At 49.8% G+C, this 71,182-nt stretch overlaps 1 protein-coding gene across 1 annotated transcript; it reads left to right on the forward strand.

The window, feature by feature from the left end:
• The first annotated feature begins 8,186 nt into the window (after nucleotides 1-8,186).
• On the forward strand, nucleotides 8,187-31,074 carry TAS1R2 (taste 1 receptor member 2). The gene is made up of 6 exons (XM_004377193.1): nucleotides 8,187-8,368; nucleotides 10,605-10,905; nucleotides 15,944-16,717; nucleotides 20,147-20,356; nucleotides 28,915-29,035; nucleotides 30,146-31,074. Exons 1-6 carry the CDS (start codon nucleotides 8,187-8,189, stop codon nucleotides 31,072-31,074), a joined length of 2,517 nt encoding a protein of 838 aa, XP_004377250.1.
• The last annotated feature ends 40,108 nt before the right edge of the window (nucleotides 31,075-71,182 follow it).

Here is a 71,182-nt window from a genome sequence, read left to right on the forward strand (position 1 = left end):
GAACCCAGGTCAGTCAGATCTGAGTCTTTGGAGGAGTGAAGAGTCCCACAGAGCTGTTGTTGGGTGCCATCAAGTCGATTTCGACTCATAGCAATCCCATGTGACAGAGTAGAACTGCCCCATAGGATTTTCTTGGCTGTGATCTTTACAGAAGCAGGTTGACTGGGCTTTCTCTTGTGGAGCCACTGGGTGGGTTTGAACTGCTGACCTTTCAGTTACCACTTGAGTGCTCAACTGTTGTGCCACCAGGGCTCCTTCACAGAGTCATAGACAGCCCCCACCCCAGCCTCGTATTGGGACTAAGATGGAGGGTCCCATACCTGGCTTTAAAAGGAATGAAGCCATCAACACTGTTGTATATAATGTTGTTGTTAGGTGTCTTGGAGTTGGTTCCAACTCATAGCAGCTCTGTGTACAACAGAACGAAACACTGCCCAGTCTTGCACCGTCCTCACATTTGTTGCTACTTTTGAGCCCATCGTTGCAGCCCCTGTGTCAGTCCATCTCATTGAGAGTCTTCCTCTTTTTCGCTGACCCTCTACCAAGCATGATGTCCTGCAGGGACTGGTCCCTCCTGATAACATGTCCAAAGTATATGAGACCAAGTCTCACCATTCTTCTAAGGAGCATTCTGGCTGTACTTCTTCCAAGACAGATTTGTTCGTTCTTCTGGCAGTCCATGGTATATTCAGTATTCTTGGCCAACACCCTAATTCAAAGGCATCACGTCTCTTTGGTCTTCCTTAATAGCTGCTACCATTTACTGAGCAGGTGCTGGACATATCCAGTCTCATTTAATCACCCTCCTCTGAGGGCTGGCTCTGGCCACTTCATAGGTGAGGAAGCTGAGAGGAGGCACAGCCTGCTGATTGGCCCCTGCACACTGGTCCAGGCTGGGCTCCCCAGAACCCCACAGGGCAGCACTACCCCCTCTTCCCCATCTTCTGCGCCATTTCATGAGCTCCCTGAGCTGAATATCCCCAGGTTCTTCAGGTGCTTCCCGTGGGATGTGGTTTCTGTTTTTTTGTCCATCTCATACCTCCTCTAGGTGCCGAGGCATCTAGAATCAGCTGAGCTGAGACCCTGTCTCTGTGACCTTGACTGAGCCATGGCACCTCTCTGAGCCTCAGTCTCCTGTTGTGTAAATTGGGGATGTGATGATAATAGTACTCATCCCTTACAGTTTGGAGGATTAAGTGAGCTAAAATGTGAAAATGAATTTAGTCCTGGTCCTGGTGGCCAGGAAGGGGTCAGTCAGTGTGAGCCATTACTGTTAATAACCATCTTTCTCGTGTATCCCTGTGAGGTCTAATCACCATGTCACATGGTAGGAGTTTCACCTCCCTTGTTCTGGACAGTCTGTGCCTTTTGATATAACCTTAAATTTAAGATGGTTTGCACTAGTGCAATGGAAGGATTATGGGCTCTGGAGTGAAACAAAACTGGATTCAAATCCTAGTGACCTTGGGAAGCCATTTAATCTGAGCCTTGGTTTCCTCATGTGTACAATGAGGATAAAAATCCTTCACAGAACTGTGGCGAACAGATGCAGTGATCTTAGTTACTCAGTTACTCCACATCTATAGTGCTGCTATAACACAAATACCACAAGTAGGTGGCTTTAAAGAACAGAAATTTATTTTCTGACAGTTCTGGAGGCTAAAAGTTCAAATCAGGGTCTCGGGCATGTTGTTTCCTTGTCAGTAGCCCTGGCTGTTCCTTGGCATTCCTTGGCTTATAGACAATCCACACATGGCGTGTGTCTTCCCCCGTGTGTGTCTCTGTGTCTATTCTGGTCTTCTTATAACTTGGAAGTGATTAGGTTTAGAATCTACTCTACTCTGGTATGAGCTCCTTAATATAACAAAAGAAAACCCCTATTTCTAAATAGGGTCATAGTTACAGGTTACAGGGGTTAGGATTTCAACACATATTTCGGGGGGACACAGTGCAACCCATACCACTCTGTAAAAGTTGCTTCCCTCCCTTCAGGCTTCAATGACTATCACCCCTCTGGCTCTTACTGAGCTTGTGGTCATTTGGAATCTCCAGGTCATCTGGTTGGAATACAGCCTGCTCAAGGTCACCTAGCAAAGTTTGGTGAGGAGGCTTGAGTTGATCTCTGGGCTCAAGAGCGTGTCCCAACCTCACCAGAGACTCTCCCTTGGGCCTTAGTTGGCCCCTGGGTCCCCAGCCTCCAGGGCCCATCCCATGTACTACATTCTTGGAATAACAGCTTTTGACTCCTAACCTTCTTCTCTCAGAGGGTAGGGTGCAGAGGACTGCTGAGGCCTCCCAGTGACCCGGACAGGCTCTGAGGCCTCCCAGTGACCCTCCTTAGGTGTCTCTGAACCATGTAGGCTGCTCAGGGGCCACCCACCTCTCAGACCTTCCCTGGGGAGGCCTGCCTGCCTACCTCACACCCCAGTTAGGCTGCCAAAGGCCCAATCGTGTCCTAGAGGGGAGAGTAGTGGTAGGAAAGAGACAGAGGGAGAATCAGAGAGAGAGAGATGGAGAGATAGAGAAGCAAATGGATTCACTGGCATGTGGGCAGATAGGGACCAGAGGGTGGGGTGGTGGGAGAAGAGCTGGTATAGCCCCTTCTCCACCTCCCCACCCCTATCCCTGCGGTCAGGCGGCTCTTGGGGGCTCCCCAAGCAGAAGGGAGGAGGAAGTAAGCTCGGGGCTGCCCACTCCGTCCTAAAGCTAGCATGGCCAGTTCCTTCTGGTGAGCACCATATGCATGCACTGGGGAAGTGGATGCCAAGGCAAATGGGCGGCTTCTCCCCCGCCTGCCTTTTCCATGGCTCACCCCCTTCTCTTCTTCACCCACACACTTTGCATAGGCCTGTTACGGCTGTTCCTGGCATTGGCAAGCAGTGGCCGCACAGGTGTGAGCGCGGGCCCTGGGGCTCTGGGCCAGACCTCAAGGGTGACAGCTGTGTTGGGTTCTGGGCTGCCCTGGGGTACACACTGTGTTCACAGCCCTGTTCTCGGCGCTAAAAGGAATCAGCCGCATGGTGTTCCTGGGCATTTGTCCGCAGGGGTTAGGATTTCAGCACATATTTTAGGGGGACAAAATTGAATCCATACTACTCCTGGAAGATTTCAGGGCCTGAGGGGCCCTTGGAGATGACCCAGCCTAGAGCATCTCAGCCCAAGGGCTGTGGACGAGCCTCGGGGGCTTCTGACCCCCTGGGTTTGGGTGCATACCTGCATTTTTTGGGGCCGGGTTAGTGTCCAGGGCTTTCATCAGAATCTCAGAAGGAGCCTTGCCCCCACCCTGAAATGTTAGGAAACACCAAGTCCAACCCTCTTATTTCACAGACGGGAAGACTGAGCCATAGAGCAAGGAAGGAAGTGATTTGCTCTGTAGGCTGGGGCCGAGCTGGATGAGAAGCCAGGACTTCAGACTCTCCATTCAGTGCTCCTGCAGCTCCTGAACTTCAGAGATCACCCTTCTCATCCTGACACCCACACAGAGGCTCCCGTGTCACCCAGGACTCTGCTATTCCCTCCTCGTCAGAGCCCCTCTGTCGCCACCACCCCCATGAGTCCCCATCAGGGCCTCAGGTTACTCCAATCCACATCCTTGCTAGGTGGCTTTGAATAAGTCACTATGTTCTCTGAACCTCAGTCTCCTCATCAGCAAAATGGGAATATAATAGCGCTACCTCAAAAGATCATGAGCGTAACATAGATGACAGAACACTGCATGTTTGGCACAGCGCCTGGCAGATAGTAAGCACTCAAAACACGCTCAAGCAAGAAAAACGTGTGCTGGCTCTCACTATCATTCTCTCTGTGGGAGCTCTTGGCTGCAGTGCCTCCCCCCTCCCCCCATCTCGGCAGCCAGCGTGGCATGGGCATTGGAGCTTTTGCTTGACTTCGTTGGAGCCAAGGGGAAACCAACCTGCCTTTCTGGACTTTGGGTGACTGCCCCTCTCTGGGCCTCAGTTTGCCTGTCTGTGTAATGGATGGGTTTGTGGATCTCTGGCGCCCCCTCAGCTCTGACACAATATGCCACACTATGGATGGCCCCCCAGCATCTTCCAGCATGTGCTGCCTTCACAAGGGCCCTAGTTTCTGCCTCCAGACAGTAAGTCGTATCCCTTGGGTGGCCTTGGCTCTGTCCCTTGGGCCATACCCAGCTTTGCCACAATGGTAGGTGCTTGGTCAGTGCCCACTGGGTTAATAGCTTTCTTAGCACCCCCCTGCACCTGGGGTTGGGACCACATTTTGGGGCTTCTAATTAATTTGATGCTCTATCTCTGCTATCACTTGGCTGCTAACTGAAAGGTTGGCAGTTCGAACTCACCAGCTGCTCCGTGGGAGAGAGAGGTGGCAGTCTGCTTCTGTAAAGATTTCAGCCTTAGAAACCCTATGGGGGCAGTTCTCTGTCTTATAGTGTTGCTATGAGTCAGAATCCACTTGATGGCAACGGGTTTGGTTTTGGTTTATCTCTGCCATGCCTTTACCCTACTAGTTGCCATCAAGTCAATTCTGACTCATGGCGACCCCATACGTGTCAGAGTAAAACTGTACTCCATAGGGTTTTCAATGGCTAATTTTTCAGAAGTAGATCGCCAGGACTTTCTTCCGAGGTGCCTCTGGATGAATTCAAACGCCAACCTTTCAATTAGTAGCCGAATACTTAACTGTTAGCATGACCCAAGGACTCCTCCTTACCCTCAAACCTTGCTAAATGATCTGGGTTTACCAGAAGTCTCCAGAATATCCCAGAGCTTCTGAGCTCCCAGCATCTGGATCTTTATTCTTCAGAATGGACACATGCAGTCACGTACCCCCTTGTGTCTGTGCCCAGGAACTGATGCTTCCCCAACACCTTGCCCTTGAGATGGAACCTGCATCAAGCAGAGGGCAGCACCACCCCCACCCCAATGATGGGAGTAGCAGTGACAACTCCCATAAGCAAAACACACCAAAGGCATACAGCGCAGGGGTTAAGAGCTTGGGCATCTGGGTCTAAATGCTGGCTTCACGACCTGTTAGCTATGTGACTTCCAGCAAATTGCTTAACCTGTCTGAGCCTCGGTTTCTTCATCTGTAAAATGGGAGTACATATGGCTGCTTTGCTGACTAGCTGTGAGAATTAAACCATATAATGCATATAAAGTGCCTGACACAGTGCATCACAGCAACACGCAGGCCCTCTCAGTACGACAAACTGACAGATACGTGGGTGAGGGCCTAGCATATGCTTGGGAGAAGATGCTTTCTGTTATTATTTACACAGCCCTCTAAGCGTCTGGGAGGACAGGTGACTACGGTCTTGGAGGCTCCTGGAATGACAGCCAGGAAGAGCCTCCATGGAGCCTGGTCCAAGGAGGCAAGGGTGCCCGTAGTTTGGGGCACATGATACAGGAGAGAGCAGGCTGGAAAGGCAGGGAAGAGAGGATGGGTGAGCCGGGTCCGGGCTGAAGGAGCCTGGAACACCAGGGTGAGGAGCTCAGACTTGATTCTGCAGGCAAGGTGGCCTGGAGGTGTTAGAGCAAGGAGTGACGGGCCCAGAGCTATGGTTCAGGGATGTAAACCATTAGCATGAGGCAGACAGAGAGGTCCAGAAAGGAGGTGGTGAGGGTCTCAGCTTGGGGCATGGTATGGGAAAGAGAGGGGGGTGAGAGAACCCACAGGGCAGAGGGTGGGTGTTATGGATTAAATTGTGTTCCCTCAAAATATGTGTTGTACATCCTAACCTCTATACCTGTGGTTATAATCCCATTTGGGAATGGATTGTCTTTGTTATATTAATGAGGCAGGATTAATGTAGGGTGTGTCTTGAGTCACTCTCTTTTGAGATATAAAAGAGATTATACAAGCAAGCGAGAGAAGCAGAGATGGGGGAAGAGAGATGCCAAGCCACGTGAAGATCGCCCAGGAGCAGAAGCTCAAAGAGACAAGGACCTTCCTTCAGAACCGACAGAGAGAAAGCCTTCCCCTAAAGCTGGAACCCTGATTTCAGACTTCTAGTCTCCTAAACTGTGAGAAAATAAACTTCTGTTGTTAAAATTCATCCACTTGTGGTATTTCTGTTACAGCAGCACTAGATGACTAAGACAGTGGGTTAGAGAAGGCCCTGGGGCTTTGGGGTGGCAGGCACAGAGGGTAGATAAGGGCAGTACAGATGAGAAAACTGAGGTCCAGACAGAGGAGAGCCCAGATCAGAATCCACACCTCCAGGTTCCCTATGCAGGGCTCACTCTTTCTTTTTAAATAATCTATTTTACTATTTTTTGTTGTTGTTGAGAATATACACAGCAAAACATATACCAATTCAACCGTTTCTACGTGTACAATTCAGTGTCATTGATTACATTCTTCGAGTTGTGCAACCATTCTCACCTCCTTTTCTGAGTTGTTCCTCCCCCATTAACATGAACTCACAGTCCCCTAAGTTTCCAAGCAAGGCTTGGCCCGGTGGGGAGGGAGAGCATTGGGTTTCAATAACCCTTTTGTACCTTAGAGCTTCCTCGCACCACAGCCCCAGAGCCCAGCAGCTATTGGCACCTGTGACAGACCCATCTGAGCCTGCATTGTATCGGGTCCCCTAAGACCCCTGCTAGGCACACTTCATTAGGGCAGGAAAGGAGCAAAATGGCATTATATGGAAAATCCATTGCCGTCGAGTCGATTCTGACTCATAGCGACCCTATAGGACAGAGTAGAACTGTCCCATAGGGTTTCCAAGGCTGTAATCTTTACAGAAACAGACTGTCACATCTTTCTCCTGCAGAGCAACTGGTGGATTCAAACCACTGACCTTTCTGTTAGCAGCCGAGTGCTTAACCACTGAGTCACCAGGGCTCCTTCATTACACGGAAAAACGTCTTTAATTCAAATGGGTCCCTAATTCGCAGACGCTGTCTCCTCCCTCCAACTCCTAGGAGTGTTCACCTTTGACTTCAGGCATTTTAAACTCTCCTTTTTGTCACCACCCCTGCCCCTCAGTGTCATGTCAAAGGGAGGGCACACAGAGGGGGCTCCTTTTGCAGAGCTGACTGATTTGTGGCTCGTGGGGCTGACAGGGCAGGCTTCAGAGGGCGCAAGACCACCCCTCCCCGACTCCCGCCCCGCACTCTCTTTGCTGCTGCTGCTTTTTATCTAAAGCAGTAACCTCGTGTTGTACTGTGGCCTGGATATTAAGAGCCAAGCTCTAGAGTCAGACTGTGTGCTTCAAATTCCAACTCTGCCCCTTCTGTACCTCAATTTCCTCAACTGTGAAATGGGGTTAGTAGTAGTCCCAGCTACGGTGAGCATCAAATGAGATGATAGGTGACAAGCACTTGGCATGGTGCCAGGTTCATTGCAAGCACTCACCAGAGGTTCTTAGTGACAGTGGCCACTACCTTTTTAAGCACCTACTATGTGTCCGAAGGCAGTGGTGATTCAGTGGTAGAATTCTTGTCTTCCATGCAGGAGACCTGGGTTTGCTTCCCGGCCAATGCACCTCATACACAGAGACTACTCATCTGTCACTGGAGGCTTGCATTGAACCAGTGTCAGTGGAGCTTCCAGACAAAGACAGAGTAGGAAGAAAGGTCTGGCAATCTACTTCTGGAAATCAGGCAATGAAAACCCTATGGATCGCACAGCCCTATCTGCAACCAATCACATGGATGGCACAGGGCCAGGCAATATTTGGTTCTGTTGTGCATGGGGACCCCATGAGTTGCAGGCCAACTCAAAGGCAGTTAACACCAACAACAACGATGAGTCAGGTGCCATAAGTACACTACCACGTACCAAGTCCAGCTGGGTTGAGCTCTAAAGCGTGGGTTCTTTTGCTACCCTACGCTGTCTCCTGATGTGACATCTCCTGATGTCCCTCCTCTCAAATGTTCAAAACATCAGGGACATGAGACCTATCTGCAACCAAGGGCAGAAAGTTAGAGCTTGGCTCAGGTAGCTAGACACACTGTTTCCCTTCCAGTGGGGTTCTCCTGGACCACCCTAGCTCCACTGTGCCCTGAGAAAGGATCATCCTTATCCCAGCCCGCCTCCCCACAAGAGCCCTAAAACCTCCCCATCTGCCCCAGGTGCTTCCCCCGCCCCTCGGTCAGTGGCAGGACTGTCACTATGTAAATGTCTGTGCAAATCCCTTGGTATCAGAGCCACCAGCTCTCCGGTGAGGCAGGGCCACCTCCTCAGACCCCCACTTTGCAGCCATGAGGCCCCAGGCCTGGGCAGTCTGCTCCCTGTTCCTCCTGCTGCTGGCCCTGACGGAGCCAACTAAGAACTCTGACTTCCACCTGGCTGGGGACTACCTCCTGGGTGGCCTCTTCACCCTCCATGGCAATGTGAAGGGCATCATCCACCTCAACTACCTGCAGGTGCCCATGTGCAAGGAGTGAGTCTCTAGTGTGATGCTGGATGTGGTGGCCGGGTGGGGGCTGGCCCAATGGTCTTTGGGAGACCAAGCCAGGGCCAAGGGCTTAGAACTCTCCTCCTGACTCATTGCCAAACCCCCCATCCTGGGATCCAGCCCAGTGGTCCCCAAGGAGGCTTCGCAGAGTTGCCAAAATCCTTGGTGATCATGGTCTGAAACACTGAGACCGGGGTCATCCCAGTGCATGCTTCTTTATAAAGAGAGGATGTTTGAGCCTAGAGGGTCTTAGAGGCCATCAAAACCACTCTTACCTCCTTTGGCAACTGGGTACCCCCAGCATGTCACGGTCCAGTCTAGAAACCTTTAGGGGTAGAATGTAGTTTTTTTGTAGCAGATTTCCTTTTTCCATTCTGCTTGGATTCAAAGTGGAGGGGAAGGTTTGCATTTTTTGAAGACTGTGGGTGAGTGGGTAGGGGGGCTTCCACGATTGAAGAGGATTTTCTCTGCTCCCCTCCCACACATAGTGAGATTTTTAGGATGACAGCACATTTGAAGGCTAGGTGGGGCCATCTTCATGCAAGCATGAAAGCCAGGCCTTTGATTATAAAATAATTACCTTATATAGAAGGGATAAAGGCATTCAGGGAGACAGGGAGAAAAGAACCCATTACCCACTGCCGTCGAGTCAATTCTGACTCATAGCGACCCTATAGGGCAGAATAGAACTGTCCCATAGAATCTCCAAGGCTGTAAATCTTTATAGAAGCAGACTGTCACATCTTTCTCCTATGGAGCAACTGGTGGGTTCAAACGGCAGACCCTTCGGTTAACAGCCAAGTGCTTAACTATTGTGTCACCAGGGCTCCTGGGAGAAAAAAATGGGGGCACAAAAGATGATTAAGGGTTGACTAGAAGAAGTGCACCATTTCTATGATGTTGGTGGGAGACTTCTGCTGCCTGATAATGCTGAAGGTGGTGGTGGTACTGGTGACGGTATGAAACATGATGTTGGTGAGGATGATCTGATGTCTGCAAAAATAATGAAGAGTCTAATGAAGGTGATAGTGGTGATGCAAGTGATGATGGTGATGCTGGTAATGTTGATAATAGCAGTACGGGTGATAATGAAAAGTGTGAAGAGTGTCATAGGGATGGTGGTGGCTGTGGTGAAGATGGTGGTGGAGGTGATGGTGGTAGTGGTGGTGGTGGTGACAGTGATGGTGGTAATGGTGATCATGGTGATGGTGTTGACAGTGGCGGTGATTATGATAGTGATTGTGATGGTGGTGGTGATGGTGATGGTGGTAATGGTGGTGATGATGATGGTGCTGGTGGTGATGGGATGATGACTGTGTGATGGTGGTGGTGGTGGTGATGGTGATGGCGGTGGTGTAATGGTAGTGGTGATGGTGATGGTGATGGTGGTGGTGATGGTGATGGTGGTGGTGTGATAGTGGTGGTGGTGGTGTGTTGGTGGTGGTGGTGATGGCGATGATGATTGTGTGATGGTGACGGTGATGGTGTGAGGGAAGTGGTGGTAGTGACGGTGGTGGTGATGTGATGACAGTGGTGATGGTGGTGGTGTGATGGTGGTGGTGGTGATGGTGATGGTAGTGGTGTGATGGCAGTGGTGGTGGTGATGGTGGTGGCAATGGTGATGGTGACAATGGTGGTGGTGGTGGTGACGGTGATGGTGGTGGTGCGATGGTGATGGTGGTGGTGATGGTGATGGTGTGGTGGTGGTGGTGATGGTGGTGGTGGTGGTGATGGTGATGGTGACGGTAGTGGTGATGGTGGTGGTGGAATTGTGTGTACTTGTGCTCACAGGAATGTGGTGTCAGTGATGGTGGTGGTATGATTGGTAATAGGAATAGTGGATGATGATGGTGACGGTAGAGATGGTGATGATAGAGGTAACGGTAATGATTATAGTGGGTAACGGTGTTCACAGAGATATGGTGACATTGGTGGAGTGGTGAAGGAGATCACAGGGGTGGTGGTGATGGTAGCAGTGGTAGTAGTGATGGTGGCTACAGGTATCATGGTGTCAGTGGTGGCCATAGTGATGATGGTGATCCTAGGGAAGGGATGTGATGAAAATGATGTGGTAAAAGTGCCAGAATCTCCTGGAGCAGCTCCTTCTTGGGCAATGCCTTGGCTTTCCTGTAGCAGGCAGGAGGAATAGGTTGGCTCTCCCACCTCTTCCCCTCCTCACTGTGCATCTGCTTTTTGCCCCACTCTGTTGTGGCCCATCCAGGTATGAAATAAGGGTGGTGGGCTATAACCTTATGCAGGCCATGCGCTTTGCGGTGGAGGAAATCAACAACCACAGCAGCCTGCTGCCAGGCGTGCTGCTGGGTTATGAGATGGTGGACATCTGCTACGTCTCCAACAGCATCCAGCCCGTGCTCTACTTCCTGGCACATGAGGACTCCTTCTTGCCCATCCAGGATAACTACAGAGACTATATGCCCCGTGTGGTGGCTGTCATTGGCCCTGACAACTCAGAGTCCGCCAGCACTGTGGCCCACCTCCTCTCCCTCTTACTCCTTCCACAGGTGAGGCCTTGGTCCCAGGGAGAGGGGTCTGGGGAGGCGGAAGAGGGGTAGTTGTCTGGAGGGCTCACTTCCTCCCACCAGTCATGAGGGGTGGTGATAGCAGGAACAGAGGCAGGGTCAGGACATCAACCCCAACCCCTGGTTTCCTTCCCCCATCCTGAGAAGGCAGCCAGGCCTATTGGTTAAGAGCTCAGGCTTTGGAGGCAGGCAGACCTGGGTGTGCATCTTGGCTGTGAGTCTTGGCCACTGAGACGACTTGGCCAAGTGTCTCAACTTTGAGCCTCAGTTCCCCCAACCCCACCTCGCCGCCCCCTGTAAAGTAGGATACGAGTTCCATCCCAGGACTGTCTGAAGATGGTGCTCCAACTACATATGCGTTCCTAGCACACAGTAGGTAATTAATAATCTTATTGCTGTTATTATGTAAAGCATCTTGCACAGGACTGAAAATTCAGAATGTGCTCAATATTACCATGTGAAGTTGCCTAGCACAGGGGTCTGCATAGTAGCTCCTCAAAATTGCTGTTAGTATTACAGTTATAATTACAACCATTATCGTCATCATGATTAAAAGTGTCTAGTCCAGAACTAGCAGAGTATATTTGCAGTAAAGAGCAGCTCGCACAAGACTTGGCACACAGTTGTTGCTGTGTGCTGTCAAGTCAATTCTGTCTCACAGTAACCCTATAGAACAGAGTAGAACTGTCCCATCGGGTTTCCTAGGCTGTAACCTTTTTTTAAAAAATTTTTTATTGTATTTTAGGTGGAAGTTAACAGTGCAAATTAGTTTTCCATTCAAAAATTTATACACAAATTGTTTAGTGACATTGGTTGCAATCCCCACAATATGTCAGCACTTCCCCTTTCCCTTTCTACCGTGAGTTCTCTGTGTCCATTTGTCCAGTTTTCCTGTCCCTTCCTGTCTTCTTATCTTTGTTTTTGGGCAGGTGTTGCCCATTTGATCTCGTATACTTGACTGAACTAAGAAGTACGTTACTCACAAGTGTTATTGTTTGTTTTAGAGCCCTGTCTAATCTTTGGCTGAAAGGTGGACTTCGGGAGTGGCTTCAGTTCTGAGCTACCAGGGTGTCCAGGGGCCATAGCATCAGGGATTCCTCCAGTCTCTGTCAGACCAGTAAGTCTGGTCTTTTTCTGTGAATTTGAATTTAGTTCTACATTTTTCTCCTGCTCTGTCTGGGTCCTTCTATTGTGATCCCTGTCAGAGCAGTCAGTGGTGGTAGCAGGGCACCATCTAGTTCTTCTGGGCTCACGCTAGTGGGGGCTGTGGTTCATGCGGCCCATTAGTCCTTTGGACTAATGTTTCCTTGCATTTTTGGTTTTCTTCATTCTCCTTTACTCTGAACATGATGGGACCAATAGATGTATCTTAGATGGCTGCTCACAAGCCCTTAAGACCCCAGACACTACTCACCAAAGTAGGGTGTAGAACATTTTCTTTATGAATGATGTCATGCCGATTGACCTAGATGAGCCCCGAGACCATGGTCCCCAGCCCTCAGCCCCAGTAACTCGGTCCCTCAAGATGTTTGAATGTGTCTAGGAAGCGTCTATGACTTTGCCTTGGTCTAGGCTGTAATCTTTATGGGAGTAGATCACCAGGTCTTCTCTCCCGCAGAGCTTCTGGTGAGTTCGAACCACTGACCTTTCAGTTAGCAGCCGCGTGCTTAACCATTGTGACACCAGGGCTCCTTTGGCACACAGTAGGTAGTTATAAATACGGTAATTGTTGTACAGTTTTTATTATGTTAAGTGCCTAGCACAGGGCCTGACACATAGTAGTTGCTCAATAAATAGTAACGTTTTACTTGAGGCATCTAGTCCAGGACTGAATTCATGCCTTCATTTATGTAACAAATATGTATGGAGCCTCTACTGGAGTCCCTCGGTGGTGCAGACGGTTAACACACTAGTCTGCTAACTGAAAGGTTGGAGGTTCAAGTCCCCTCAGAGGCATCTCTGAAGAAGGGCCTGACGATCTGCTCAAAAAATCAGCCATTGAAAACCCTATGGAGCATGGTTCTACTCTGACACACATGGGATCACCATGAGTTGGAGTCGACTTGACAGCAACTGGCTTTGGGGCGACAGGTACTGTTGCAGAAACTGGGGATACAGCGGGGAAGAAAGCAAACGAAAATTACTTATCTTCTAGCGAGGAGAGCCAGACAATAAACGTAGCTAAAGAAGTGATACAGGATGTTAGAAGGTGAGAAGTGCAATGGAATAAAGAAAAACTAGAGCAGGGTAAGGGGGACTGGGAGTGTTGGTGGATGGGGCAGAGTGGGTAGAGGGAAGCTGGAATTTTGAACAGGTGGGTTAGGTGAATCTCACTGGGAATTGGGAAAAGACTTGAGGAGGTGGAGGAGTGAGGGAGCCATGTGGGTATCTAGGAGAAAAGCACTCCAGGAAGAGGGGTCATCTAGTGCAAAGACTGGAGGGTGCCTGCTGTGTTCACGGAGCAAGGTAAACAGAACTGGGTCCAGGGAGAGAGTAGGAGATGAAGTTAGAAAGATGAGGGCTGGAACAAATGATGGGGCCCCTTAGGGACCATTGAAAGGACTCTGGCTTTTCCTATATGACATTAGGAGCTGTTGGAGGGCTTTGAGCAGAGGAGTAATGTGACTTGATGTGTGTGTTTAAAATAGAGTCACACTGACTGCCATGTTAAGAGTAGTCTGCAGAGCGTAAGCAAGGAAGGGTAATGCCATAATCTGGGCCAGGGATGTTGGTGACTTGGACTAGGATAGAGAAAGGAGATTGTGAGCACTGGGCGGGCACACTTTGAAGGTAGAGCCAATGGGACTTGCTGACGGATTGAATGCAGTATGTGTGAGAAAGAGAAGTCAAGAATGACTCCAAAGTTTTGGATTGAGTAACTGGAAGGATGGGTTTTCCATAAACTGAGATGGGGAAGGTGGTAGTGAAACAGGTTCAGGGGAGACTAAGAGTTCAGTTTTGGATGTGTTAGATTTGAGATGTCAGGTAGGCAGTTGAAAATATGAGTGACATTTCGGAAAGAGGTTCAGGCCAGGTCTATACATTGGGCGCTGTCAGCATGGAAATGGTATTTAAAGCCAGAAGACTGGAAGACACCACCAAGAAAGGGAGGGTAGATGGGGAGGAGACCACCAAGGGAGGGAGGGTAGATGGGGAAGACGCCACCAAGGGAGGGAGGGCAGATGGGAAAGAGACCACCAAGGGAGGGAGGGCAGATGGGGAAGAGACCACCAAGGGAGGGAGGGTAGATGAGGAAGAGACAAGGACCAAAGCCTGAACCCTGGGGTCCTCCATGGTTAAGAGGTCACAGAGAAGAGAAGGAACAGCAAAGGAGGTGGAGCACCCAATGAGTCAGGGAGAAAACCAAAAGAGTGTGGAGTCCTGAGGCCGAGGGAGGAAATGTGACTAGATGATAAGGATGGTGAGGATGAAAGTTCTATGTTCAGAGACACACAGTAGGTGCTCAATAAATAGCATCACCATCATGATGGAAAGCACTTAGTCTAAGGCCTGGCACATAGTAGGTGCTCAATAAATGTTACTGCGATGATGATCTTGATGACAGTGTTGTAAATCACCTAGGTCTAGCACATAATTAAAAACAAAACAAAACCTGTTGCCGTCGAGTCGATTCTGACTCATGGCAACCCTATAGGACAGGACAGAACTGCCTCATTGTTTCCAAGGAGCGGCTGGTGGATTCGAACTGCCGACCCTTTGGTTAACAGCTGTAGCACTTAACCACTACACCATCAGGGTTTCCTAGCACATAATGGTGCTCAGTAAATATCATTATTATCATCATTATTACTTACAAAGCACTAGCCAAGGATCTGCCACACAGGTGCTGCTATTGTTGTAAAAGCAGCTAAGCCAGGGCTTGGCCCAAAGGGGTACTCACTACACGTTAGTAGTCTTGTTATTTTATTGCTATTCTTTTTATTGTGGTAAATATATAGACAACAAAACATTTGCCATTTCTACAATCTTTACATGTTCAGTTCAGTTGTGATTCTTTGAATCACTGGCTCAGGGCATGGTACACAATAGGTGCTTTATAAGTATTGCTAGGTGATGAGTATGAGGTTGATGTTGATGCAAGGCACCTAGCCCAGGGTCTGGCACACACTAGGTTCCCACTATAAATGTTACTATAAGGATACCCATGATGAGTGTGGTGTAAATCACTTAGTTCAGGGCCTGGTACACAGTAGGTGCCCAATAAATGTTACTAGATGATGGTAATGATAATGGTATAAAACATCTAGCCCAGCGCATGGCACACAGTAGGTGTGCTGTGTTATTACAACCATTATCAAGATGATGCTGATGCAAAGCAGTTAGCCTATGGCCAGGCACACAGTAGGTTCTCACTGAATGCCACTCTAATGATGACCATGATGATAGTAGTGTAAACCACCTGGTTCACGGTGTGGCACATAGTAGGTGCTCAATAAATGTTTCTAGGTGATGGTGAAGATGCAAAGCACTTAGCCCAGGGTGTCACACACAGTAGGTGCCCAGTAAGTGTTGCTAGATGTTGAACATGAGGCTGATGTTGATGCAAAGCATCTAGCCCAGGGTGTGGCACACAGTGGGCTCTCACTAAATGCTGTTATGATGGTGATCATGATGATGAGGGTGAACATCACCTAGCCTAGGGTGTGGCACACAGTAGGTGCTCCCTAAGTGTTATTACAAAGGTAATCAGGTTGATGCTGGTGTAAAGCACCTAATCTAGGGCCTGGCACACAGTAGCTTCTTACTAAATGTTACTACAGTGATGACCAGGATGATAATGGGGTAAACCGTCTAGTTCAGAGTACAGCACATAGTAGGTTCTCACTAAATGTTACTATAGCGAGGACCATGATGATGGTAGTGTAAACCACCTAGTCATAGGGGCCCTAAGTACATGTTCCCTAAACATCACCAGGATGACGATGGCGGGTGGGGCCCCCCCGAGGCCGGGCACTCTGTGGGGCCCTTGCTAATGCACCTGGTTCCTCTCCTCTGGCAGATCACCTACAGTGCCACCAGCGATGAGCTGCGTGACAAGCGGAGTTTCCCCTCGTTGCTGCACACGGTGCTGGGCGCAGAGCACCAAATTAGGGTCATGGTGCTGCTGATGCTGCAGTACCGCTGGAACTGGATCATCGTGCTGGTGAGCGGTGACGAGTACGGTCGCAAGAACAGCCACCTGCTCCGCGAGCAGATGGCGGGCCAGGGCATCTGCATAGCCTTCCAGGAGACGCTGCCCACGCCGCAGCCCAATCTGGCCATGACGGTGTACGAGCGCGAGCGCCTGGTGACCATTGTGGACAAGCTGCTGCAGAGCTCCGCTCGCATCGTGGTCCTATTCTCACCCGACCTGGCCCTGAACAACTTCTTCCTCGAGGTGCTGCGGAAGAACCTCACAGGCATCGTGTGGATCGCCTCCGAGTCCTGGTCCATCGACCTGGTCCTGCACAACATCACCGAGCTGCGCCACACAGGCACCTTCCTGGGCATCACCAGCAAGAACGTGCCTATCCCGCGCTTCAGAGAGTTCCGGGTGCGCAATAACCAGGCCGGGCCGCCCACACCCAACAAGACCAGCACACCGGAGACCTGCAACCAGGAGTGCGACACCTGCCTGAACACCACCAAGTCCTTTGACACCATCCTTACGCTGTCTGGGGAGCGCGTGGTCTATAACGTGTACTCTGCAGTTTACGCCGTGGCCCACGCTTTGCACAGCCTCCTGGGATGCAATGAGACCACCTGCTTCAAGGAGGTGGTGTACCCTTGGAAGGTGAGGATCAGACCTGCGGTAAGCCAGGACCCACGCACAGGTGCAAACTCTGTGGTTGCTGTGGAGACCTCAGGGCTCCCCCGAGCCGGGTAGTTTCTGGGTAAATGATGTGAGAAGCCAGGGAACCATCCCCCTGCCTCCATCCCTTGCTCATAGAACCAGAAGTCCTTCTTGGTGTCAAAGCAAAATTCATTTTATTAACTTAATCTTCACAGTCCAAAATAGTCTGTCCTTAGAGATTCAGGTGAAATTGGCTTGAAGGATACCAGCCAGGCAGTGGGAGCCCCAGTTTCTCCAGGGTTTAGGGTTTAAGAATGGACTTGTGTTTTCCCACCCATCTCTTTGAGGTCCTGTTTCAGATTTAGGGATCTTTTCATTGTCTCGTACACACTGACCTAATTCTATACCACCTGGATTCAGACCTGAGTCCCTGGGTGGTGCAAATGGTTAACCCTCGGCTGCTAACTGAAAGGTTGGAGGTTCGAGCCCACCGGGAGGCACCTTGGGAGAAAGGCCTGGTGATCTACTTCTGAAAAAGCAGCCATTGAAAACCCTGTGGAGCACAGTTCTACTCTGACACACATGGGGTCACCAGGAGTCAGAGTGGACTTAGAGGCAACTGGTTGATTTTGATTCAGACTTGGAATTTAAATCTGTGTTTTTCTGATTCACACACACATCCTACTCACATGAAGACTTCAGGGGTGTAGAAGATTTTACCGAACATCGTAGAAGTGGAGGGGATTTACATCAGAGACATACGGTTTACAGTCTGATATTTAGACATGTCTGTTCTTAAACAGTTCCTTGCCTTTTTTAGTTTGGGGCCAGCCTCCCACTCTATTGCTCAGCCATACCCCAACCCCTGCCCATGCCCCCTCTTTAGTCTCCTCTTCATCCCTTTTTCTAGATCCCCCCATCCCCAAATACCTCGTCACTGCTTTCACAGAGCAATTTAGTTAGCTCTTTAAAAAAAATTCTACCTATTTATTTATACCTCACCATCCCATAATCTTGGAGCCCTGTTGGCACAGTGGTTAAGAGCTCAGCTGCTAACCCAGAGGTTAGCAGTTCGAATCCACCAGCTGCTCCTTGGAAACCCTATGGGGTAGTTCTACTCTGTCCTATAGGGTCACTATGAGTTAGAATCGACTCGATGGCAGTGGGTTTGGTTTTTGGTCTGGGTCCCATAATCTTGAAGCCTAACCTTGTAACCTTAAGCACTTATCTTTAAAAAAAAGGCAAGTGTTTTCTAAAGGGAATTTTGGTGTCAGCTGCTAAGCTCTCTCCATGAATTATCATTCATCCCCAAACACCCTGTGAGTAGACACTATTACTACACTATTGCTCTCCATACACAGATGAAACTGAGGCTCAAAGATGTGATGTCACCCAGCTAGGGAGCAGCCAGGCTGAGACTCAACCCCACGCCATCTGAGTCCATCTGGGAGCTGTTACAATGGTCCCAGGGGTAGGGGAGGGGGTAGTGATGAAATAGGGCAGGGGCAGTGGGGACAGAGAGGAGGGCACTGCTGAGGGGGAGGTGGAGAGGGCCTTGGGGGTGATGAGGGGACTTGGAGTTGGTGGCTGGTGGTTGGTGGTGGCGGGGATTAGATTAGGGGAGGCTGGCAAATTCATGTCCAAGTGAAAATGTTCAGCAGGTTATCGGAATATACAGAGTCAGAGTTTTGAATGCTTCTCAGAATCTTTTGGTCAAATAGGTGCAATGGAGCCGTTGGGCCTCAGAGGCACCATTCAACCTGCAGAGCCAGGGCCCAACCTGGATTATTTGCTGCCACCCCAACCCCGCATCCTCATGTACTTTTCACCATGCCTTTCTCTCCACCTCTGTCCACTCCTTGGGCTTCTCAGCTATGGCCCGTTTGTCCATATGTTGGGAGGCAGGTGATACCGAACAGAGCGAAGCTTTGGAATGAGACAGACTTGGGTTCAAATCCTGGCTCTGCCACCACTAGTTGTGTGACCTTGGGCAAGTGATTTAATATTTCTGAGCCTCAATTTTCTCATCTGTTAAGCAGAAGGAATGATTATCTATGCTGCAGTCATTGAGAGAATTAACAATAATGTATGTGGATGACCTGGTGCAGAGTAGAGGCAGAATGTGCTCCTACTCCCTTCTCCCCCTTCTCCTCCCCTCTCCCCCTTCCCCTCTCTCTCCCCCTTGGCTCTCCTCCTCCCCCTTTCCTTCCCCTTCTCCTCCTCCCTTTCCCTCCTCCCACTCCTCCTCTTCCCCGTCATTCATTTCTGACACCAGTATCTGGTCTTAGGAGAGAGGGTTGGGCTAGAGAGGTGGATTCAGGTCTGCTTTGGAGGCAGAGCCTCTGCTGGGGGTGTAAGTGGGGCTAGGTGAGGAAGGAGAAATGGGGGTCAGACCTGATAAGACTCTCCAAGATGCCTAACTGCTGCCAATAGTCCAGGCCCCCACCCACGCAGGGAATTTCAGCAGCAATGCTCTCTTACCCCATACGTTGGAACCCTTGAATCCCAGGTTGCTTAGCCCAGCTTGGTGAGGTCACCGCAGGGGTGTGACATGGAAACCAGGCCCTGGCTCCCCAGGGGCTTCCAGCTCTTCTCTGCCATCCTGATGTCACCCTCAGTCTAACTGCCTGGTTGAGCCTCCCTCCTCTCAGGCTGAGCTCCTAAGACCATTGTCCTTGGGCCCAGCAACCTGCAAATTCCAGAGACTTCTAGAGCCAGCACTGCTCCTTGGCTGTCTGGCTGGCTGTCACTCTCCAAGGTGAGTCCCCAAGATGTAGCCCAATAAATTCTCCCATTTATGAAAGAAAAATCTAGGAGCCAGACTGATGGAATATCTGAGCTGGAAGCCCTGTAGGGGTCATCTGGGAAGTCTCAGCCCAGAGAGGTTCAGTGACTTGCCCAAAGTCACACAGCAAATCGAGGACAGAACTAGGGCTAGAATTTAGGCCAGAGGATACAGATGAGAGAGACAGTGGACTCTGGACCACAAGCACTGGGTCCCAAAGGAACGGCTGAGGCAACTTCCAGGGAAAAGAAATCATAGCAATACCTTCTACTGATTGAGTACTTGCTATTTTCAGCTACTGTTCTAAGCCCCTGGCATAGATAAACTCATTTATTTCCCAGAGCCCAGAAGATATGGTTTTTATTGCACCCATATTGCAGAAGGGAAAACTGGGGCTCAGAGAGGTTAAGTGACAGACCCAAGGCCTCACAGCTAGGAAACAGCAGAACCGGGACCCAAACCCAGATACGTCTGATTCTAGAGCCAGAGCTCTCAGCCACTGCCTCCCAAACTGCAACATTTTTTAAGACTTCTTGTCCCCGTTTTAGAGATGTGGAAACTGAAGCTCATGGGATAGTAGAATCTTTCTCAGGTCTGACTGGCCTGTGGTGCCAGTCCATTTCCCTTCCCCTTGGCCCCTCCAGCTACTTCAGGAGATACGGAAGGTCAATTTCTCCCTCCTGGGCCACCAAATCTTCTTCGACAAGCAGGGAGACCTGGCTGTGGGCCTGGAGATCATCCAGTGGCGATGGGACTTGAACCAGAACCCTTTCCAGAGTATCGCCTTCTACCATCCTGCACAGGGGCAGCTGTTGCACGTCTCCCCCATCTCCTGGAACACCCCCAACAACACGGTCAGCCCTCAGAGGGACTGGTGGGTGGGCGGGTCTGGGGGCTGGGCATTGAGGTTCCCACTGGGTTGAAAGGACCCCTTTTACCAAGGAGGGCACCCAGAGGCTCATTGTTGATAGCTGGTGGGGTCTCCGTGCGGGTGTATAGTCTGGGGTTTTGTCCTTGCTCCGTTGACTGAAGACTGTGGAAGTTCAAGGCTTTCTGGCCCCCCAGGACAGAGAGGCTCAGGGGCCTCTGGTAAGTAAATTTATTGAACACATGTGTACCTGGCTGCCTGCTAAGGAGCTCAATACTCATAACAACACTTTGAGATAGAAGTTTTACCATTCTCCCCCTTGTATGAATTAGGAAACTGAAGGCACAGAGAAGTTGTGTGACCTGCCTAAGGCCACACAGCTTGTCCAAGGTGGAGCTAGGAGGCAAACTCAGGCAGCCTGACTCCAGCACCTGGGCTCTCAGCCACTGTCATAGGGTGGAGAGTCTGTTGTAGGGGTACAGGGAAAAACCAATAGCTAAGAGCTAACATGCGTTGTGCACTTGCTCTGTGCCAAGCCTTGTTCTCAGAGCTTTATGCGTATTTGCTCATTTGAACCTCATGGCAACCCTGTGAGTTGGGGATCATTATTACCCTCATTTTGCAAACAAGGACATCAGGGCAGAGATGACGTTGCTTCCAAAGTTGACGGAGCTAGGAAATGGCAGAGCAGGAGCGTGAGCCCCTAGCTTCTGACGCCCTGACACAGGTTGCTTTTTTCCCCCGCATAGCTTCAGGCCAAGAGGCATGAGACAAGAAGGGCATGCTCAAGTCTTGGATTAAGTTCAAAAAGATTGTGTTTTGTCAGAAAAATGACCCAGGGAACCCCGCAGGCACACCACAGGTGCTTAATAAATGTGTGTGGGATGCAGAATGCGCCCCTACAGCAAAACCTCACAAAAGCTGTCTTCACTTTCCTCTCCTTTCTCCTTCCAGGATTTCTCTTTCCAGAAAATTTTTTTTAAAACAGTGGCTAATTGTGACTAGATATATACAATATATACATACAGTAACAATGACAAAACAACCACCCATGTGTCCACCAATCAAGCTAAAAAGTAGAACATTCCAGGACCTTGGAAACACTCTGGTGGCCCTCCCCAATAGCATTCCCTCTTTCTCTCATGGAGGTGACCACTATCCTGACTTTTATTTTAAGAATTTCCATGGGTTTCTTCTTGGATTATCAGCTCTGAATATATATATATATATTGTTAGCTGTTGTCAAGTTGGCCCCCAACTCATGGTGACCCCATACACAACAGAAGAAAATGCTGCCTGGTCCCATGCCATACCTGTGATTGACTGTGGGTGTACCCTTGTGATCCACAGGGCTTTCATTAGCTGACTTTCAGAAGTAGATTGCCAGGCCTTTCTTCCTAGTCCATCTTAGTCTGGAAGCTCCACTGAAACCTGTTCAGCATCATAGCCACACACAAGCCTCCACTGGCAGATATGTTCTTGTTTGGTCCCCAGTCTTTCCAAATTAAAAAAAAAAAAAATATATATATATATATATAAAACTTGTTGCTGTCGAGTTGATTCTGACCCATAGTGACCCTACAGGACAGAGTAGAACTGCCCCATAGGGTTTCCTAGGAGAGGCTGGTGGATTCAAACTGCTGACCTTTTGGCTAGCAGATGAGCTTATAACTGCTTTGCCACCAGGGCTCCCATATATATATACACACATACATATATCACTAAATAATATATATATAAAATAAATATATACCACATCTGTCAAATAAAAATATATACATATATACACATACATATCTGTGTCTGTATCTATCTATCTTTCCTTGATACTCAGTCTTTCCAAATAGAACTTTCTCTCCTTTTTCTGGGACCCCCATTATGCATATGTTGGTATGCGGAGGGTTTCCAACAGGTCTAAGGATTTGTTCATTTTTCTTTATTCTTTTATCCTTCTATTTCTCAGACTGAATAACCTCAATTGACCTATCTTTCAGTTTGCTGTTCTTTCACATACTCAAAAGTTGGTCTCTTCTAGAAATTTTTTAATTTGTTATTGTACATTTCAACTCCAGAATTCCTATTTGATTCACTTTTATAATTTTTATCTCTTTACTGATATCTCCTTGGTGAGACATCATTCTCATACTTTCCTTTAGTTCTCTGATATATTTTAAATAGCTGACCTAAAGTCTTTGCCTAATAAGTCTAACTTCTGGACTTCCTTGGGGACAATTTTTTTTATGTAATTTTTTTTATTGTACTTTAGATGAAGGTTTACAGAACAAATAGTTTCTCATTAAGCAGTACACGTATTGTTTTATGATATTGGTTAACAACCCCACAACATGTCAACACTCTCCCTTTTCGACCTTGGAGGAACTTTTTTCTGGTGAAAATGTACATAGCCAAAGTTACACCATTTCAAAAGTTTCTACACGTAAATTTAGTGACATCGATTACATTCTTCTGGTTGTGCTGCTATTCTCACCATCCTTTTCTAAATTATTCCATCACCATTATCTTCAACTCACTGGCCCGTAGGCTTTCCATCAAACCTTTTGAGTTGCTGTTGCCAATTTGATCTCACATAGATAATCCTTTTTTTTGTACCTTAGATGAAGGTTGGCAGAACAAATAGCTTCTCATTAAACAGTTAGTACACATATTGCCCTATGACAATGGTTAACAACTCCACGATATGTCAATATTGCTCTGGGACAATTTGTATTGATAGCTTTTTTCCTGTGTATGGGCCAAATTTTCTTGTTTCTTTGCATGTCTCATAATTTTTTTTTTGTTGAAAACTAGACATTTTAAACAATATAATGTGGCAACTCTAGAAATCATATTCTTCCTTCTCTCCAGAGTTTGTTGTTGTTGCTTGTTTGTTTAGTGACCTTTCCGAATGAATTCTGTGAAGTCTGTATTCTTTGTCACATGTAGCCTCTGAAGTCTCTCCTTGGTTAGCTTAGTGGTCAACTACTGATTGGACAGTGATTTCCTTAAACACCTGAAACCAGTAAGTCTTACAGTTTTTGCTGAGGTACTGTGTATGTGTGTTGGCACATGCCTTCAACACTCAGCCAGGCAGTTGACAACTTAGTCTTCATGTCTTGCTTATGCAGAGCCTCAAGGTCAGCCAGAGTTAAGCATTTAGGACTTTATCAGGTCTTTCCTGAGCATGTGCTCAGCCCTGGACATACACATGGCTAGATACCCAGAATATATCAGAGCTTTTCAAAACCTTATGGCTATCTCAGGAGCCCTGGTGGCACAGTGGTTAAGTGCTTGGCTGCTAACCGAAAGGTCAGCAGTTCAAACCCACCAGTGCTCCATGGGAAAAAGGTGTGGCAGTCTGCTTCTGTAAAGAGTTACAGCCTTGGAAACCCTATGGGGCAGTTCTACTCCTTCCTGTAGGGTTGCTATGAGTTGGAATCAACTTGATGGTAATGGGTTTGGTTTGTTTTTTGGTATGGACACCTTTTAAGCTTTTGGCTTAATCTATTGTTTGCCCCAACTATTAGCCACTGCTTTAGGCAGTCATGAAGTTAAACAATTACCTCTAAATATTTTTGACAAATACCCCAGGAAAAAAGGCTTTCGCACTGGGAGAGCTCTGAATCAGGTTAAATAAGGACAGCCTTGCAAGTGGGGTGTTCTAGGGAACCATCAAGCATGTCAAAAACTGACAGTTCTCTGGGAATGAGGCTTTGAAAGCACCTCAGCCTTATTCTGCCCCCTCCAGTGGCTGCCAGGCTGCTAGTTTTCACCATGATTATGGGATGTTTGCTTATAAGGCTACCACAGAGCTGGAGAGAGGGGGATGGGAATAAAGCAAATTAAAACGTCACAAAACTCAGATTCAACAATTCTTCTTAAATAAATACTTCCCAGATTGCTGCATCCTTTAGTTAAATCCCAGACTTCTGGAAAATTTGATTCTGACTGTTTTTGCCAGTTCTCATTCGTTTTATTTTCAGAGGTCTGCGTTGTGCCATTTTCACTGATGTTATCTCCCAAGACAGTGAATGTGTACTGCAGTTCCTCCCATGTAAATGTGAATAGCTTTTTATTCTTCTTACTGATGGGACTTGAAGAGAATACATTCGCCAGATCAATAGCTACTACCAAGTACCAGAGGTTGTGTTGTTCGATTCCAGTACAAATATTACATCCAACACAGCCACCACTTGGTAAAGTCAAGGGTGGTTTTCCTTCATTTATCATGCTTTAGCTAGTGAATTAAATGGGAACATGATGGAGATCACCTGTCTTGGTGGTGTTAATCTTTGAAATTCCTCTCAGGATGATTTTCTCTCTTGGCTAGGGTTGTGGGAAATTTCAGGGCCTTTCACTTAGCCCTTCATATCATAAAGGCTCTTACCCCATAAGTCAGGAAACCAGTGTGAGGGTTTGCCCTCACGGATCAGGGCAAAATCCATAAGATGAGTTCACAGACCCACTGGACCTATTACAAAAAGTACATGGGCCAAGGCTCCATGTATCATCTGGCCTCCATGAGCCACCCTCTAACAAGGGGACCATGATGACATTTCAGATTTGCTAGTGTAGTGTCAGTTCAGACCCTGTACATAATAGCCCTCAAAAGAGCTAGGCATTTACCTTTTTCCAGTGTACAGTTACTCTTAATAAATGGCTCTTTGTGGGAAGAATTGGGAAAATACTTACTGTGTATATTTGCTGTGGTATTGTAGGGGCCTCAAGGAGACTTACGCTCCCCCTTCAGTCAATGAACTCTGGGTCCGTGAACCAGTTTAGATCTGTAAATTGGGTGGAGGATCACAATTTCCCATTGTGGCAGCTGATGTCAGCTTATATTCACCAACTTTTGATTTGTTTTGGTTATACAAGTCAAGTAACACCCTAGTCAGCCATCTCGCTACACAGCTACACAATTAAGTCCTCTGTTTGATTTTCATCACAGCCTTTCCTGCCACTGCAGGAGAGATGATCTTTAGAAACTGTCAGGGATGGCTTCTCGCTTTCATAGTGTGCCTTGAGCTAATTGTTGGATGGCCAGTACCTGCCATTTTCTTTTTTTGAGGTTTATAAAGCAGTTAACGAAACAAACTAACTTCACAGTCCTTATAATTACCATTGCCTGAATACTGTTCAAATGCCACAGTTACTTCATCAGTCGGTGCTTTACCTTCCCCTTGTACCTCATCCCTGTCCACCATAGGTGAGAGTCTCAACAATTATGATGCTGCTGTATGCCAGGAGATATCACTACCCCGCTTATCACAAGTGTTGTGGTTCTTATCACTGACCAGTTAATGACTGAGTTCCTGAGTCCCATCCTAAGAGATTACTCTCCAGGACCACTCCTGGTACCAACTATCTTAGCCTGGTTTCACCGTACAGAGCAGAGCTTGAAACACAAAGGCTTACATTGTTGTTAGGTGCCATTGAGTTGGCTCCAACTCATAGCGATCTTATGTATAACAGAACAAAACGTTGCCCGGTCCTGCGCCATCCTCACAATGGTAGGTTTGTTTGAGCCCATTGTTGCAGCCACTGTGTCAATCTATCTTGTTGAAGATCTCCCTCTTTTTTGCTGACCCTCTACTTTACCAAGCAAGATGTCCTTCTGCAGGGATTAGTCCCTCCTGATAACATCTCCAAAGTAAGTGAGACAAAGTCTTACCATCCTCACTTCTAAGGAGCAGAAGAGTTACATGCAGGTAGTTTATTCTGGGAGGTGAAGCTAGGTAACAGTAGGGGCTGAGGACAGTGAAGCAGGGAAGGAAGGAAAGGCAATACAAAGGTACAATCTTGAGCTAGTCACTCTCTGGGCAATTGAAGTTCAATCTTATGGGGACTTTCTGAGATTCATGTAGAAGACACCTCAGAATTGTTTGCCTGAGGGACAGAGAAGGGGGGCATTTATTCACTGGTTCCTGTCTCCCACTGGTGAAGCTTTTCCTCATGAGGTATTAATACCCTCACACTTCAAGGTCACACTGTGTGAGTGTTGAGTGGGTTCCCCCAGGTGTCCCACACTACAATATCAGAGAATGAGATATTTGTGTTTGAAATCAGATGCTGTTGGTTTAACACCTACAGGAAGTTTATTCCACAGCAAAATGGTGGACTAAGATATGGGCCATGAAGATGTAAGGTGAGACATAAGAAGTGTCTGTAACAGATGAGTTGATTCTTGGCTTTTCCAACTAAGTGCTTGGGGTTTGGCTTTCTCAGGTATGCCAAGTCAAAAATTCCAAAATTTTGTTACTGTTGACTTATCTTTTGCTCTCTCTGTTCTTGTCGATTTATATCTTTAAAAATATCCCCCTTTGCTATAATTTTAGTGGGATTTCGGAAGGAAGCAAAAAAGATGAGTGTTCAATCTGCCATCTTAAGAAGTTCCCAATCTCTCCTGCACCCACTCCAATGAAGCGTTCTTGCACACTGCTCTTCTGTTGATTTAGTCAATTCCACCAGTGTCCCTATGTTGCCAGTCCAATGGTCAGCACCATAGTCAACCTATGAATAACATTTGACACAGCTGATTATGTCCCCTTCTGAGAAATAGTATCTTTACTTGGATTCTGGGCCCCTCCCTCTCCTGGGCCATGACTACTCCTGGGTCTCCTTTCCTGGTTCCTCCTCATTCCCCTGACCTTTAAACACCAGAGGGTGCCAAGGCTCAGTCATTGGACTTTTTCTCTTCTCTGTCTGTATGGCTTTAAATATCATCTGTATGCTTACAATTCCCAAGTTTATTTCTTCAGACTGGACTTCTTCTTTGAACTTCAATTCAGATATCCACCTGCCTACTTAAACCTGCTCTGCTGAGGCATCCCCCATCTCAGTAAAAGGCAATGCCATCCTTCAAGTTGCTCAGGCCAAAAACATTGGTGTTATCGTGGACTCCTTTCTTTCTCAGACCCCTCATCCAATTCAGCAGCAAACCCTGTCCATTCTACCTCCAAAATACATCCAGAATCTGACTGCTTCTCACCTCCTCCACTGCCACTTCTTTTCTCACCTGGACTATTGCAGTAACACCTGGTCTCCTGCTTCTGTCCTTGACCCTCACAGTCTATACTCAACACAGAAGACAGAGCAAGTTTTCTTGCATTAAAATAAAGTCAGATCCTGTCACTTCTCTGCTCAGAACCCTCCAGCAGCTTCTCATTTCACTCAAGTATTTAGACTCCACCTCTTTGAACTCATCTCCCACTCTCCCTCTTGCTTATCCTGTTTGAGCCACAGTGGTCTCCTTGCTGTTCCACAATCATACCAAGTCTTCCCTACCTTGGGGCCTTTGGACTTGCTGTTCCCTCTGCCTGGCACAGATAGCTTCACAGCTTGCTCCCTCACAGCCTTCAGGTCTTTGCTCCAATGCCACCTGCCCAGTGAGGCCTTCCCTGTGTACCCCATTTGGAATTGCAATCTGCTCGACCTTCATTCTTCATTCCTCTTGTACTACTTTATTTTTCTTATTGACGTTTATTACCATCTGTCATATAGTTACACGTTTGTTGTCTCTCCTTCCCCGTGAAAATATTAATTCTATGAGAGAGCAGGGACTTTGCTCATTTAGGTTACTGCGATATTTCCCAGGTCTGACATCAGAGTGTGCCCAATAACTTTTTGAATGAATGAACGAATGTCAGGATGAGAGTCCAAGGGTAAGAGGTCGGTGTAATTTGGTTACTTAGGGGACAGTGAAGAGATGGATTTGTAAGAGGGGGAGGTTACATGGTAAGGGAGGGTGGGCTGTAGGTCTGGATAAGGGGTGTGTGTGTGTGTGTGTGTGTGTGTGTGTGTGTGGTGTATACATTGCCTGCACATGTGTGTGGTCACGTGGGAGGCCGTGAAGACCACAGAGGGCCTGGGAAGCCTGGCAGGAGACAGACTTTTAATTTTGTCTGATGGAGCATCACTAGGTTTCTTCCAAGAGAAAGTTTCAGCAAAGAGAGCAAGACTTCTGGAAACATTATCCGACGGCCACGTACAGGAGAGACAGAAGGGTGGAACATGAAGGCAGACCTCTGAGAGATGAGAAGAGTGGTGTTCTGGGGTCAAGTGGTCCTACTGTGGATCCCCTTGTCCTGGCCTTTGGCCTTCCTTCTTCTTTTTTAATTTCATTGTGCTTTAGGTGAAAGTTTACAGCTCAAGTTAACGTCTCATTCAAAAATGTATACATATATTGTTTTGTGACATTGGTTGCAATCCCCACAATGTGACAACACACTCCCCCTTTCCACTCCAGGTTCCCTGTGTCCATTTGTCCAGTTTCTGTCCCTTCCTGCCTTCTCATCTTGCTTCTGAGCAGGAGTTGCCCATTTGGCCATGTCTATTTGATTGGACAAAGAAGCACGTTCCTCACATGTGTTATGTTTTGTTTTATAGCTGGGTTAGGTCTTGGCAGGCAAAACCATGAGAGTCCTACAAAGATCTCCTTCTAGGATGACTCCTTCTCGTGAGCATCCTGCTAACTGGGGAGACTGAGGGGATGGGGTCACCTGAGTGTAGGAGAAGCGAGCTCAGGGTGTCTTGCCCTCCTCCCTGCAGATCCCCTTGTCCATGTGCTCCAGAAGCTGCCAGGCTGGGCAGAGGAAGAAGCCGGTGGGCCTCCACCCCTGCTGTTTCGAGTGCATCGATTGCCTCCCTGGCTCCTTCCTCAACCAATCAGGTACCGCTAGCAGCACCCTGCCCCCATGCCTGCCCTGGCCCCAGTGTTGTCTCGAGGGCACCTCCCCTTTGGCAGGGTCTCTGGTGTTTCCCCAGGGAGTGTAAGTGTCCAAAAGCTGGAGATCACATCTGCTTCGTCTTGTATCTCCCCAGTACCTGGTGTAGAGAAAACTCCTTAACACAGGTTGGTTCAGGGAGGGAGGGAGGGAGAGAGGACCACACTCTCCAAAGGCAGGGACTATAAATGAGCCCACTCCACACACACGTAACCCAGGGATGTCAGGTCAATGGCCACTAGATGATGCATGAATGGATGGCTCCCCCAGTAGGAGGGCTGTTTCAGGCCAGCAGGGACAGTTCCATATGTATCTCTCTGGCCTCCCAAGTGCCTAGTGTAGTTCAGAGCATATAATAGTTACACAGTGAATGTTTGTTGAATGACTTCCTTGGTTAGGAGAACGAACATCCCTCCCTATAGAATATTAACTCCAGGAAAGTGGGAGCAATGTCAGCTCTCTGTCCACGTTAGTGCTAATTTTTTTTTTCATGGCTTCACTGATTCATAAATGAAGTGTATGAATATCTCTACCAGTAAAAGCACTTACTGTGTGCTTGGCAGAGTAGAGGGCACAGAGTAGGTGGTCAACCAGAGGGCGTTCAATGATTTCACTGGCCTTCCTCTCCCAATTGCTTGAAACCAGGGGCTGGATTTTATCCATCTCTCTGTGGCTTCCCACCCCTGGTGCCAACCACTGCAGATGGTGTCAAAAATTTTGTTGAATGACTTCTTTGAATAAATGGCTGAATGTCTCTCCCACCAGAGCGTAATGTCTTGGAAGAGAGGGATTATAGTTGTTAGGCTCTGAGTCAAAGAGATTTCAGTTCAAATCCTGCCCCATCACTTACTGGCTTTGTGACTTTGGGCAAATGACTTAACTCGGCAGAGCCTCAGTTTCCTCATCTGTGAAATGGGGTTGCTCTAGGGATTTGATGAGCCATTGCATGTAAGGGACTCAGTGAGTGTTGGTGACCTGGCCCAGTGCAAGGCAAGAAGAATGTAGGTGCTTGGAAGTTAGGTTCGGCTAATGGGAGTTGCTGTGGGCTCTTGCAGATGAATTTGACTGCCAGCCCTGCCCAAATTATGAGTGGTCCCATAGGAGGAGCACCTTCTGCTACAAGCGACATATGGCCTTCCTAGAATGGCACGAGGCACCCACCATCTTTGTGACTGTGTTGGCTGCCCTGGGCTTCCTCAGCACACTGGCCATCCTGGTTATCTTCTGGAGATACTTCCAGACACCCATGGTCCGCTCGGCTGGGGGCCCTATGTGCTTCCTGATGCTGACGCCACTGCTGGTGGCATACCTGGCAGTGCCGGTGTACGTGGGGCAGCCCACAGTCATCACCTGCCTCTGCCGCCAGTCCCTCTTCACCCTCTGTTTCACCATCTGCATCTCCTGCATCACCGTGCGCTCTTTCCAGATTGTTTGTGTCTTCAAGATGGCCCTCCGCCTCCCCAGGGCCTACAACTACTGGGTCCGCTACCACGGGCCCTATGTCTTTGTGGCATTCTTCACTGTACTCAAGGTGGTCATTGTGGTGGGCAGCGTGCTGGCCACGACCACCGTCCCCACCATGCTCAGTGACCCGGATGACCCCAAAATCATGATTCTCTCCTGCAACCCCAATTACCACAAGGTGCTGCTGCTCAGCACCAGCTTGGACCTCTTCCTCTCAGTGGTGGGCTTCAGCTTTGCCTACATGGGCAAGGAGCTGCCCACCAACTACAGCGAGGCCAAGTTCATCACCCTGAGCATGACCTTCTACTTCATCTCCTCCGTCTCCCTCTGTACCTTCATGTCTGTCTACCAGGGTGTGCTGGTCACCATCCTGGACCTCTTGGTCACTGTGTTCAACCTCCTGGGCATCAGCCTGGGCTACTTCGGCCCCAAGTGCTACATGATCCTCTTCTATCCGGAGCGCAACACGCCAGCTTACTTCAACAGCATGATTCAGGGCTACACCATGAGGAAGGACTAGTGCTGCCCATTGGCGTCTGGGACAGAAGGCCTCAGTTTTGGGGGATGGAGGCCAGGGGCATGCTTGTTCAACCCAAAATGGAGCTCTGACTGTTACCACCTCTCAGAGGATTTTTGCATCCTGACTGTTTTCACCCACTTAGTGATGGATATCTAAAAACACTCACATGTTTTTTCTTTCTGTTGAGCTGTTTCGCTTGCCAGGCACTGCCACCCCATTTCATGAAACGACCCAAGGTGACCTATTGGTCTTCAAGGACAAAGTCCAATTTAGCAGCCTACGTCCGCCATCTGGTGGTCACAATGGGTATCTGCAGGTTCTGGCTCATGTAAGGGAAGCCATACTGGTTGTCTGGGCTTGGGTTGGGGTGGGAGGGTGAGTTCATAGGCTGCCTAGCCATTATTCACTAGCTGTCTTATGTGTCTGCATCTCATTTCCCCGATTCCCCTAGAGCTCCGACCCAGGCTTCTGTGTTCTAAGTAATGGCTGGGCACAGTGGCGATTCGTAAATGCTCGTGAATAAACCTCCCTTGGGTGAAATGAATGAGCTTCCTTCTTGTTTTCAGAAGTCCCCTGAGCAAGGACACGGGCCGTAAGAGTCAGAGAGACCTCAGCTTCAATACCAGCATTGTCACTTCTGAGCTGTGTGACCTTGGGCGAATTATATACTGTTCCTGAGACTACATTTCCCCATCTCTAAAATGGGAACAGAGTCCTTTGGTGGTGCAAATGGTTAATGCACTCGGCTGCTAACCAAAAGGCTGGAGGTTCAAGTTCTCTCAGAGGTGCCTTGGAAGAAAGGCCTGGTGATCTACTACCAAAAAATCACCATTGAAAACCCTATGGAGCACATTTCTACTCTGACACACGTGGGTCACCATGAGTCTGAATAGACTCAACAGCAACTGGTTTTTTATTATGGTTCTTATTTTACACACGGGAAGAAAAGGGGGAGGCTCCAAGATGTTACAGAACTTGCCAGGGTCACAAGCCTGGTCTGAGCCCCACAGCCCAGAACCACCATCGTCCGTCGGGTAAGACCCAGATGGCCCTGCCTGGACAGCAGGCACAGAGGAACCGCAGTGTACCACGGGGAGATTCTGTCTCCCCAGACAAGTGACCCTGGTGTGGTAGTGGCTTCAGATTGTAGTGAGATGACCAGGTGACCAGAAAAGACTTCAGGGGAAGCCATCATTTGAAAAGAACCTTAAAGGACAGAGAAGTTTCTGGAAGGCAGGGAGTGTGAGTATGTGGGGACGGAATTCAGGGAACAGCAGGAGTAAAGCTGCAGTGGGAGGGAAGCCCAGGGTGTTCCGGGATGGGCATGTGGCTGGGTGTGGCTGGGAGTTAGAACTAAACGTGGAAGGACAGCTGGGCCTAGATGCAAGGTCTCTGGCCCGGGTGTCTGGACTTGGTCCTTCCTGTGTGGCCACTGCCAGCTGAGTGGGGCAGGGTCTCATGCACATGCTGGCTTGCCCCTCCGTCACCTCTGTGACCAGCCTCCTCTTTGGCTCCATCCTTTTCCCACGGCGGTTAGCATTGACCTGGCTTCCTGGGCTGGAGACTGCTGCAAGGAGGCCTTGAGGACGGCCTGTCAGGACCTTTTCTGAATATCTCTCAGAGGCCCTCCCCTCCTCTATCCTCTGCACTTGCTCCCAGAGTTGCCCAGAGCCTTGGCTGAGCCCTGCCTGGCCCTGTGCTCTCGGGGGGCAGCCTCACATGGTCTGTTCCTGAATGTAGCTGTGTCTCATGCCCCACACCCTCGGGCCCAGATGGCGGAGGCTCAGGGAGTTTAAGCTCCTAATTTTCTTTTCTTGCTTGCTTCTGATGACTTGGTTTAATTTTTTTTTTTTTTTAAGAGATAATGACCTCATTTTCCTGGTTTGGCCTCATGGACCACCATTAGAGATGAGAGTCCTAGAATCTCACTGGCCTCAGAAAGTATCCGCTCCACACCTCCTTCTATGATGCTGTTAGCTGCCATTGAGTCGACCCTGACCCATGGCGACCTTATGTGCAACAGAACAAAACTTTGTCTGATTCTGCATCAGCCTCACGATCACTGTCAGTTTCAAGCCCATTGTTGCAGCTATTGCGCCAACCCGTCTGTCTTGCCCTTGCTGACCCTCTACTTCACCAAACATGATGTTCTCCTCTAGTGACTGAGCCCTCCTGATAATGCGTCTAAAGCAAGTGAGTTGGACAGTGTTCTGTTGTGATCCATAGGGTTTTCATTGGCTGATTTTAGGAAGTAGATTGCCAGGCCTTTCTTCCTAGCCTGCCTTAGTCCAGAAGCTCCACTGAAAGCTGTCCAGTATGGGTAACCCTGCTGGTATGTGATATATTACTGGCATAGCTTCCAGAATCATAGCCACACACAAGCCACCATAGTACAACAAACTGATAGATGGGTGGTGGACATCTGCTCCACATCTCCTTCTGTAGCAGCTTCTAATCCTTCCTTGTTCCTCTCCAGTGATGGTAGGCTCATTGAGGACAGCTCTAGTTATCAGAAAGTTCTTTAGATTGAATAAAAAAGTGACTGTCTAAAGTTTCTACTTATGGACTCTAGTTTTAGCCTTGAGGGTCACAAATTAAATCTTATTCCTCTTTTTCATGATGGTCTCTATGCAACAAAATGAGTAATTGGCTTTCAAGGAGGACCTACTATGTGCTAGTTGCTTTACACACATTATGTCTAATCCCCACAATCACCCTACCCATGGGCATCACTGACCGTGGGTGAACCTGCAATGGTGCCTCCCAGCATCCACTTTCTTCCCACCCAACCTAGCAGCCCCTACTCTCCGAAAGGGCATCTGTGTGGTCCTAGGGAAGCTGACTCTGTCTCCTGTCTCCAGAGGTGGAGCAAATGACCTAGGCCAAGCCAATCAGCACATGCCTTTCCTTTGGCTGCAGTGATTGGCTCAGGGATGGGCACATGACCTTGGCTGGTCCAATCAGAGGAAATATTGGGACTTTTCCTGGGACAAAGACTCTTTAGAAATTAGCAAGACTGTAGACCCGGAGCTGGGGGCAACTCTTGCGGGATCACAAGGCTAGTCAGCCTCAGGGGGAGCTGGGCCTTGCAGACGGTAGAGTGGAAAGATGGAAAAACTGGGTCTTCAGACCACTTTCTGAGCTAATGAACCTTTCCAGAAAGCAACCCTACCTCTTTACTCTTCAGTTTCATTAGTCATTATCGTGCATTATTGCTTAAGATAGTTTAAGTCGAGTTTTCTGCCACTTGCAACCCAAAGCATTCTTATCATACCGAGGAAGAATTTGATGCTGATTAACTTGTCCAAGATCACCCAGCCCTTCCGTGGGTAAGCCAGGATTTGGGCTCAAGGGGGATTCTGGAGAAGTACAGCTATCATGTTCTCCTTAGGTCATCTTTTCTGTGGTCTGAAGGTTCCCAGTTATCTTTAGGACCTAATTTTGACCATCATCCTAGTCCTCTCCTTTGGACACACTCTGCTTTGCAAACATCTCTCTTGGAGCACCTCTCAAACTTTCCTTGGTCCTACGCTTCCTGGAGCCACACTGTCTCTGGGCAGCTGAGTAATGCCTTCTAGACCCAATCACACTCATGGACCTTTCCAGCTCTGAAACCTTCCATGGCTCCCCAGTGCCTACATGATAATGCCTGAATCCCTATGAGTGTCATTCAAGACCCTTCAAGAGCTCACCCTGCTCACCTCTCCAGCCTCATCTCCCGGTGGCCCTGGTGGACTCCTGGCTGGCTATCCCCCAAACATACTGTCTGCTTTCACACCTTTGTTCCAGCTGTTCTTTCTCTCTTGTCTCTTAGTGGACTTATCTTCATCTAGTTCAAGTACCTCCACCCCTGCGAAGACTTCCTTGCCTTAGTACACAGGGAATCTTTTGTACTCCCATAGCTGCCTGGACTGAACCCTTCTGGACCTAGTGTTTGTGACGTGGCTGCTGCCTTGCTGGTCTGGGACCTCCTGCAGTGGAGGCAGCATCTGCTCTTCTCTGAGCAGCCTTTTTTTTATGACTACAGTGTTTTTGTTGCTTGAGGTGCTGAGCACTTGTTGGATGGGCAGGGAAACGTCTGGGGCCTTTTGCAGGGCTGGCCTGGACCTGGTGGGTACATGCCTTGTGGGGAGCTGGCTGTGATCTGGGGCTCTGGGGCCAGGCCAGGCTAAATGTGCTGTTTCCCAGGGTGGCTGGGGCAGCAGATGGGGCAGAGAGAACAAAGTGAAGTCAGAAAGCTGGAGTTGCGCCTCATGGGCAAGGGCTGAGCCCATAGCAGAGGCTTGTTGATAGTATCTCCATCGCTCAGGCCAGGAACCTTTGAGTCACCATGACTTCTCTTTCTCTCTCACTCACATCCTATCTGTCAGCAAAACTGTTATCTCTACCTTCGAAAGCTATCCAAATCTGGCCATGTCTCACCACTCCGCCACTACTCCCTGGTTCCAACCTCCAAACTGGTCTCCCTGCCGCCACCCCTTGCCCCTTCAGTGTCCAGAGTGGTCTTTTAAAGCCTTGTTGTTGTTAGGGGCCATCAAGCCAATTTCAATTTATAGCAAGTCCATGTGACAGAGTAGAACGGCCCCGTAGGGTTTTCTAGGCTGTGATCTTTATGGAAGCAGATCACCAGGACTTTCTCCTATGGAGCAGCTGGGTAGGTTTGAACTGCCAAACTTTCAGTTGGCAGCCGAGCACCAAAGCGTTGCACCACCTGAAAGAAAAAAAAAAGGTTGCCATAGAGTTGATTCCTACTCATAGAGACCCCATAGAACAGAGGAGAACTGCCCCATATGGTTTTCAAGGATGTAATCTTTATGGAAACAGACTGCCACATCTTTCTCCTGCACAGCCGTTGATGAGTTCGAACTGCTGAGTGCTTAACACTGTGCCACTAGGGCTCCTTGTTTCACCACCAGGCCTCCTTTAAAGCCTAAGTCAGTTCATATCTCTCGCTTCTCAGCACCCTCCAGGGCTTCCCATCTTCCTGAGAGGAAGAGCCAAAATCCTTATGTGTGCAGCAGACCCCAAGGCTCCTGCTGCTTACCACTTCTCTGACCTCTCTCCCTCCACACTTCCCTGCAGCCACACTGGCCTCCTGGCCATCCCTTGAACATGCCATGTTTCTGCCTCAGGGCCTTTGCACTGGCTCTTCCTTCTTCTTGAAGTACTCTTCCCCAGATAGTCACATGCCCGGTTCCCTCATTTATTTTCTCTTCCTGGTTAATTTTTTCCCTTAACAGCTATCACTGTCTAACACGCTATATATTTTACTTCTTTGTCTTGTTTCTTGTTTTTCTCCTCCAAAAGACTGTAAACTCCTCCAATAGACTGACATAAATGCATCTCAAGAACCTAGAAAAGTGCCTGGCACATAGTAGGTGCTCAATAAGTGTTGGTTGAATGAATGAATGCATGAATGAAGCAGAACCATAATGGATCATGAGGTCAGAAGACAGGAGGACTGGGAGCAGGTGAGAGAGTATGGAAGGTAATGGTCAGGGTGAGTAGTTCAGGTTTGAGTCTGTGAGCAAGGAGAGGGTACTGGCGGCCAGCATTCTCTCATTCATTCATTCCCTAATTTATATGTGTTCACTCGACATATATATCTATCAAGCACAACTAAGGGCCAGGCCCTGTGGGCCACTGTCTTTCCTAGAGCTGATGTAGCAAAAAGACACCACAAGTGGCTACCTTTCCAGAACAAAGAGTTATTTCCTCACAGTTCTGGAGGCTAGGAGCCTGAATTCAGGGCGCCGGCAGGGGAAGGCTTTCTCTTGCTGTCTGTGGGCTCTAGGGGAAGATCCTTGTCTCTTTCTGCTTCTGTACCCTGGGTGTTCCTCGGCTGCTTGTGGAAGTATCTTCACATGGCATCTGTCTTCCCTTGTGTGAGTCTGTGTCTATTCTCCTCTTTGTATAAGACACCACTCAGAAGGGATTAGGTTTAGGACCCGCCCTACTCCAGTATGATCTCACTAACATAACAGAAGAAAACCCCTATATCCAGCAGGGTCATATTTGTGGGTACAGGGGTTAGGACTTCAGCGTCACTTTTTGGAGTACACAATTCAAACCATAACAGGCACCAAGGATGCAATGCCACTGAGAAGACTGTTCCTGCTCGTAAGAAGCTCGTGTTCTAGTGGGGGACTCAGGACTCCAAACAGACCATCACAGCTCCAGGTGACAAGTGCTATGAGGAGGTACCTTCGCGGTACTATGCACCTTACTTCACCTTGGGAGGTTGAGGAAGGCTTCCCTGAGAGACGACACCAAGCCAAGACCTGAAGACTGAGTAGCTTTTAGCCAGACAGGGAAGGGAGGCATCTCAAGGAGTGTCCCCAGAAAGAGGGACAGATGGGCAAAGGCCTGGTGGTGAAGAAACCTGAGTGGTCTAGAAAACAGAGAGAGGTTTAGTAGAGCTGGAGCTTAAGACAGTAAGCATGGAGGAGTTGGTGGGAGGAGAGGGAGAGAGGGAGGGGGAAGAACGAGGAGAGAGAGGGAGAAGAAAGGAGAGGGGGAGGGAGAGATAGGCAGAGAGAGAGGGAGGGACATACAGGGTGGAGGGAGAGAGGGAGAAAGGGAGGGAGGAAGGTGGGGGTAAGAGAGAGAAAAGGAAGGAGAGAGAGAAGGAGGAAAGGAAGAAGGGAGAGAGGAAGAGGGAAGAAGAGAGGCAGGGAGACCGAGAGAAGGAGAAAGAGAGGGATGGAGAGCCTGAGTGGGAAGGAGAGAGGGAGGGAGGAAGAGAGAGAAGGAGGCTGTGTGACTCCGGGCGAGTTATCACCTTTTCTGTGCTGCGGTCTCCCCTTCTGGAAGAAGGAGATGATGACAACAGTCCTCCCTCACAGGACCGTTGTCCCACGTGAAGCATTAGTGGGGAGCCTGGCACAGGGGGCAAGTTTGATAAGCATTAGCCACGATTTGTGTCTGGAATCTGGACTTTATCCTCAGATAGAACTTTGAGGGATTTTTGAAGAGAAGAAACAGGCTATGTGGGGAATATATTTGAGGGATGTGAGAGAGGACGGGAGACCCTGGGGAGCCTGCCACCAGGCCCAGGTGAGAGGATGTGGCCTGGACCAGGTAGTGGCCATGGAGATGGGCAACGGTCAGATGAGATGGGAGGGGCAGCATCGACGCTGTTTGGTGATTGGTTGGCCCTGGGGTCATTCACAGCATCCCCGGCCTCTGTGAATGCCTGGGCTCAAACCTTGTGGGCAGCTCTGATCTGATTTATAAAGGTCACACAGGGCCCAGGATCACTAGATGTGGGGACCTGGCAGAAACTTCTAGACATTCCAGGAACTTGGGGCCATTTGGGCAAATTCCCATCCAGGCCCAATTTCCTCCGACTCTCTGGGAATAAAAGAGGAGGCCAGTTCTCCCTGAGCCACCAACCTCCCACCTGAGGAGGAGGCCCCCATGGTTGCTCCCATCTGGGGGTGTCAGGGTGGACGGGGGAGGGGCAGGGTGCTGGTGCAGCCACTCCCCTTCTGCAGGGAGGAGGGAAGGGCGGGGTTTTCCGTACAATAATGTATAGGCCCATCTGCTTCCAGTTAGCAGCTCCAGGGGGAGCCTAATTGGCAGATCAAACCATTTGATGTTCCATGTTAGATAAGTAGTTAGAGAGCCCCGGTGGAGTATGACACTGTTCTGTCGGATGGAGCCCAAGCACTGAGCCTGACCACCTTCGGCCTGGGGTGCTAATGAGAGCCAGACCTTCCTGCACAGAAGCTGGAGGAAATTAACAAGTGTCAAAAAGCTTTGAAGTGCCTGGGCAGATGGGCTCTGCCTTCTTCCCCTGCAATCAGGGGAGCACAGGAGCGCCTGAAACTTAAGCTTGAACGTTCCAGAGGAGAGAATTGCTTGACACTGGCTGTCGCTGGGGGCAGCCAAGAGCCAGGGGCTTTGCCACGGCAAATAGGTGCAGTGGGAGGCTGCTGGGCTCAAAGCCGGGAGACCTAGGTCCTCACTGCCTGTGTGACCTGCTGTGTGACATGAAGCACCCAAGATTAATGTGTGACTTTGGGAAAGTGGCTTTACCTCTCAGAGCCTCAGCTTCCCCATCTGTAAAATGGGGGAAAATGATCCCTGCCTCACTCAAGATGAACAGACTGGGTTCAGATCCCGGCTTTACTTCTTACTACCTTGGAGCACTTACTGATGAAGGTAAAAGACCACAGCCTTCAGTATGGATTACACCTGAACATAAAGACAATAAAAATCCTTACAACTGGACCAATAAACAACATCATGATAAATGGTGAAGAAACTGAAGTTGTCAAGGATTTCATTCTTCTTGGATCAACAATCAACGCCCATGAAAGCAGTAGTCAAGAAATCAAACGATGTATTGCACTGGGCAAATCTGCTGCAAAAGAACTCTTTAAAGTGTTAAAAAGCAGAAAAATCACTTTGATGACTAAGGTGCACCTGATCTAAACCATGGTATTTTCAATCACCTCACACACATGCAAAAGCTGGACGATGAAAAATGTAGACCAAAAAAGAATTGGTGTCTTTGAATTATGGTGCTGGTGAACAATATTGAATATACTATGGACTGCCAGAAGAACGAACAAATCTGTTTTGAAGGAAGTGCGGCCCGAATGCTCCTTAGAAGCAAGGATGGCAAGACTTTTTCTCACTTACTTTATACATGTCTTAAGGAAGGACTAATCACTGGAGAGAGACATCATGGTTGGTAAAGTAGAGGGTCAGTGAAAAAGAGGAAGACCCTCAACGAGATGGACTGACACAGTGGCTGCAACAATGGGCTCAAACATAAGAATGATTGCAAGGATGATGGAGGACTGGGGGATGTTTCCTTCTGTTATACATGAGGTCACTATGAGTTGGAGCTGACTTGATGGCACCTAACAACAACACCTTGGATATGATACTTGACCCGTCAGAACTTTAATATCCTCATCTGTAAAGCAGGGATGATAATGATGATAGCTGCCGTCAAGTTGACTCTGGCTCATGGCCACCCCATATGTTACAGAGTAGAACTGAGCTCCTTAGGGTTTTCTTGGCTGTAATCTTTACTGAAGCAGATTGCCAGACTTTTCTTTCAAGGTACCCATGGGTAGGTTCGAACTGTCAACCTTTTAGTTGGCAGCCGAGTAGGTGGTAGGGGGATAATAACAGGAGTCGTCTTATCAGGGTTACTGTGAGGATTCAATGAGATAATACATGTAAGGGACTCAGAACTGTATCTGGCCCACAGTAAATGCTGTATAAACACTAGCTGTTGTATCAGTCAGCATCTGATATGTTATGCTCATGTAACAAACATTGCCCAAATCTCAATGGCTTATATAAAGATTTATTTCTCTTCGTGTTACAAGAGGGCTGCTCCTCTCCTCTGTGTGTCTTTAATCTGGATCCAGGCTGAAGGAGCAGGCCCTATTTGAAACTCGCTATTTTCACAGCAAAGGGGCCCTGGTAGCACAGTGGTTAAGTGCTCAGCTGCTAACCAAAAGGTCAGTGGTTCGAACCCACTAGCTGCTCCATGGGAGAAAGATGTGGCAGTGGGCTTCTGTAAAGATTACAGCCTTGCAAGTCCCATGAGGCAGTTTTACTCTGTCCTATAGGGTCACTATGAGTCGGAATCGACTCGGTGGCCATGGGTTTGGTTTCCTTTCTTTTCTTGTTTTGGATTCTCACAGCAGAGGGAAAAGAACAGTGGCAACACCACATGATGACTCTCAAAGCTTCTGCCTGGGGTGACACATGTCATTTGTGCTCACATTTCATTGGCCAAAGCAAGTCACATGACCAAGTCCGATGTCCTTGGAGCGGGAACGTAGATCCTCTCCCAGGGAGGGGCAGCAAATGTTTAGAACAACAATGTGATCAACCCCTGTCACAGCGATGGTTGATGCAGGGGCCTTGGAGATGTAGGAGTTATTATCCAGATGTTTGGGCATCAGTTTGGATTATGGCTAAACGGTAAATTTATTAACCTTTGATGCTAAATTTCCCTCCTCTCTTTTTTCTACTCTTTCTCCTTTCAGTCTCTGACCTTCCAGAGGTTCAAGGCTCTCACCCAGCCTGTCCCAATCCCTCCAGCTGTAGGGAAAGGACCTCACAGAATAATTCACAAAAGGTGAAAGTCAGTGTTCCTTCCGAGAGGAACTCTGAGGGCAATACCTACCACACTGTTGGAACTGTAGGTGCCAGAGCAGAAGGAAAATATTGTTGCCAAGGAGGATTTCCTGGCACCCAGGGGAGCCCCGGCACCCGGGAGAGCCCCTTCTTATTTCATCTATGAGGAAGCTCATCTCTAAGGAGGATTACTTGGACCTGGTACCACAGACACCTGACTTCTGAGCTGAGCCATTGGGAAAGGGGAGGGCCTCTTTAAATGGCCACCCCTTGACTTTGCTCTGAACTGTTACACGACAGATTCTGGAGTTGAGTTATAAACATTTTAACAGAGATTTTATTTGGGAGCAAACCAAATTGCTGCAGTGAGGAAGCCTGGCACCCAAGAGGGGCTACCAAAGACTTCAACCTGAGAAAGATAGTGAACTCTTTTTATAGAAACTTGGGGGAAGTTGGCTGGGAAAAAAGGACTAGGTCCTGGAAAGTTGTCGTTTAAGCAATGGTGGGTCCTTTCAAAGTGGGAGAAAAATTGTGATTGGGTCACGTGTCCTTTCTTTGATTTGTAATAGGTGCCAGGGATCTTGGCTGTACTATGATGAAGTCTCAACAGAATGTGGGTTTGGAAAACACCAGTTAAGTAAGGTTTATAGGTGCAGGTGCCTGGGGCTGGTCTCAGCAGGTGATGGTCATTTTTGGTTAACAATCGTGAAACATTCAGGAGCTGCCTCAAGACCTGCCTCTGGGGACGCCTTCAAGTGGACCTGTGCGTTATGGGCCTCTTTTCCCAAATCTGTTGCTGTCTACTCTATTCCGACTCAAAGCAACTCTGTAGGATGGAGCAGAACTGCCCCACAGGGTTTCTGAGGCTGTAATCTTTACGGAAGCAGACTGCCACATCTTTCTCCCATGGAATGGTTGGTGGGTTCAAACTGCTGACCTTGTGCTTAATAGCTGAGTGCTTAACCACTGTGCCACCAGGGCTTCTTCCTCCTTTCTCAGTGACCTGGAAACGGGCTTCTGGGAGGGGCCAGGGTTGTCTACCTTGTCGGTTCTGGACTGTACTAGTCTCAATTTCTTCTCCCAGCCCCTGGGGGTTCCTGCCTAGCCGTGGTATGGGGAGGGGGGTGGGAGCAGGTACCTTGAGCACAAGTCAGGAGTCCCTGAAGAGTGGGATGTCTCCCACCTCCCCCAGCACATTTCCAGGCCCAGAGAGGAACTCGTTCACGGCTTTCTCAGGACGATAACTGAAGGTGTGGTATGAAGATCATAATAGCACTATAGCATCCCCCACTGCCATTTATGAGTTCTTCTTAGGAGCCAGGCACTGTGTTTAGCATCTTGCCCATATCATCTCATTTAATTCTAATGGCCACCCCTTGAGGTTTTATTATCCTTGTTTTACAGATAAGAGAACTGAGGCTCAGGGGCATTAAGTAACTTACTCCCGGTTGTTCATTTGGTAATGGATGGAATTGGGATTGGAAGCCAGGTCTGTCTAACTCTAAAGTAAAAGTGGCAGTGACACTTGTGGTTGTTAAGGTGGTGATGACGTCGTAGTGACTTCATAGGGATGCTGTGATAATGTGTAACATCATGACAGTAACAATAACAGTAGCCACCATTGAGGAGGCAGCCTGCTTGGTAGCTGAGTGTTCAGGCTCTGGATTCAGACCACAGGGTGGGGAGGTGGGAAATGCATTTGTTCCCGTGTTAATGCATTTGTTCCAGTCACACATACATCATTTTGTTTAATCCTTACAACAACCTCTCAAATTATATACAAGATTATATGTTACGAACTTACATATTGTCTGAAGAGCAAACTGAGGCCCAAAAACACAGTGACTTGTTCAAGGTCATAGAACAAGAGGGTGGGAGAACCAGTATTGGATCCTCTAGTGGTCATTTGGTGTTGGTGATGGTGGGCATGGTGGTCATACTATTGGCAGGGTAACGATGTGGGTGGTGGCTGGGCAATTAAATAAAGGATAGTATGTTATGACAAAGAGCCTCCCCAAAAGCTTAAACCTGGCAAAAGTTATTTCTCTGCTGTCTAACAGTAAAGGTGTGCATCCGAGAACTAATGGGCAGTTCTGCCATCCTCCACACAGTAGCATCCATCTCTGGGCCCAAGGTGGCTGCTCAAGCTCCCACCATCACATCTGTATCCCAGCCAACAGGAAGAGGGCAGTGGGAAGTGGAGTACATGTCCATTCTTTTTCAGGTGTGATCTGGAAGTGGCATACTTCGTTTCCGCTCACAGGTCATTGGCCAGAACTTAACCACTGGCAGAGGTCCTTGTGGGGTCGGCGGAGGCCTTTGTTGAGACAGCATGGCAGCCCAACTTCTCCCTCTTCTCAGTGCCACTTCTTTGCCTTTCCTTCCACAGCAGTTGACCCAAGGACACTTCCTCAATAAACTTTTCCCCCATCTCAAGGCCAGCTTCCTGGGGAACCCAACCTGCAACACACCCATATGCCCAAATAAACTGGGGGACTCTGTCCTTAAAGGAAGATGGGGGGATGCTTCTTGATGGACAATGCAATTTCTACCTCATTAGTGGGTGGTAATCGTGGGGATGTGAGAGTGTCTATAGTTGTGGTGAATGTGGTCATGAGGCTGCTTGTTATGGTGATGAAGTCATGGCAATGATAGTAGAAAGTGGGATACCATGATGGTGCAATATTGATATTCATTCACCTGGGGTAAGCTTGCCTGCCTGCTGGACCCCAACTCTGGAAAGGCCCTCACTCCTGGCCTGCCCTGCACCTCGGCTCCCATAGCGCCTGTTCTGTTCCCCTCTTTGACATTCCATCTGGACCACTATAAGCCTGCTTTCTTGCTCTTCAGAGTCCCTAGTCCCTCTTTTCCCAAGTCAGCCTGGTGCCCATCCTGGATGGGGTCCTGTCTATTGCTTCTAATCTCCATTCCCAACCGTAGGTCAATCTCCTGACCGTCCAGCTCTACTTCCCTGCTGACCAGCTGATGCTCAAGCCCACTCTTACTCCCTCCAGCTAGCTTTCTGGGTTCGGTGCCAATCTCAGGGGATACCCTTTACCCTCTGGTCCACTCCAACCTAAATCTGGCTCAGCAGTGATGGTGAGGTGGTGATGGTAATGATGGTGATGGTGATGATGATGATGATGGTGGTGTTGGTGAGGGTGATGTTGGTGGAGATGTTGGTGATGGTGATGACTACTGTGATAGTGTTTATGTGCGGGATGATGGTAGTGGTGATGACAGTGGTGGCAGCGTTTATGTTGGTGATGGTGGTGGTGATGGTGGTGATGATGGTGGTGGTGATGGTGGTGACAGTGGAGGTGGTGATGCTAATGGTGTTGGTTGTGGTGGTGGTGGTGGTAATGATGTTCGTGTCAGTGGTGATAGTGGTAATGAGGATGATCGTAATGATGTTGATGGTGGTGGAATGGTGATGATGGTGTTGGTGGTGACTGTGGTGGTGATGGTGGTGACAGTAGGATGGGGGTCATGAGGATGTTAGTGCTAATTCTTTCCTTTCTGGATGGTTGCTTTCATTAGACCTCTGATTTAGGGGCCAAAGGCCAAGGTTGCTTCTCTTGTTCTTTTTTATTCAAGCAAGATGCAGACCTCACCTTTGTCAGATCTCAGTCATTAGGAGAATTCATCCAGATTCTCACTGGGTGGAGCAGACCATGGAGTGGGATGGAGCAGGAATGTGGTCTGGAGGCCAGAGCCATGTTCCTTCCTAGCCCCTCACCACCAACCCCTTTCCCTAGAAAGGGGTGGGCAGGCCTGAGCAAACTCCTAACCCTCTGTCACCCTGGTCTTAGGGGAAGGCCTTGGGCTTGTGGTGCAAGAGACAGCACTAGACCGGGAGTCAGGAGACGATGCCTTAGTTCTGACTCCCTGAATGACTTTGACAAGTCCCTTTGCCACCGTGGGCCTTGGTTTCCCCACTGGCACTAGAACTGAGGGTTGAAGCTATTTCTCGCAGTGGCACAAGACAGCTTCTGATGCAATAGTGAAGTAGACCATCCATACTGGGTTCCCACACAACATGGCCTGGGATTGCTGTCGGCTTGCCCAGCTGGCCCTCTGACCAATGTGTGCGGTTTAACCACCTGAGGGACCATGTGAGAGTGAGCGCATGGTTGGGTGTAGCTGGTCCCTTTACAGCTGTGGGTGGGTCACAGCTTCACACGAGTGTGTGTGTGCTATCTTCAAAATAGATCAGAATCCAGAATTCAGCCAGTTTGCATCTCTTCCATCCCGACCACCGTAGCCTGAACCACCATCATTGCATGTCTGGGTTGCCGGGAGGCCTCCTCACGGTTCTCCCTGCTTCTGCCCTTGCCCCTCTACAGTGTATTAACTGCACAGTGTCCAAAGTGAGCACTTCAAAACCTAAATCAGATCTCACCACTTCTCTGCTCAAAATAGCTCCCCATCTCTTCAGAGTAAAAGCCATAGTCCTTACAGAGGGCCGCAAGGTCCTGCATGATCTCGCTTCAACTCCTGTTACCTCCCTGGCCTCACTTCCTACTATTCCACCCTCTGCTGGCTCTGCTACAGTGACACTGGCCTCCTTGCAGTTTCTCAAACACATCAGGCACTGTCCCACCTCAGGGCCTTTGCACAGGCTGTTTCCTCTGCCTGGAAGGTGCACTCACATGTCTGGCTCCCTCATCTCCTTCAGGCTTTGACTCAAGTATCCCCTTTCTGATGATACCTTCCTGCTCCTTTCTGTTTATAATCACCCCCTCTCCATGTACACACACTCCCTGTCCCCTCCATGCTTTATTTTTCTCCACAATCTGACAGGATGTGCATTTTGCTAATTCATCTTGTTTATCTGTCTCCTCCAATAGAGAGGAGTTTTGTCTGTTTTATTATCTGCTATAATCCCAGCATTTGGGACAGTGCTTGGTACATAGTAGGTGCTCAATAAATACTTGTTGAATAAAACTCTGTGTGGTTTTGTGCCTATGTTGCAGTGATTCCAACACCACTGAATGGATTCAAGGACACAGACACTGCCTTGTCTTGTATTTGGCAGTGGGAGGCAGTAGAGAGGGGCTTGGATTTGGAGCCCAAGCCCCAAGGAAGAGTGCAGGCATAGTAACTGAGGACGAGGTGAGGTCAGGCAAGTTACTGCACCTCCCTGAGCCTCACTTCCTTGTCTCCCACAGGGAGATGGCTCACCCTAGGATCAGGGCTAGTAGAAGGTTTTCAATAAACAGTAGCTATTATGATTATGACCCCTACCAGTACCAGTTGCTGTCAAGTTGACTCTGACTCATGGCAACCCCATGTGTGTCAGAGTAGAACTGTGCTCTATAGGGTTTTGAGTGGCTGATTTTTCAGAAGTAGATTGCCAGGCCTTTCTTCCAAAGCACCTCTGGGTAGACTCCAAACTCCAACATTTTGCTTAGCAGCCAAGCATGTTAATAATTTGTACCACCCAGGGACTCCTTATGATCACTATTACTATTATTATTATGAATCCCTCAATCCCTAAGACCCTATGATATCTATGAGCTCAAAAAAGGGAGACAAGGAGAGGGGTTGGCCTAGGGTCGGACCCAGGGGCCCGGTGGAAGCCACCCTGTCCCCAGCTCTCCTGTGCTTCCAGGTTCCTTGGGGCCCTCTGGTTTGGAGGGAGACCTCTCAGGTCTTTTAAGGGCCTAACTTGGCCCCTTCCTCCAAGGATGTGAAAAGGGCACCCCTGGCAGATGGGAAAGGCTATCCTAACCCAAGAAAATGAACTTGCCCAGAGGACTGAAGGAGGGCCAGCCATGTGGAAGGACAAGAACTCAGGGCGGGGAATCTGAAGATCTGAACTAATTCCTAGCTGGGCCGTTGGCTTATGTGAACCTTGGATCCGTCATTCCTCCTCTGGGCCTCAGTCTCCCCATCTGTAAAATGAGTGCGTAGGACCAGGTGATCTCTAAGGCTGCTTCCTCCTGTGTTCAGGGTGGTTCAGCGTGGTGGGACTTTAGCACAGTGCTGGCATCAGCCAGGCAGCCCTCCCACCGGCCTGGCTTCCCTCACTTCCCCCAAACTTCTGCAGTTTCTTCCCAGGCCTCCTAACTTCTGCAGCCTCTCTCACAGGGGTGTCAGGTGCATGGACACACCTGTGTGGCTGAGGGCATGATTCCCACAGTGGGCTTTGGAGGGTCTGTCTGAGGTAGGGCCCAGCATGTGGGCAGGGGGCCATGTCTCCCATCACCAACCCTGCCTGCATCACTCCCCCAGGTGCATCTCCACCTGCCAAAACAGTTGAACAGTCTTAAGATATGAAAGGAAATAAGGAATTTGAGATAGAGACTTCATTTGTAACATTGCCATGCCCCTGTTCCTGGGACAACCAGTGGCTCTCTGCTGTCACACTCTGACTCTGGGCCTCAGTTTCCCCATCCATAAAAGGAGAGTGGTCCCCAAAACTGGGTATGAATCCTCCCGGGTTGTTCTGATGACTAGCCTTGTTCTAGACCCTGGTACTGAGTGTCCTTGTGGCCCCAGCCTGTTCTCAGGGTCGTGGCCATGGCCTCTGTCCTTCCGGAAAGCCAACTTGAGGGCCAGGCATGGGCTCTCTGAGGGGCAGTTCCAGACATCAACAGCAGGTGGTGCTGTTGACCCCATTCCTGGGCAAGGAGAAGAACTGCTGGGCAGCTGGCACAGCGGCCTCCCAGGCTCTCAGCTCCAGGGCGCTGGAAGGGGTTTCATAGGGCTTAGGGTCCCTTATTCTCAAATCCTGAGGCCAGATGCTTAGTCACACCTCCTTGGCTCTTCATTCGCCCTGAGGAAAGATCCTGGGTGGGGAGGCATAGCTGAGAGGGGAGCAAGGCTGTACAGACGGACACATACACACATACACATACACACACACACACAGAGGTGCACACAAGCTGTTCGATTCTATCCAAATTTAATTTGCTTCTGGGTGATGCCAAATATCTAGCCTGATTGTTTTCACTCATCACCCGTGTGCTTACATATGACCTACACGGTGCAGGAGTCTCCCGGGCTACGGGTGTGTTAGAGAGGGGGGCTGAGGAGGGACATATTTGTGTGAACGTGGTGTTTGTGCAGGGTCCTGTGGGTACGTGTGGGCACATGATCATTTGTGTCTGTCACCTGTGTGTGTCTGTGTGTGCACACATGAGAGACGTATAGAGTGTGGGTACCAGCACACAAGTGTGTCTTTGTGTGCACACGTGAAAGAGTGGCCTGTGTGTGTGAGTGGGTGTGAGCACACGAGCGCTCATGTCCCTCTGGGCAGAGACTTATTTGTCTGCATGTGTGTGTGGGCAGGGGAGACGTGTATGTCTGCATCTGCCCTTACTTGTATCTGTGTGTGTGTGTGTGTAGATACGTATGTTTACATCTACCCATATGTGCATTTGTGTGTGTGTCTATACGGGTATGTCTACATCTGCCCATACATGTCTGTGTGTGTGTGTGTGTGCGCACGTGAGCATGTGTGAATGAATGGATGTGTACACGTGTTTGTGTGGTAATTACAAACTCCTGGCACCCTCTGGCCTGGGCTGATGAAACGGCAGAAGGAATAATAAATGGTTGGATGGATAGGCTGTAGAGATAAATTAACCCATTAGGAGAGTGGAGACTGAGGCAGGCCACCCTGTGCCCAAACAGGGAGGTTCCCAAAGGTTCTTCAGAGCTGGGAGGAGGCAGGGCTGATACTAGTATTCTGAGTTAAATGGGTGCACGCTATGTGCCAGGCATGTGCTAGGTCCTTTACACCTAGTATCCTCCTAGCATCCCCATTTTACAGATGAGGAAACTGAGGCTCACAGAGGGAACTTGTCCCTGGCTGGGCAGTGAGGAGATGGTGGAGGTGGGACTTGAACAAAAGTCCAACCCTGAGTCATGCACTGAATTGCCTCCCCCTCTAGCAAGCCTGGCAGGAGGAGCGGTGGTGCTGGTGAGGGTCAGGCTTCCGAGGGTCCTGTAAGGGGAGTAGGTGTGAGGGGCAAGGGTGGGGCCAGAGAAAGGAGCTGGTGACTCATGGAAGCGACTGGAGGCAGTGGAAAAACCCCGGCTCTGGCGGCAGAGCTGCCTGCGAGCATCTAATTCTGCTCTCAGTTCCTGGGTCAGCCTCTTGAAGCCTCAGTTTCCTTATCTGCCAGACAAGGGGGCCCTGAACAAGGCGGACAGCTGTCCAACCAGGGGTATATGCAAGACATCTTGTTGGGAACTGCCCACGTCCCGGTCTTTCAACAAGTATTTATTGAGCACCTACTATGTTCCAGGGTCCCTGGGTAGTGCAAATGGTTAATGTGTTCGGCTGCTAACCAAAAGTTTGGAGATTTGAGTTCGCCCAAAGGTGCCTTGGAAGAAAGATCTGGTGATCTACTTATGAAAAATCAGCCACTGAAAACCCTACAGAGCACAGCTCTACTTTGAAAAACGTGGGGTCACTGTGAGTCAGAGTTGTCTCGATGGCCATGCACCATTCTAAATGCTAGGGATGCAGTAGGGAACAGGAAAAAGACAAGCTCCCTGTTCTTGTGAAGCCTACCCCAGTGCACCAGAGAGAGCACAAACAGGATACTCTCAGCCTGAGATAAGTGTTGTGAAGAAATGGAGACAGGGCAATGTGACGGAGTGGCTGGGGCCGTGTTGCACAGTGTGGTTTGGAAGGGTGTCTCAGAGGAAGGGCCATGGAGCCGAGGCCTAGAGGATAAGTCCAGCCAGAGGCAGCTGCAAGGGCTTGAGGAGGGACAGGGGAGGGTGGTAGGAGCTGGATGGAGCAGGCCTCATTGAGGACTTGGCATTTTATTTTCAGGGCAACAGGAAGTCACAGGAAGGTTTAAGCAGGCAAGCCAAGCGTCTGCATCTGATTTGCACTTTAGAAAATCACCCAGATGCAATGGGGAGGGTGGAGAGGGAGCAGTGATTCTACAGAACAGGCCTCCTTGCAATAGATTGTCGTAGTGGTTGTCAGCTGCCATTGAGTCAGCCCCTGACTCACAGTGACCCCATGCTCACGGAAGGACACGCTTCCTGCCCAGTCCTGCACCATCCCTGTGATCAGTAGTGGATGGGACCATTGTGATCCATAGAGTTTTCGTTGGCCGATTTTCTGTTCCACTAAAAACCCCTCCCAAGTGTCAGTGGGTTTAGGGGCACAGAGGGCAGGAGGAACTCTGGATCCCTGAGCAAGCTCCCCTTCTGGTCACTTCCTTCCCCTCGGCCCGCGTGTCCTGTGACTTCAGACTCTTCCCTGGGCTCATTGTCTTCTGCCTGGAGTGTTTTCTTCACCACTGTGGTCCTTGGGAGTGAAGTCTCCAGGCATAGACCGGTATCTCAGCATAGGGCTCAAATCCCAGCCCTGCCTCTTATTGGTGGTATGACTTTGGCCAAGCACCTTCTCTAAGAACCTCAGTTTCCCTACCTGTAGAGTGGACATAGTGATGCCTCATCGACATCAGACGGGTAAGGATTGAATGTGACAGTCCATGCAGACGGCTTTGAGCAGCGCCTAGCACATGCTCAGTGCTCCATAAACCTTCCTTGTTGCTATCGTGTCAATTACTTAGCTACCTGCACCACCTGGCACTTAACAATCTGAACTTCAGTTTCTCCTCCTGTAGGATCATATCCGCTGTGGAGGTATATCTAGAAATTCAAGTGAGATGTGTGAGAAAGTCCTTGGCACACAGTAGGCACTCAGAAAACGTGGTATCAGGATCACCCATGTGGCTTGGCCTTCTTTGGGAGACAGGTGCCACCTCAGATCTGCAGAGCAGTGACTTCTGGGGGCAGAAGCAGGGCCGAGAGGGTATGAGGGTAGCAGAAGGCCCAGAGGACCCTCCTCTGCCCCCCTTGGGCTCTCCCTCCCTCTGCCCTTCCTCTAGCCCTCACCTGCACCCACCAACTGGGCCCCAGGGAATGGCTTTGTCAGTTTCCCAGTGCCCTTCCCTCCTCCAGATTTGCATACTTAAAATGTATCTGCAGATGCATCTCAGGCCAGCCTCCCTCCCTCCTCTGCCTGCATCTCTCACAGCAGAGCTATCTGCATGCCCAAGAGGCCAGAACAGCACATCCTCGGGACCCCTCCAGCCAGCCCCTTCTGGACATGCCCTGTCCATATCCCTACTCCCTCAGCCTACTGGGCCAACTGTTACGTTTGCGGCATTGGGTATCTTTTTATTTCTCCTGTCTTTGCCTGCACCTGCATGGCTGTTCTTCCTCAGCGGCTGCTGCCGGGTGATGCTCTCAGATCACAGGCCTGACATTTCAGCATTTGTGTCTCTGTGCCAGGCAGGCATCAGCCTGAGCAATCAATTCTCCCTGCATAATTGCTAAGCACCATCCATAACATTTCATCAGCCCCATCGGCCCTTCCGGCTGCAACCTCTGGGCCTCATGCTGGGTGCCCATGTCCTGTCATCTGGGACTGGGTGCTATATTTCCAAATCCCAGAAAAAAACTGACTCTCCCTTGACACCCACCCCCACCCCCACCCCAACACACGCACCAGCCCCCTTCTACTCCCATGAGGATTGTAGGGCTGCCTTGGTTCCTGGCCATCCCTACCTTCTCCTGCATCATCTTGCAAATACCACATTATGTTCCCTTCACTTCCTCTAAGAAGCCATGCTCTTTCCACCCCAGACCCTTTGCACATGCTGTGTTCTCCACTATAATTCCTTCCCAGTAGCCTCGACATATCCTCCTTTTGGCCTAGCTTACTCCCGCTTGGCATTCAGGAGCCGCTTAACTGTGACTTCCTCCAGGAAATCTTCCTGGTATTCCGGACTAGGTTAGGTTACTACATTCCACTCCTTTGCCCAACCAGCCTGTCTCTTTGATAGTCAGTCCCTCCTGTGATGATTTGTTTAACATCTGTCTTCCCCCACTCTGTATGGGTAGGGTCTGTCTCTAGTCTGTTTACTTCTCTATCCCAGTGGTTGGCACACAGTGGTGCTCCATAAACATTTACTGAATGAATGAGTCTACCCTACTCTTCTGCAGCCATTCAAACAACGGTCTGACCTTTTGGCCATGAAAGCTTTCCTCCCCACAATTGTGAGGAAAGGGATTGCCCTCTCCAGGTCACCCCTTTGTATAATTGGGGATGGCAAGGCTCAGAGAAGTAGTGGGCCTGATGTTGGGAGTAGGTATGGTTCCCTGAGGCCAAGGGCCAGGTCTTACTCACCTGTCTTTCTTCTCTTGCCTGATGTTGGCTGAGTTGCTTCTAAAGAATGATGATGTGGCTGGTGCTGATGGTGGAGGCAATGATGGTGAGACTAATGGTGGCAGGTCTTGCAGCGGTGCTGATGGCGCTGGTGATGGCAATAATGATAATACCGATGTTGATGTCGGTTACTTACTTGGTAATGAAAACAATGGCGATTTTGTTATGGTTTTGGGGTGATGATGTAAAGCATGGTTAAGAAGATGGACTTTGGAGACCAGCAAACCTGGGTTCCTCTCCTGGCTCTATCACTTTGGGGATTCAAGAAACTGTCAGTGTCTCAGTTCCCTCATCTGTAAAGTGGGTCTAATAAGAGTACCTTTTCATAGGGGCTGGGCAGGAACTAGGCTTGTTGCAAGAATTAAATGAGAGAATGCCTGGGAGACACTTCGCTCAGAACTCAGCACGTGGGAGGTTTCGAGTGGGTGAAATGAAATTGTTGCGATAGCTTGGCTGTAATGCCCTCAGGACGGTTACCATTGCTGCTGCTGCTCCTGCTGATGGTAGCGCTTGTGACGAAGGTGCTGGAGATGGCAATGTCTGTGCCTTTTCTGCTGAAGGTGTGGTTGATGGTGGCAAAATGATGGCAATGATGTTAATGATGGTGGTGGCTACAGAGGGGATTGTTGTTGGGTGCCATCAAGTCGGTTTTGACTCATAGCAGCCCCGTGTGACAGAGTAGAACTGCCCCATAGGGTTTTCTAGGCTGTAAACTTTACAGGAGCAGATCTGCAGAGCCTCTGGGTAAGTTCCAACCACCAAACTTTCGTTTACCAGCTGAGTGCTTAACTGTTGCGCCACCAGGACTACTCCTTACAGAGGGAATTATAAATTGATTAAATCCATTAGTTAAACAACCAACACTTATTTTGTGCCAGCTTCTTGCTGGGAACATATAAATACAGCCCTTGATTTTCAGGAGTCATCAATGCAATAGCAACTTCACACACACACACACACACACACACACACACACACACACACACACACACACACACGGCTATAAAACAAGGTGGCACGTGACCAGATGCCAAATGGATGGTTTGCATCGGAGGAGAAGCAGAGGTTGGATGATCAGGGAAGGCGCCAAAGAAAAAGCGGTTCCTGGGCTGGGACTCGAGCAATGGCATCCCACGGGGCAGGGAAGGTGTGAACACAGGTATGGTGCTCACAGGCTCAGGGAGGGGTGAGAGGTGGTGGTGGTAGAGGGGTGGAGCTACGGGAGAGGAGGAAAGAGCAGGCCAGAGAAACAGGAGCTGTGGCCAAGGTGCGAAGAGGGACAGTGCCTCGTACCACCACGGGGTACCTGGTGCCACACAAGGAACCCTGGCCTCAAGTCTGAGCCCTGGTTCCAGTCTCAGCTCTGCCACTGGCCCTCTATGTGACCTTGGGATGGTTTCTTCCCTAGAAATGGGCTCTGAATTCCCCACGCCACCAAGGCTCTTGGCTTTAGCTCCCGTTCTACAGATGGACATGCTGAGACCATTTGGATTCTCACTTTAGAAAGCAGGAGGTCACCTTGCAGAGGGCACCCTAAGAGGTATCAAGCTGGCATGTGACAAAGCAGATTGAGATCCATTTCTGAGGCATTGCACCAGGATGTCTGAGGATCATCTGAGCATCTTTCCCATCTCCTAGATTGCATGTTTAGAATGTATCTCAGACCCATCTCCGTCCCCAGCTTCCCTTCCTCCCCTGTCTGCATGTCCTGGAGGGGAGCAGAACTATCTGCATGCACTAGAGCCCAGAACACTCAGCCCTTCCAGCCAGCACTTCCCATTCTGACGTTAGTGTCAAAGATGCGAGCCAAGACCAGACGGGTCAGTGCCTTGCCCAAGGCCACACAGCTAGGGAAGGCAGAACAGCAGCTCAAGGAGCACAGGTGAAAGCCAGGGTGTGACCCCCACCTTGCCCAGGGCTCTTGCCACACTGGATTGACCACAAGGGTGGGGAGCAAGTCAGGGCAGGGGAAAAAGGGACAGAGGGAACTGAGCCTTATAAAGCAGGCACTTCAGTGTAGTTAAACCTGTGGACATCAGAGCCAGATGGCCTAGGTTTGAATCCCAGCTCTACCATGTACTACCTGTGTGACCTTAGGCAATTCACTCAGCCTCTCTGTGCCTCAGTTTCCTCATCTGTAAAATGGAGATGATAATAATAGAACCTACCTACTTCAGAGAATTTTTGTGGGAATTGACTGAGTTTAACCATAGCCACGAAGACAAGGCTGCCCCAAGGTGAGGGATATGAAGTGTTGGCTATTACTATGTGCTCTGCACTTGGTATACACAGTCTTGCCTCATTTAATCCTCCTGTAGGTAGGAATTACACTCGTTTTTTAGGTGAGGAGACCGAGGCTCAGAGAAGCAAGGTAGGAGCCTTGCCTGGTCAGGAATTGTGCCTAGGCCTGTTTGCCTTGGCCTGGGGAAGTGAGGGAGGGAGTCTGGGGAACTGGTATAGGGGGTGTGGGGGACCAGGGAGGGGAGTGGGAAGAGCTAGCCTGACATAAGGGCCTCAAGAATGTGATCTGCTTCCTCTTGGGCCCCTGGGAGCCTGGTAATCCTGGGGCAGCCGGGATGTGGGGAGACAGCTGTGCTGGGTGTGGGGGCGGGGAGCTCCGGGAACCAGGATTCCCTGCTCCTGCTTTTCCTGTGGGGGGTGTGGGCTGCCGGCCAATTAACCCTGGCAGGGATGGAGCCAGGAGGGAGGTAGGGGCAGGGGAAGGCGGGCAGAGGCAGCTCGGGGTGGTGGGGGATGGGAGAGGTCTGAAATGGGCTTGTGGGTGAGGCCACCTGGGGTAGCCCATGCCCAGGTGTGGCCAGCTGGCCCTCCCCGGGAGGCGTTGGGAGACTGGACTTCTGAGCAAGACAAAGGAGGAGAGAAACTGGCTTTTAATAGGGTCACAGTTGAGGGGGTCATTGGGTGTCATCTAGCCTGTTCCCTTGCTTTGCAAAAAGAGGAACTGAGCCCCAGGGAAGGGCAGCAGCCTGCTCAAGGTCACATACGAGTCAGTGACTGAGTCAGAAACAAACTCAAGGCCTTCTGGCTCCAAAGCCGGAAACTTCTCTGCTCCCTGAGCTGACCCCATCCCTCCATCCTGTCTTAGCTGCACCCACAATGCCTCCTACAGCGCCAGGTGCCCACCTGCCAACGAGGAATCTCAACCTTGACATAGGAACCATGGTAACAGTAATAATACTATATAGCTTTTGATTTTATAAATAGTCCACAATTTATAGTATTTTACAACTTACCAAGCCCATCACTTCCTTTATCTCACAGGATCCTTCCCACACTTCTTGTGAGTAGATGTTCTTACTTCCGTTTTACAGATGTGGACCCTGAGCCTCAGAGAAGTGATTTACTTCATCACACAGTGAGTAATCATGGCAGCAAACCTTTATAGATGCTGACTGAATGCAATCTTCAAACCGCAGTCTCTTCTGAAGACCCAGTGGCTCCCACCAATCATATGGGAAAAAAACACACCAGGTGCTGTGAAGTTGATTCCAACTCATGTGTGTCAGAGTAGAACTGTGCTCCATAGGGTTTTCAAAGGCTGATTTTTCATAAGTAGATTGCCAGGCCTTTCTTCCAAGGTGCCGCGGGGTAAACTTGAACCTGCAACCTTTCAGTTAGCAGCCCAGTGCGTTAACTGTTTGCACCACCTGGACACTCCAGCCACATAGGAGTGGCCCTTAATACCTCCCTCTCCTGCACGCTCACATCCTATTCAGGAGCAAGTTGGTGATGCCTCTGCACATTTCCCAGATCTGCTCACCTGGCTCCACCTCCATTGCTGCCATGCTGGAACTGGCTGCCATCATCTGTCTCCTGGACAACAGCTACAGCCTCCCTGCAGGTCTTTGCTCCTGTTTCTGCCCCTTGGTCCCTTCTCCACGCAGCAGCCAGGGGCAACTTCCCAAGGTGGGAATCAGGTCAGGTCACTCACCTCCTCACCCTTAGAAGAAACTGCAGGCTTTGTGACCAGTCCACAAGGCGCCCCCTGACATGGCCCTGCCACCCACTGTGCTGACCTCATCTCTACAGCTCTCCCTCGCACTCTCTTTGCTCTCATCACTTCAGACACAATCTTGTTCCCACCTCAGGGCCTTTGCACATGCTCTTCTTGCTTCGGCTTCAACTACTTCGCTCCACTTCTAGGCATAGCTGTCCCTTTGTCAGTTCAGCCAGGCCTTCACCGATGTTCATCTCCAGTCACTCTACTTGGCCCGGTTGTCTTCAGAGCACTTTCCAGCATCTGAAATCATCTTGCTTGTTTGTTTTGTCTTTGTTTCAGATCCGTCTCCCCACCCAAATATAAATGCTCCAAGAGTTCATCTCTGTTCACTGCTGTAACCCCAGTTCCCAGGACAACACTGGCACACATAGTAGGTGTTCGTGGAATCTATTTCTTCTCTCAGTCTACCTGGCTGTCCTGGTCCTGACTCCTAGCCTGCGATCTCTCGTCCTCCCTACCTCACTGTTGCCGGCAGTGAGCAAAAGACACTTTGGAGCCCAAATCCTAGCTCATTGGAACTCACGTCTCTTCATTTAACGTTCAGTCTTGGGACAGACCACTCGCTATGTGCCAGGGGGCCTGCTAGGCCTGGGGACAAAGAGGTAAACAAAAATCAGGTCTTGCCTGCTGGGTGCTTAAGTTGCAGAGCAAAGAGAATAGGAGTAGAAAGCATTCTAAAGCAAGCTAGGCAGCATTTACTGACCACCTACTATGTGCTAGGTGCTTTGCAAACATTCTTGCATTGAATCTTCATTGAGTCAAGAGCTGTTTGCTGGAGGGCAGACTAAACCCTCACAAAACCCCAGCAAGGTGAGAATCTTTGCCTCCATTTTACAGATGAGGAAGGTGAAGTGTGCAGAGGAGGGTGACTTGCCCAAGAGCACCCAGCTGGTAAGTGGCGGAGAGGAATTCGAAGTCTGTCTGACTTCAAAATTGATGCCTAAATGAGAGCAGGAGGTCAGGTCTGTTACAGATAGGGGAGGACACCACTAAGCTGAGTCTAGAATGAGGGTAAGGTTTGGACAGTGGAAATGGGCTGGGGAGAGCTAGGACAGGGAGTCAGGAAAGAGCAGGGCAGTTTTGGGATCAGGGAGTTCCTTAGATTTCTTGGAGCATAGGGTGACACTAGGAGGGAGGAGGGACGTGAGGGTGGAAGGTGGGCTGGGCTGGACCGGTGGGCCCAGAAAGTCAGAGCCAGGCATGCTCCAGCATCATGGGAGGCAGTGGGGAGTGACAGAGGGAAAGTGTGACATGGAAGTTAAACCCCAGGAAAGCTAAGCAAAGGGTTCAGGGGGATAGATGTGGGAGGAAGGAGGCTCTCTAAACTCAGCCCCCTCCCAGGTTCTCAGGAAGAGGAAAGGGAGTCCCTGGGTGGCACAAACGGTTAAGTGCTTGGTTGATGGTTTGAGCCTACACAGAGGTGCCTTGGAAGAAAGTCCTGGTGATCTGCTTCTGAAAGGTCACAGATTTGAAAATCCGATGGAGTGCAGACACCATGAGTCAGAATCAACTTGATGGCAACTGTTTTTTGTTTTGTTTTTGGTTTGGGTCGGGGGAGGAGAAGCCAACTAGAAGTTCATGTGAGGCGGAGAGAAATTGAGACTTACATTTACAAGGCTATGAAGCAGTAACCCCATTGCTTTGAACAAGAAGTGGTAGGAGGCCTGGGCTTTGCAGCTGCCGGACCTGGATTTGAGTTCCAATTCTACCATTTTTCAGCTGGGATCTTTGTCTGCCAGATTGCTGTCTGCGTCCCCATCTCCTCATCAATAGAATGTGAATTCCCACAACCATCTCCTGGGGCTGTTGTGAGGACTAAATGTCTTGATGCATGTGACTTCCCAGAACAATGGCCTATACAGGGTTTACACGCTTAATAAATATTTGTTTCCATGCTCTGAAGTCCCTGGGTGGTGCAAACAGTTAGCGTGCTGGGCTGTTCACCAAAATGTTGGAGGTTGGTGTTCACCCAGAGGTGGAAGAAAAGCCTGGTGATCTACTTCTGAAAAGTCAGCCATTAAAACCCCTATGGAGCACAGTTCTACTTTGTCATATATGAGATCATCTTTAGTCAGAGTCAATTCCATGGCAACTGGTTTTTCCTCGCCCCTCGCCAACCCCAGAGGAAACCCCGACTCTAAAGGGTTGGAAACGAATCGCCTAAGGATGTCAGGCAGAGAACGTAATGGGTGGAAAGAGGTGGAGCAGTCGGGTGGAGACTGCGGAGAGCCGTGTAGCCTGGATATTTTTTAAGGAGGCTGGAAATGTGGATTGTTTGTTTGTTTAATTTTTATTGTGGTAAAATATATGTAGCAAAACATTCGCCTCTTGAAACGTTTTTACATGTACAGTTCAGTGAGGTTAATTATGTTCACCATGTTATGCGACCATCATCACTATCCAGAAATATGGATTTTAATGTGAAATCTCCCGCAGCTATGGTATGCGACCCCTCACCCCAAATAAAATGCCCACGGGCCCAGAGGCTGCCAGTTTGCAGAGTCTGGCTGAAGAGTTGGGAAGACTTTCTGTATTTGGGCGGGGGTGGGGGAGGTGGCTCCATCCAGGCTATTTTAGGCAGGATGGATTGTTAGCTGACAGTTACTGCAGGAGAAAAGCTCTGTTGGTCTGATCAAGATCACCAACAGGGAATTGAAAGGAGACAGTCAGGAAGCAGTGAGTTCTGGGAGATGGGAGCTGGGAGGCAGAGGATCTTGATAAGACCGCTGTGTGACCTTGGGCAAACTCCTTGCCCTCTCTGAGCCTCTGTGAAGTAAGGAGGATGGGCTCTGTCAACAGTCCCAGCTTCCCAAGTTCGGGGTGGTGGTGGGTGGAGGCTGAGTCTCTCACCACAAGTGAAAGTAGGGGGTGGACCAGAGGAGAGAGCCTCACCTCACCCTTTTTGGATCCTGGGAACAGTACAAAGTCTAATCTGCTGTTGACATTCCGCTGGGTCTTGAGGCCACGCGCAGGGCTTGGGTTTCACCTGGCCTGTGTGATCCTCTGGTCCCTTGTAGCAGGTGGGCTCTAGAAAGGAGCACTTGTTCTGTGTCACTCTGGGATGGATTAGGGACCCCAGGCCAGGGGATTGAGGGTGCTGAGAAAAGGGGAGATGAGGGACAGTGCAGAGGGCCAACTGCTGGGTGGGGGGGCACTTCCTCCCTCAAAGTCTGTTTGTGGGGGACGTGCTCAGACACCCAGACAGTGGTGTGATCGTGAGTCTTGGGAATGAGAATCACTCATACGGTCAATAGATACTTACTGAGCACCTACTATGTGCCAGGGACAAATAGGATAGAAACTGGCTGCACCATCTCACCACTATTATCCCCATTTAACAGAAGAGAACGCTGAGGCTCAGAGAGGGGGAGATGACTCATCCAGGGTCACCTGGCTGTTAGGTGATGGTGGAGTTGGAATCTGGGTAGCCAGGCTGTGAAGCCTGCACATTTAACTCACACGCTGTGTGTGAACCCACACTGAGGGCAGAACAGCAGAGTGATGAGTGCCACCAAAGGGGCTATGAGAGTGTGTGATGGGGCGGTCAGTGTGGTCTGGAAGGGCCTCCGTGGGGAAGTTGGAGTCCTGGAGAGTTGCAATGAAGAGTGAGGGGCATGGAAGGGTTTTAAGTGGTGTCCAATTTGTGTTTTAATGAGCTTTCTCCTGGCTTGGTTCTTCTGAGGTAGACTTTCCAAATGGGACTTTCTGAAGATCTGGGCAAGTTCCAAAGGCCATGTCTTGGTCTTCCAGGCCCTGGCCCTGGTTTTCCCACTCTGGAGCCTGGGCATCTGTGGCCATCTGTGGGATGGAGGACTCTGGAGCAGTCTTCTCTAGCTGCGCCTAGAGCAGAGGGCCTGGTGATGCATCGCCCAGACCAACTGAGAACCCACCTGACTCTCCTTTTCCATTTTCCCCACTCCCTCCCTCCATCTTTCTTCCTTTCCCCTCATGCCTCCTGTGTTCTAGGACCGGAGCTTGGCACTAAATGAGAAAGAGGAAGCCTCAGAGATAAGCAGGCACCATCTCTGTCCCCAAGAAACCCACGATTGACTCTGAGGGTGAAGACCAAAACCAAACCCACTGCCATCAAGTCGATTTCGACTCACTGTGACGCTATTATAGGGTTGCTATGAGTTGCTGTGAGTATGAGGGTAAAGACAGGACCTCAGTTATGCCCCATGAGTCTGGAAGTGGTAAGTCTCCGGTCAAGGTCAAAATTAAGTGCCTTGAGGTTTGGAGTAGGACAGGAATGCTTGGGTGCTGCACCTGAGACTCAGTTCCCCGTGTTGCAGCATCCTGCTAGTTGTTGTTGGGCCATCAAGTCAATTCCAACTAACAGTGACCCCATGTGACAGAGCAGAACTGCCCCATAGGGTGGGTGTCCTAGGCTGTAATCTCTACAGGAGCAGATTAACAAGCCTTTCTCTTGTGGAATTGCTGGGTGCGTTTTAACCGCCAACCTTTTGGTTAGCAGCTAAGTGCTTAACCATTTTGCCACCAGAGCTCCTTTCTGTAGCATCCTACCCATTGCCGTCAAGTCAATTCCAACTCATAGTCACCCTATAGGACAGGGCAGAGCTGCCCCATAGGGTTTCCAAGGCTGTAAATCTTTACGGAAGCAGATTGCCATGTCTTTCTTCCACAGAGTGGCTGGTGGATTTGAACCACCGACCTTTTGGTTAGCAGCCGACTGCTTAACCACTGCACCACCAGGGCTCCCATGTAGCATCCCAGTGGGGGTTAAATGAGTTATTATGTAGAATGCACCTAACCCAGCCCTGGCATACCAGCTTCACTCACTCACTCATTTATTCACTTGTTCACATAGAGTACCAGGCACTCCTGCAGGCATCTAAGATTATAACGAACGACAATTAATTAATTACTCCATGCCAGGCCTGACGTTAAGAGCTCGATATTTGTTCCCTCATTTGCTCCACACCAGAACTCTACGTGGTAGGTACTATTATCATGCCCATTTTACAGATGAGGCCTGGAAAGGTTAAGCGATGAGGCCAAGGTCACACAGTTTCTAAGTGGCAGAGCTGGGGTTTGCACCCCAGCTGGTACTGTATCCTTGATCTGGTTCTCAGTACTGCACACCATGGGCTGTAATGAAATCTGGGTCATTCCTTTCGTGCTGGGTGCTAGGCTGCAAGCTCCATGAGGCCAGGACCATTTCTGGTTCCCCTTGCCCCTGGAGACCCTTCACCAGCACATATTAGGTGCTTGGGAAGTGAATGAATGAATGGTTGCCCACACCGAGGCTCCCGAGGGTTCCAGAGGGGACTCTGCAGGCCATTCTCAGAGGTGGGAGTGGGCCTGGGGACCCTCTGCCTCGTGGCTTGGCCTTGGGAGGACCATCTGTCTGGCCTCTTCATGGACCAGCCTCCTCCAGAGCTTGCAGGGCCCTTCGAGATGGGTGCATGGCGGGTTCCAGGAGGCCCTGGATAGAATATCAGTGGCTGAGCCCTTGAAAATCTGATCTCAGCCTGGCCCATCTCCCCAAGGTTCCCCCAGACCATCAATCAGCAGCCAGACACGATCGTATTTTATAGCCAGGCCAGGGTGGGGGGTGGCATGAAACCCAAGCCCCCACTCTTCCTGGGGTCCTGCCTACTTACGGGGATCAAGGCAGACCTGGATAAAGTCTTAACCCTTTGTGATCCTGTTCCTACCAGCTGCCAAACCAGGTCCAGCTGGGGTGGTGGAGGGACTTTTGTGGAGCTGGGAAGGTCCTCTGGGGTCTTGGCTGCTCCTAGGTACCTGCAGGAGCAGGCCTGTGAATAGAGGGTGGTTCTGGCCCAACACTTGGAAAACCTGGGCCTGGCTCAAGGTCTGCCCCTTAGCGGCTGTGTGACATCGGCAGGTTGCTTTCCCTCTCTGAGCTCGGCTCCTCACCTCTCTTCTGGGAATCCCAACCACTCCCTGCTTACCTCACTATGGGTTATCCTATTAAGTCTTCAACGTGGTGTGAGACTTGATTCTAGGCCCTGGACCCCACCATCTTTTCAACAGGGCCCTTTCTCCTGGGCATAGTTTATCTATAATAAGGGACTCTTACCTCTCTTAGAAATTGGTATTTCCATTTTATAGATGAGGAAACTGAGGCTCACATAGGAGGTGGTGCAAATGGTTAATGTGCTCAGCTACTAACTGAAAGGTTGGCAGTTCCTGTCCACCCAGAGGCATCTCAGAAGAAAGGCCTGGTGATCTACTTCTGAAAACTCTGCCATGAAAACCCTATGGAGCCCAGTTCTACTCTGGCAAACATGGGGTCGCCATGAGTCCGAATTAACTCCATGGCAACTGGTCAGCTGGAGATCAAGTGTTCTGCTCCTGACCCCAGGGCTAGAACTCTCTTGCCTTCTCCTTTTCTCCTTCCTATCATTGGAAATGGATCACCCCAGGGTCTTGATGTTTGGCAGGGTTAAGGTGAGCAGACAGATGCCCAGCCTTGCTTGTGAGCAGAGGTTGGGGGGACTCAGGCTGAGCAGCCAGAAAGAAAAGGCTCGGAGTTGGCTTGAAGGCACATCTCCCAATTCTGAACCTTCAAGGGGTCCCCAAGGGAAGACACCACGTGTTCCCCAAGAGAACCAAGGCTGCTGGGAGGAGCCACCAGATGAAAGAGCTTGTTTACCAGGAAGAAACCTGGTGGCGCAGGGGTGAGAACCCTCAGCTTTGGGGTGCGCTAGTCCTTGGGTGGACTCTCAGCTCTGCCACTAACTGGCTGGGTAATCCTGGACGAGGCACTGAGCCTCAATTTTATCATCTCTCGAGTGAGAGTAATAATACCAACTTGCCTTATTACATTGAGGCTTAAATAAAATGATGACCCCTCCCAGGTGCTCCACAATCAAGGGAACCTAAACCAACATCAGGGCTTTCCCTGGAGGGGCTCAAGCAGACCCACGATGGGGAGGCTACAGAGGGCGTCTTGGGGAGGAGCTTGAATTCGATGAAACTCTAGGCCCCTGCAGAGCTGCTGTTCTAGGATTCAGAGGTCCCAAGCCAGGATACCTGCTGGCTGGGGGAGCAGTGGTGGGGAGGCACTTTCTTGGGTCTCCAGTTACCAGCTCCTGGGACTACAGGGGTCATTTTCGGGGAAAGGAGAGAGCTCTAGGAGAAGCTTCCTCCGGTGGATGAGGCTCTGGGGATGCGAGTGTCACACCAACAGCTGGACGTGTTGGGTTGATGGATGGCTGTTAGAAAATCAATTTTCTGAAGCCCAGTCAGCCCGGTGGGCAGGCAGACCCTGGGGAGCCTGAGGGCTGGAGTGGGGAGGGGCTCTGTGACCCGCAGCTACAGAGACCCCGTCACCTCCCCCTGCCTCCTCACCAAGCTGAACTCAGCTGGGAGACCCTTCCCTGCCCCCTCCCTGGGCCTCCTGGGGAGGAAAAGAGTCCAAGTCCTGGGGTGAGGGTCGAGAGATCTGGAGCCTCCTCCTAGCGCTGATTCTAACTGGCTGTGTGACCTCTCTGGGCCTCAGTTTCCCCATCTGTAAAAAGGGAGAGTTGGGTAAAAAGATCCCCATTTCCTAGGGAACAGTGAGCCAGGCTGACTCCTCCTTACTCTCCAGGGCTCAGTTTAAATGTCACCTCCTCACAGAGCCCCCAACTACCCTTGTTCCCTCACTCTTTGCAGCCTGTTCATTGTTTCCTAGCACTTAGAACAGTCTCCAGGGGTCTTATCCAAGCCTGTCTCTCCCACAAGAAAGAATGCCCCATGAGGGAAGGTACTGTGGCTCCTTGTTCACTGGTCTATATCCAGGGCCTTCACAGCATTTAGCACACAGTAGGTCTGCAATAAATACTTGCCGAATCAATGAGTAAATGATGGGCCCTCTGCTAGGTTCTATGGAGGCTCAAGAAAGCAGTAACACAGCCCTGTCCTCAAGAAGGAGTCCCTGGGGAGTGCAAACGGTTAAGGTTAGAGGTTTGAGTGCACCCAGAGGTGACTTGGGAGAAAGGCCTGGTGATCTACTTCCAAAAAAGCAGCCATTGAAAACCGTATGAAGCACAGTTCTATCTGACACACATGGGTTCACCTTAAGTCAGTGTTGACTTGACAACAACTCGTTTTGGTTTGGTCTTCAAGGTGCTAACAGTCTGATGGGGATATCAGATGTTTTCCCAAATTACTTTAATTCCAGAGCAATGAACAAAAGTCCATGAAACGGGAAAGCTGGGAGGAGGCCTGGATTACAGGGTGGGGAAAGGGGGCGGGGCAAGATTCGATGTGGATCTCTTGGGGTGGGTCTGCGCCCCTTTCACATCAGAGCGTGGGCATTGCCATGGCCACGTGGAAGTCCAGTCCCAGTGCCGGGCCTAGGTTAATGGATCCCCCTTGCTGTGTCAAAGGTGCTGGATTTAGCTCAGAGCCTTTAGCCTTGCTCACGTTCTTCCCTCTGTGGGTCAGAATTCCACCTGGAGGCTGCGGGAGCAGATGGCATCCCAGGCGCCCCAGAGATGCTAGCTCAAATCCTAGCTCTGCTGTTCACACGCTGGGAAACCCCGGAGCAAATCAGTCTCCCTTTTAATTCCCATCTGTAAAAGGAGACACTAGGACCTCCAGCCCGCAGGGGGCGCTGTGAGGATTAATGCGATCACCTGTAAACGCTCATTGTCCTGTCTGGCACATAGTAAAATAAATGTCTGGTAATCCCAGTCTTTGTAATCGAAAAGAGGGTTCATACCCATGTTCCAGCTGGGAAAAGTGAGTCCCAGAGGGGTGAAGTCCTGCATTTATTTAATATTTAACGAAGCGCTCGACTAAGTTGCACGCTGAGTCGGGGGAAAAGCCCCTCAACAGTTCTGCTTTTTGTGCTCCGCCTAATTTCTCTGCTTTCGACTAGACTTTTCAGAAACTTCGCTGGAATCCTGCTTCTGCTTGTGATAAACCCAGGTTTGTAGAAGTACAGAGCTGGAGGGGCCTATCTTAAAGGTCTGTCGCCTGCCCGTCTATCCATTTGACAGATGAGTAATTAAGGCCCAGAGTCAACAGAGCTCGTTAGAGGCAGAACCGGTGGAAGATAAACCCCGAATCCTCTTGGAGAGCCTCTGGCGTCTCCTGGCCATGCCCGGGGAGAGGCAGACCGAGGGGGGTGAGAAGCACTGCGGAAGTGGTTTCCTCCTTTTCTCTCTTTTCTTCCTTAAAAAAAAAAAAAAAAAAGGTCTCCCACACTTGGAAAAATGGCCCGAATCCTGTGTCTGGCTCCGGAACGTTTTTATGGCCCTTTTCAGCCAGGGATGTGAAGCCCCTGGTGACATGAGCTCCTGGTCCCGAGGCCCTGGCTGGGGAGGCTTATCCATCTTCCCAGCTGGCGGCTGCATGTGGGAAAGGCCCTGCTGGCGGGCGGGGGCGGCACCTGTTGCTGTCACTCTCCCTATGCTCGGTTCTGTGATTGTTCCAGTCACTCGTAGAGGCCACCGGTTGGGGGAGGTGCGGGGTGGGGGCTGTGTCATAGTCGCAGACCCTGAGCGCTGCTGACATTGCTCAGGATGACGAGGCTGTGACAAGAGTGAGGGTCCGTGGAAGGTTTTCCTGCCAAAAGAGGGAGACAGACCCTGGGGAGTCCCCAGAGAGGAAAGGCCCCAACAATGGTCCTAGTAGTGGACTTATCTGCCTGAGACAGACCTCTAAGTCAGCAAACAGTTACAGTGCCGTTTTTATATTTATACAGCATGTCCATTTTACATTTATATAATTATAGCACAGGCATTGAGGCATCCCCCAGTGGGGTTTTGCCAGTGAAGAAGTGAGTGGAAGAGCATGCTAGGCTGAGGAACAGTATACATGGAGGTCCAGAAGCAGGGCAGGGCAGGGCATGTTTGGAGAAACTGAGTGGGCACTGCAGGGTGTGAGGCAGGGAGTTGGGGAGTTCGGGCTGGAGATGTAGGCAGGGCCTAGATCACTGCAGGCTCTAAAGCAGGAGAGTGACACAATCAGCTCTCTACTCTCAGCATGGAGAGTGATTGAAGGTGAAAGTGAGGCACAGTGAGGAGCCTCAACAGCAGAGAGGACACCGGGAATGCATTCTGGCCGGGAAGCCAGGAAGGGCCAGTGGACTGAGAACAAGCTCTAGAGTTAGACACACCTGGGCTTACGCTCGGCCCTGAAACTCCTGGCGGTGTCCCCTTGGCAAGGCACCTCCCCTCTCTGGGCCTCAGTTTCCCACCTTTGTGATGAGGGAGTTGGACAGGCAAGGTGTGCTGGACCCCAGACCAACCTGAGTTACTACCCAGCTCTGCTCTTTATCAGTGATGGAAATGAGTGGTCTCACCTCTCTGAGCCTCAGTTTCCCTATCTGTAAAACGCCAAACTCACAAGTGGGTTGGGTGCCTAGCACAGGGCCTGGCACATAGTAGGTGGTCAGTGACCAAGAATTTCTTCTGTTTTAAGCCCCTCCGAGGTTGAAATTGCTGTTTCTGTGATTACTTTAATTGGGGACTTGCTGGTAAAACAAGCGGTGGGGCTGCCGAAGGAAAAAGGTCCGCAGTGAGCCCCGGCTGGGTGGAGGAGGGAAGGGATTCTGGAGGGGCACTCAGGTTTCAGGGATCCAGGGACCTGCAGAGCTGGGAGGAATTTTCCCAGGCCAGGGGCGGCAGGCAGCTGGAAGCCGTCCGTCCCAGGGAAGGGGAGAGGCTCAAGGGTCCTGCCAAGGTCTTTCTCTGGGAACAAGAACTCTGGAGGGGGGAAGGATTCTCCCACCCAGCCTGGAAAGACGAAACCCTTCTGCCTGGGCAGCTGCTCCCGGGGATGCCAAAAAATGAACTGGCCTGGCCCCTGGGCTCCCCCAGGGCTGTGACGGTTCAGGGGGGCACCTGGAGCCCCAGCAGCCTCTAAAGCCAGGAGGGCTGGCCTGGACACTGCCACCCCATGCCTACACAGCTTTTGCGCAGACCTGAGGGAATTGCCCCTGGGGTGCTGAGGTTTCCCCTGAGTAGCCAGGGTGCTGCAGCCCAGGAAACAGGGAGGTGCCCTGCAGCACAGCAAGGACCCCACTTTGGAGCCTGACCCCAAGTTCAAATGTCAGAGTCAGGATTTGCTCTGCACGGTTGTGAAGATTAGCGATAATATATGAGAAGCACCAGTACATAGTAGGTGCTCAATAATTGCTAATTATATTACTAGAGGGGATAGAGACGAGTGATTAAGAGCTCAGACTCCTGCCTGGGCTCAGATCCTCCCTCTGCCATGTTGTGTGTATGATCTCGGTTAATTAACATCTCTGAGCCTCAGTTTCCTTGTGCACCACGTTTAGAACAGTGCCTGGCAGTGTGTGAGTCCTCAGTAAGTGCTGGTTGTTATTCTGATTCTTGCTACCAGCATCATAGGAATACTTTGGGCCCCAATCTGCAGAATGAGAACACTTCTTTTCTTGCCAACCCTTATGACAATAATAGCTGCTATTTACTCACTGCCTTCCGCATGCATGGGGCTCTGCTTGATGGCTAACATGCGCTACCTTGGGGGTCTCCCTGCCACTCAGGGATATAATGATTTACTGCTCCCATTTGACAGGTCAGGAAGGAGAGCGCCTGAAATTTGTAGAGACTCAACCAAGGCCTCACAGACAGGAAGTAACATTGTTACTGATGTTGTTTTGTTGGTGGTGTTGGTATTGATGGTAGTGTTGATCCTAACATTATTGCTGGTGGTGTTGGTTAGCTAGTGTTGGTAGTGTTGATGGTGGTAGTGAGGGTACTAGTATTATACTAGTGGTATAGATTCCAGGCCGACCTCATAGAGCATGAGGACCAGGCTTGGAAAGACAGACAAGCGTACAGTGGAAAGAGCACTGGACTGGGAGTTGGGAGCCCAGCGTTCTTGTTCTAACACGTAGTGTGGCTTTGGGCAAAGTGGTTAACCTCTCTGAGCCTCTGTTTTTGCATATGTAAGTTGGAGATAATAATAGTAGCTACTGCGTGGAGTTGGGATGAGCTTCCATTGAAATCATGTGTGTAGCGTGCCTGGCATAGTCCTGGCACAAAGTGAGTGTGGGTGATGGGGGTGTTGGTAGGGAGGTTTGTGTTATTGGTGTTAATGATATTGTTGGTGTTGCTGTTAGTGTAGAAGTTGCTGGTGAGTCTGTGCAGTCGTAGTGGCTGTTGTTGGGATTATTGCTGTTGCTGTTGATGGTGGTGATTGACTTGTGATGATGTTGTTGGTGTAATTGGTGTCAGCGTTCGTATTGGTAATGCTCTTGATGTTATAGGCGGTGGTGGTGGTGGTGATAGTGATGTTAGTGTTGATTGTGGCAGTGTTGGAGCTAACATTGTGACTGACGTTAAGAGGTAGAATTGTTGGTATTGATAATGTTGAAGTTATTGGTGTCATTGTTGAGTTTGTTGATGTTGGTGTTAATGTTTTTACTGGTAATGTAGGTGCTGGTTTTGGGGTTGTTATTACTGGTGTTGGTAGTATTGTTGCTTCTGTTAATGCTGAAGTTATTAGTGTTGACCTTGAGGGGTTTTTAAATTGTTATTGGTGGTGGTAATGTTGATATTAGTGGTATAGATGCTAACATTGTTACTGGTGGCAATGTTGATGTTGGTGTTGTTAGTGCTAATGTTAGTAATGGCGGTATTGATGGTGATGGTGTTGGTACTAACGCTATTACTGGTGGTGTTGGTGTTGATGGTGTCACTGTTGGTGTGATGTTTTTACTGGTGTTTTGGTGGTGATATGGTATCGGTGGTGGTGTTGATACATTGTTATTGGTGATGTTGGTGTTGGTAGTGCTGATGATGGTAATGTAGGTACTAGTATTATTACTAGTGGTATTGATGGTGTTGGTGGTTTGGGGGATGCCGTTGTTTTCTGGGTCCAGTGCTCAGCCCAGCCAGACTGAAACAATGCCAGGGCTGATGCCCCTTCAGCTGCTCCAGGCTGACTTTCCTTAGGGAATCTGTGTCCTGCAAACAGACCTGTGTCTGTGCATTGACATCTGGATTTCTTTGCCTTTTCTTATTTCCTTTTGAAAAACTCCAATCTGGACTGGCTATGAGGAAAAAGCATTTGTCCACAGTTTAGTCAGGTTAGGGAGAGGGATCAAGGGTCTGGCAAGGCCAGTAAGCAGGTCCTCAGCTGGACTGAGATAAAGGGGACAAGATGGGCTAAGGGTGAGACCTAGGGAAGGCAGGGCCCTCAAAGTCTTTCCCAGTGGGACTTTTCCTCCTCCTTCCTTCCTCCCTTCCTTCCTCTCTCCTTCCCTCCCTCCCATCCTCTTCCCTCCCTTCCTCATTCCCTCCCCCCTCCTTCCCCCCCCCCTTTCCTCTCATTCTGTCCACCCTCCTTTCTCTAATTGACTTATTAGCAAACATTCACTAGGGACCCTCAGTGCCAGGATGAATCTAACATGATTTAGACCATGAGTTCCTTGAGAGCGGGGAACTTATCTAGCTTGTTCATCACAATATTGCCATCTCCTGTTGAATGAACAAATGAATGAATGCACAGACCAACAGACACCATACCTTTCCTCAGGGAGCTCACAGACTGGCAAGATAGCCAGCGAGTGCAGCGAGGGTGGCACCCATGGCTCTGGGAGCACAAGGGAGGGAGGGACCAATTCTGTCTAGGGAGTTAGGGAAGTTTTACTAAAAGGTGACAGTTGATCTGGGTATTAAAGGATGAACAATGTTACCAAGAGGAGGGAAGTGAGGAGGGTCTTGTAGCTGAAGAAACAGACTTTACTTGAGACTACCCACTCTCTCTTCTCTACTCACCTCCAAAAGAAAATTTCTAGCCACCCACGCCTAGGGGGTCAGAGATTGTTGGTGGAAGATAGTGAGGAGCCTCTTGGAGGATGGAGATGCTTGGTCAAAGCCTTGTTTATGGGTGCCAGTGTGGGCCAGAGCGCCACTTGGGGATGTCCTGGAATCCTCACAGAACCTTGAATGCCAGTGCTGGAAAGCCCTTAGAGGTTGTCCAGCCCAGCAGTTCCAAAACTGGGTTCCTCAGAGCTTTAGGGTTCCACTGAGGCACCACTGGAATGAGAGGGGATGAGGAACAGGGATTCAGCCCGTCTCAGCCACAGGAGCACCTGTATGTCTGCTTTATCCATTCTGGTTCTGGATGGGAACTCAAAATGCAGGTCTGATCGTGTCTTCACCTTCAGTGGCTTCTGGTTGCTCTTGAGAGATCAGAATCCTTACCGTGGCCTACGGGGCATAACACATCTAGCCCCTGGCAGTCTTTTGACCCTCACCGCACACCAGCTTCCCCTGGCTCACCTATATTCCAAGGTGTCCTGCTCTTTCCCACCTCTGCCCATCATGCTGCTCCCTCACCTGGGACACTGGGCTGACTCCTACTCATCCAGGTCTCTGCTTCCTCCAGGAAGCCCTCCCTCATACCACCTGCTGTTACTCACCACTTAGCACTGCGACCCTCCCCCCCCAGGCCCTCCCACTGCTCAGGTTTACATTCCTTATTGAAACCACTTGGGTGTTGTCTGCCTCCCCCTGCTGGCTGTCAGCTCCATAAGGGCAGAAAGAGAACCTGTCTCCTTTGCTGCTGTGTCCGGGGGTCTAGCCCAGGGCCCAGCACACAGTAGGTGCTCAGCAAATATTTGTGAAGTAAACCACTTTATCCACCCATCTTGGGTTACAGATGGAGGTGCTGAGGCCCAGAGAGAGGACCTGAGCTTCCTAGGGTTGCACAGCAGGCCAGTGACAGGCAGCCTTTGTGGCCACTGTCCTAGGCTCTTCCCACTGTTCTCTGCCACCCCTCCAGGTCTCTCCCACACCCGGCCTTAATCCCTG

This window comes from Trichechus manatus, unplaced genomic scaffold (assembly GCF_000243295.1).
Source record: "Trichechus manatus latirostris isolate Lorelei unplaced genomic scaffold, TriManLat1.0 scaffold00048, whole genome shotgun sequence".
Lineage (NCBI taxonomy): Eukaryota > Metazoa > Chordata > Mammalia > Sirenia > Trichechidae > Trichechus > Trichechus manatus.

Coding starts and splice junctions, on each gene's coding strand:
- TAS1R2 (XM_004377193.1), top strand. CDS start 8,187: ATGAGGCCCCAGGCCTGGGCAGTCTGCTCCCTGTTCCTCCTGCTGCTG. Junction 8,369..10,604: donor CAGGTGCCCATGTGCAAGGA/GTGAGTCTCTAG, acceptor TGGCCCATCCAG/GTATGAAATAAGGGTGGTGG. Junction 16,718..20,146: donor AGGTGGTGTACCCTTGGAAG/GTGAGGATCAGA, acceptor TGGCCCCTCCAG/CTACTTCAGGAGATACGGAA.